At 47.1% G+C, this 68,930-nt stretch overlaps 6 protein-coding genes, 1 non-coding gene and 1 pseudogene across 14 annotated transcripts; 5 read left to right on the top strand and 3 right to left on the bottom strand.

Annotated features, from left to right (window-relative positions):
• The first annotated feature begins 22,212 nt into the window (after positions 1-22,212).
• On the top strand, positions 22,213-23,635 carry LOC136509065 (uncharacterized; annotated as a pseudogene).
• Positions 23,636-38,368: 14,733 nt separating this feature from the next.
• Positions 38,369-41,517, top strand: LOC136450139 (probable polygalacturonase). The gene is made up of 6 exons (XM_066450465.1): positions 38,369-38,524; positions 38,645-38,950; positions 40,079-40,199; positions 40,284-40,458; positions 40,570-40,640; positions 40,747-41,517. The coding sequence occupies exons 1-6, from the start codon at positions 38,498-38,500 to the stop codon at positions 41,427-41,429; spliced, it is 1,383 nt and encodes a 460-aa protein (XP_066306562.1). The 5' UTR covers positions 38,369-38,497; the 3' UTR covers positions 41,430-41,517.
• An 86-nt stretch (positions 41,518-41,603) lies between these two features.
• On the bottom strand, positions 41,604-43,065 carry LOC136450143 (large ribosomal subunit protein uL5c-like). Its single transcript, XM_066450481.1, has 3 exons — positions 42,654-43,065; positions 42,335-42,535; positions 41,604-42,127 (listed from the first exon to the last, which is right to left on the bottom strand). The coding sequence occupies exons 1-3, from the start codon at positions 42,957-42,959 to the stop codon at positions 41,783-41,785; spliced, it is 852 nt and encodes a 283-aa protein (XP_066306578.1). The 5' UTR covers positions 42,960-43,065; the 3' UTR covers positions 41,604-41,782.
• A 298-nt stretch (positions 43,066-43,363) lies between these two features.
• Positions 43,364-43,560, top strand: LOC136511479 (U2 spliceosomal RNA). The gene has a single exon (XR_010772730.1). It is a non-coding gene; the product is annotated as a U2 spliceosomal RNA (small nuclear RNA).
• A 595-nt stretch (positions 43,561-44,155) lies between these two features.
• On the bottom strand, positions 44,156-47,399 carry LOC136509058 (beta-carotene hydroxylase 2, chloroplastic-like). Its single transcript, XM_066503862.1, has 7 exons — positions 47,119-47,399; positions 46,334-47,046; positions 46,169-46,231; positions 45,790-45,996; positions 45,134-45,259; positions 44,982-45,038; positions 44,156-44,844 (listed from the first exon to the last, which is right to left on the bottom strand). Exons 2-7 carry the CDS (start codon positions 46,724-46,726, stop codon positions 44,755-44,757), a joined length of 936 nt encoding a protein of 311 aa, XP_066359959.1. The 5' UTR covers positions 46,727-47,046; positions 47,119-47,399; the 3' UTR covers positions 44,156-44,754.
• A 6,607-nt stretch (positions 47,400-54,006) lies between these two features.
• On the bottom strand, positions 54,007-59,105 carry LOC136509011 (bifunctional riboflavin kinase/FMN phosphatase-like). Of its 8 annotated transcripts, XM_066503814.1 has the most exons (11): positions 58,961-59,105; positions 58,577-58,705; positions 58,104-58,473; positions 57,922-58,027; positions 57,723-57,827; positions 57,566-57,635; positions 57,414-57,487; positions 56,038-56,192; positions 55,845-55,940; positions 54,854-55,005; positions 54,007-54,783 (listed from the first exon to the last, which is right to left on the bottom strand). In XM_066503814.1, the coding sequence occupies exons 6-11, from the start codon at positions 57,632-57,634 to the stop codon at positions 54,736-54,738; spliced, it is 594 nt and encodes a 197-aa protein (XP_066359911.1). In that variant the 5' UTR covers position 57,635; positions 57,723-57,827; positions 57,922-58,027; positions 58,104-58,473; positions 58,577-58,705; positions 58,961-59,105; the 3' UTR covers positions 54,007-54,735. The 8 variants fall into 8 exon arrangements, with proteins under 8 accessions (XP_066359911.1, XP_066359907.1, XP_066359918.1 ...); XM_066503810.1 differs by having other exon boundaries at positions 57,723-58,027; XM_066503821.1 differs by lacking the exons at positions 57,922-58,027; positions 58,104-58,473; positions 58,577-58,705 and having other exon boundaries at positions 58,961-59,099.
• A 194-nt stretch (positions 59,106-59,299) lies between these two features.
• Positions 59,300-63,356, top strand: LOC136450130 (G-patch domain-containing protein 1). Its single transcript, XM_066450440.1, has 11 exons — positions 59,300-59,500; positions 59,930-60,014; positions 60,120-60,199; positions 60,318-60,342; positions 60,422-60,518; positions 60,598-60,664; positions 61,166-61,256; positions 61,766-61,932; positions 62,224-62,505; positions 62,586-62,702; positions 62,983-63,356. The coding sequence occupies exons 1-11, from the start codon at positions 59,423-59,425 to the stop codon at positions 63,037-63,039; spliced, it is 1,146 nt and encodes a 381-aa protein (XP_066306537.1). The 5' UTR covers positions 59,300-59,422; the 3' UTR covers positions 63,040-63,356.
• Positions 63,357-63,816: 460 nt separating this feature from the next.
• Positions 63,817-67,686, top strand: LOC136450135 (sphingoid long-chain bases kinase 2, mitochondrial-like). The gene is made up of 12 exons (XM_066450455.1): positions 63,817-64,043; positions 64,148-64,224; positions 64,377-64,430; positions 64,515-64,574; positions 64,685-64,762; positions 64,886-64,932; positions 65,027-65,067; positions 65,942-66,026; positions 66,098-66,212; positions 66,304-66,426; positions 66,517-66,617; positions 67,238-67,686. The coding sequence occupies exons 1-12, from the start codon at positions 63,890-63,892 to the stop codon at positions 67,365-67,367; spliced, it is 1,065 nt and encodes a 354-aa protein (XP_066306552.1). The 5' UTR covers positions 63,817-63,889; the 3' UTR covers positions 67,368-67,686.
• Positions 67,687-68,930: the final 1,244 nt, after the last annotated feature.

Raw genomic sequence — 68,930 nt, 5'->3', positions numbered from 1 at the left:
TAGGGTCTTCAAACCCGAGAGGTTGGTCAACATAGACTAGTTTATTAATAAAACCATTTAAAAATACACTTTTCATATCCATTTGATATAGTTTTATTTCATGATATGATGCATATACAAGGAGGATACAGATGGCTTCTAGTCTTGCAACCGGTGCAAAGGTCTCTCCAAAATCGAAACCTTCAACTTGAGAGAACCCCTTTGCAACTAGTCTTGCCTTATTCTTCACAACAACGCCTTGATCATCTTGCTTGTTGTGGAACACCCACTTTGTTCTAATGACTCTTGCACCTTTTGGTCGCTCTTCAAAAGTCCAAACTTTATTGCTGGTAAAGTTGTTCAACTCTTCATGCATGGCATTGATTCAATCTAGATCTTGAAGAGCTTCTTCTACCTTGGTAGGCTCAAAATAAGAGACAAAAGAGTGATGTTTAATAAATAAAGCAAGTTTTTGTGAGCGAGTCATTACTCCCTTTGATAGACTCCCTATGATGAGATCTTGTGGATGAGCTTGAAGTAGAGATAAATTTCTTCTATCAACCACTTGAGGGGGAGGATGTGGAGCATCAACATCTTGTGCTTGTGTCACCATTTGCTCATGGGAGACATGAGTATCTTCATTGTCTACTCTTCCATCTTTTTCACAATCTTATGACACACTTGATGAAGATGGTGGATTGATCACTTGCACATCATCTTCATCATCATTAGGCTTGATGTCTCCAACCAGAATGTTCTTTATTGCCTCCCTCAATGGTTCATCACCTACATTATCAAGATTCTTATGTGCTCCTTGGGAGCCGTTAGATTTATTAAATTCTATATCATATGTTTCTTCAACCAAGCCGGTGGCATAATTAAATACTCTATATGCTTTGGACTTTGATGAGTAACCAACAAGAAAACCAATATCACGTCTTTGAAACTTTCCTAGGTGTTGCTGCTTCTTGTAGATGTAGCATTTGCAATCAAACACCCTAAAGAAGGAGACATCTAGCTTCTTTCCATTGAGCAACTCATAAGGTGTCTTGTCAAGAAACTTTTGAAGGAATAGGCGGTTGGATGCATAGCATGCGGTGTTGATAGCTTCCGCCCATAGAGCTTCAGGAGTGTTGTACTCATCAAGCATTGTTCTTGCAAGAGTGATTAATGTCTGGTTCTTCCTCTCAACTATACCATTTTGTTGAGGAGTATATGTTGCAGAGACCTCATGCTTGATCCCAACTTCATCATAATAGGCTTCTATATTTGTGTTGTCAAATTCTTTACTATTGTTACTTCTAATCTTCTTGAGCTTTACTTCAAACTCATTTTGTGCTCTCTTGGCAAACTTCTTGAAGCAAGATGCAACTTTGAATTTGTCATGAAGGAAGAATACCCATGTGTATCTTGAATAGTCATCAACAATCACAAGATAATAAAGATTTCTTTCCAAACTCTTGTATGTTGTTGGTCCAAATAAGTCCATATGAAAGAGTTCTAGCACTCTTGTGGTTGACATGAAAGCTTTTGTTAGATGAGTATTTACAACTTACTTATCGGCTTGACATGCACTACAAAGCTTGCCCTTCTCAAACTTCACATTCTTCAACCCTCTCACCAAATCATTCTTTATTAGCTTCTTGAGTGAGCTTATCCCAACATGAGCAAGTCTTCTATGCCATAGCCATCCAAGTGTTGTTTTGATGAATAGGCAAATCTTTAAATTAGCATCTTCAGAGGTGAAGTCCACTAGATATAGGTTATTGTATCTAAATCCTTTGAATATCACTTGATCATCATCCTTCTTAGATACAACAACTTCATTCTCAATAAACAAGCATTGGAAGCCAAGATCACATAATTGTCCAACGGATAGCAAGTTGAAGCTCAATAAAGCAACATATAGCACATTTGAGATAGAATAATCATTTTAAATTGCCACTTTGCCCAATCCTTTATCCTTGCCCTTTGAATTATCTCCAAATATGATTCTTTCTTGTCCATCTACTTCTTCATCTAGTGAGGTAAACATACGAGGATCACCGGTCATATATTGTGTGCAACCACTATCAATAACCCAATGACTTCCACCGGTCTTGTAGTTCACCTACACACAAGAGATCAAGTTTTAGGAACCCAAACTTGTTGAGGGCCCTTCACCTTCTCAATAAGTGACTTTAGTACCCAAATTTTTTTAGGTCTATTCTTGTTGGGTGGTCCTAAGAATATGACTTTTATCTTCCCACTAGAATTCTTTCTAAGCATGTAATGAGTATTAAAAGCAAAGGGTCTAGCATGCTTGGGCAAGAGTTGTGGTGGTGGAGTTTGGCACTCATGGGCAAAGTGGCCTTCTTGTCCACACTCAAAACATCTCTTTGGCTTTGGCTTTGACTTGTGTTGTTGTTGAGCTTGAGCTCTCTTCTCTTGGTTTGTCAAGTACCCAATGCCACTTCTATCCATCTTTATGACGGTGTTCATTACTAGCTCACTTTGAAGATGCTTGCCTCTTGTGAACTTGCTCAATCCAATCTTGAGATGCTCTTTCTCCTATTTGAGCTTCTTATTCTCTTCCTTGAGTGCATCATTATTTTTCTCTTTCTTGAGCTTCTTGTTCTCTTCTTTTAACTTCTCATTCTCAAGAATCAAATCACCATCATGATCAAGAGTTTCTAGCACTATGGTATTGGTGGTTTTGAGCTCTTCAAGATCTTTTTTTAGCTTTTCATTGTCATTCTTGAGCTTGACATACTCATCATAATTATCGGTCTCAACCACTTGCTTGCCCTTGCTACTAGAACTTTGCTTAATGCTCTCAATGATCAAATCATCACATGATGTAGCTATATCAATCTTAACAATATTGTTTGTAGCATCATGTGGCTCATTAGATAAATATTCTTGAGCAATGACAAGATTATCATGATTAATCTTAAGAGTAGTATATTCTTCTTTTAGCATGTTGTGGCTAGTGATGAGCTCATTGTGTATCCTCTCAAGTTTATCATGTTTTTCATTAAGCTCTTTCTTAGAAGATTTGAGCTCCTTAAGTTTAGATGATATAGCATCATTTGCTTCTCTAAGCTCAATACTAGCCTTTTCAGCTACATCACATTTAGCTAAAAGAGAATTATTCTTAGCTTCTAGTTTTTCATTCTTAGCTCTACTCTTACTAATGATCTTAGTGTATTGATTTAGTAATTTAACAAGATCATCATAAGAGGGTGATTCATATTCATCATCATCACTATCGCTATCATCATTGCTAGCATGTTCATCACCACTACTGTCATCATTTGATACCTTATGATCACCCTTGGCCATAAGGCATAGATGTGTAGAGGATGACGGCGGTGGTGGCGGTGAAGATGATGAAGAGTCAATAACAATGGCGACCACCTTCTCGTTATCACTATTATCGGATGAGCCACTAGATGAATCAATATCCGTGAGCCAATCACTGACGATGTAGGCCTTCCCATTCTTCTTCTTCTTGTGGAAGTCCTTCTTGCCATCTTTCTTCTTGTATGGCTTCTTCTTCTTCTTCTCATCTTCTTCTTCATTACTTGAGTCATCTTTCTTGCCCTTGTACTTGTTCTTGTACTTGTCTTTCTTGGGCTTTGTGCATTGGTGTGCTAGATGACCAAGTTCTCCACAATTATAGCAATCCATCTCCACAATTGGCTTCCTTCTAGAGCTAGTGAAGAACTTATTTTTCTTGCCATCAAACTTGATGCCACTCTTGTTAAGCTTCTTTAGCATCTTGGCGGTTCTTCTCACCATGAGAGCAAGACTTGCATCATTAATTTCATCATCACTTGAGCTCTCATACTCAAGCCTTGATTTGTCCTTCTCTTGGCTAGCTTTGAATGCTAAGTCTTTTTCTTTCTTCTTAGTAGATGATGAGCCATCTTGTGGTGTGATGTGCATGTACATCTCATGAGCATTAATCTTTCCCAAAATTTGTGTTGGTGTAGCGGTGGAAAGATCACCTTGACGAAGCATGGTCACAATATGCCCATATTTATCAATGGGGAGGACACTCAAGATTTTTCTTACAACATTAGATGATTGCATTTGAGTGAGTCCAAGTCCACTGACTTCCTCTACAAGAACATTCAAACATGAGTACATCTCATTAGCATATTCTTTAGGAAGCATCTCAAAAGAGTTAATCTTTTTCATGACAAGATGATAGTGTTCCTCACGCTCACTCTTTGTTCCCTCATGGAGCGCACAAATGTTTGACCATAGTGTATGGGCGTCCTTGTGGTTCATCACCCGGTTAAACACATCTTTGCAAAGGCCTCTAAAGATAGTGTTTCGAGCCTTTGCATTCCATTTCTCGTAATTCACCTCATCGCCTTGCAGGTGTGTAGCATCCTAAGGTTTGGGAAGCCTTATGAGGTGACTCTAAGTATTCCAACATCTAGAGCTTCTAAATACGCCTCCATGCGGATTTTCCAATATGGAAAATTATCCCCCTCAAATATAGGAGGAGGTCCATTCCTATGAGACATTTTTCTCTAGACGGCTAAGTAATTTGTGAGCACGAGGCTCCAATATCAATTGAAAGAATCAAGATACCCAAGAGGGGGGTGAATTGGGCTAATTCTAAATTTCTTTATAATAATTAAGTCCTACGGTTAGCCCAAATAACCCCTTGTGCCTAGAAAGTGTTTCTATTGATCTACCGCACAAAAGTTTAGCAACATATGTTTCAATCCTACTCTAGCATGGCAATTCTATGAATATAAATGACAAGAATTGAATTGCTCAAAGTAAATACTCAAAGTAAAGAGAGAAGGAGGAACGCGGCGATGTTTTTGCCAAGGTATCGGAGAGTCGCCACTCCCCACTAGTCCTTGTTGGAGCACCCGCGCAAGGGTGTAGCTCCCCCTTGATCTACACAAGGATTAAGTGCTCTCTACGGGTTGATTCTTTGACACTCCATCGCGGTGAATCACCCATAATTTCTCACAACTTGAGTTGGGTCATTCACAAGCTCCGCTGAATGATCACCAAGCTCCCAATACCATCAAGCCATCTAGGTGATGGCAATCACCAAGAGTAACAAGCACGAACTCTCACTTGACCACGACAAGCCTAATGAGAAGGGTGGATGCACACTTCGCTACTCTTGCTTTCACTAACGAGGGCTCTCTTTGGTATTCTCAAATCTCAATCACCACACTAGAACCTTGCTCTTCTTGGCACTCTCAAAGGTGTTTCTCAGCTATTGGAATGAGCAAAAGTGCCCCCTCACACGAATGGAGGAAGTATTTATAACCTTGGTTGAAAAATGAACCGTTATGTGCCTCTTTGGGGTAACCGGACGCTCCGGTCAGTTCTCCCCAAACTCCAGTGTTTAAGTTGTGACCAGGCACTGGACATCGTCTGGTCATGATTTTCCCTCTCTAGAACTTTACTGGAGTCAACCAGATGCTGGGACCCAGCGTATGATCACTCACCTCTTAGCATCCAGTCGCACCAGATAAAATCACCTTGATCAAATAAACTGACCAGACTCTGTGCCAGCGTCCGGTCACTCCGAAACTAGCGTCCAGTCAGCATTTGATCCTCCATTCACTTTCAACTCTTGATCATACATGAATAAAGTTTGCTCCAATGGATCTAAGGGCTTTTTAGGAGCCACCTAGTGTTAGATTGAGCAAGTGTGCACCACACCTAACCCACTAGACTTACCTAGGTTAAGCTACCTGTCCATACCCCCCTAAATAGTATAGCCAAAGGAAAAACAAAGTCCTAAACTACTCTAAGTATCTCTTCAACTCCAATCGACACTTAGAACTAGTCCATCCTTAACCTTGTCGTCCATCCTTTGAAAACCAAAATAATTTCCATCGTAGGGGCATGACCACCATGATTGCCCAATTGATCTCCATTACCATGACTAAACTTAATTGTCTCTACAAAACACACGTTAGTCATAGTAACCATGTATTGTCATTAATCACCAAAACCCAACTAGGAGCCTAGATGCTTTCACTAACATCTACCACAAATCCTCACTATCTCCTAGTCTTACCCTTACCCTTGTGACCAAGAGCGTTGGTACCTAGAGTGTAAGGGTCAGGTGGACGGCGTTGTCAAGTGCATGAATGCTATGTAGGCTGAGTCAAGGGAGCATCCTGGAGCTGAGAGGGGCCAAGCTCCTCATGCCTTTGGTCCACGTCATCCTTGTCCTTGTCCTCGTCCCCTATAGGTGCTTGGCTAGAGGAACCTAAGCCTCCTCTGCCTGCGGAAGGAACGTACACGTCTTGCGTCATGTCTATCCTGCAACCACAACGAGCAGTCGCACGGCGTAGCTGACGTGGCAGCCTCTGTTGTACAAAATTATGTTAACTAAAAGAATCTAACGTATTAATAATATGTTTGAAAGAATATTTTGAATCTTACATCTAGGAAGCTACGCATGTCGGAGTCCCTGACTCTCGGACGAAAGCGCTCAATGTCTTCAACAGAGCATTTGAGGGTATTGCCCTACAACAAAGTTCTCAGTAATAATACTTCTGAATAGATAGCAATAGGTTTTGTTTTTTTGTACAAGAATTTAATGTATTATAAGGATGCTACGGCTCGAAGGTGGCACTAACTAAAATAGATACCTCTAACGCATAATGTATTGGTATGCAACTTAATGTAGAAAAATAAGGCAATTGACTTACCACTCTGTCCAAGATTGGTCTTGCCTCCATCTGCCTTCCTGCACGAGTAGATTGGTTGTATGCCGTGTCTTCATCATCGGAGGACTTGATGTCGACGTAGTCATCTTCTATCCATTGTAGCCTCAGCCTGCAACGTGTCGCACGTTGGTACCAAGCTTGGTACCGCCTGAACTCACAGTTCATGTGCGGCTCATTGTTCTCGTCCATATTGTCGTGCATCTGCTCCCATTACTCAATGTAGTACTAGTGGCGCTTCTCCTAGTCAAAAATCTTCCTGTTCTTCTGATGATCCAACCTGCACGTATGTCATCATTACTTGAATCCATGTACATGTCACCATATTAATGGAAATGGACCATCACGAGACATATGAAATAGCAAAACACTTGTGTAAGTCAATGCCAGTCGAGAACGGAGCTGTTGGCCAAAGTTGTCTCACTCTAAATTAGCGTACAACTCTATCTGGTAGGTGGAACTCGACAGCATAGAAACATATTAGAGGGCACCTTATCCTATAGAAGTCATTGTCGCACCCACACATATTACTCAAATAAAAAGGAAGTGCCCCCTCTCCATCGTATGGCTCCCATGACACCTGCAACATGTCCAAACAAGATGTTAGATGGTATACTAAACCATTTCAAACCAGCATAAGAAATAAAATTTACATACACTAGACGCCATGAGCGTGTCTAGCTTGTTTGTGAACTCAATGTACGCCCACTGTAACCTCGCGTGCAGAACCTTAACCTAGTTCCAAAGGTATGCCCACGTCAGCTGCTGGCGTGGAGGCTGACCTAGGAACCACTCACGATGAGCCAGAACCCCAGGATGGCCAACTGGTAGATGAGCCCACATCCACAACTAAAGCAGGTACATGCATCCACCAAGTGACGCTGTGGATGAAGTCCGACGACACCCCTCGCAAAGCTGCCAGTAAAAAAACCCAAGACTACAGAGCCCCAGCTGTACTAACCTGCTTGGTCCTAGTCACTGAGGCAGTGGACCCACATCCACGACACAGTGTCACCCATGGCGTCGGGGAAGAGAACGTAGGCAAACAGGTGTAGGATCCATGCCCTATGGTACTACCCAACTGTCTCCTCATCTGCCTCCTCGGGGCACTGTGTGAACTCGTACCGGAGCCAGAAGATTAGAACTCTAGAAATGCGAGCCCCTTGCTCACCAACCTCATGCCCAAGGAAGGCCTCTACTCATGCTCTCCAGCCTTTTGACCTACACTGCCCAGTGACTGCGTTACCGTGAATCCTCAAGCCTAGCATCTTCTGACAGTCCTAGAGTATGACTATCATCTCTCTGAAAGGTAAGTGGAAGTCATGAGTCTCCATCTGCCACCTACATTTTAGACAAAGCAAGATTACATGTAAAAAAGGCAAGCACATGAACAAATGGCCATGAATGAAGGCAATGATTGAAGATAATACCTGTCAACCAATGCAGTTATGGCCACTGAGTTGAACATGGGCAACCCACGATAAACCTAAAAAGAGATGACATCTAGGCCAGCTCTTTGCATGAAAGGAGTGTACCTGTTGTCGTACTGCATGTCCAAGAACCCATTGTGGGTTCTAGGATGAAGGAGCGAAAGGTCCTGCATGGAATAAAACAGTCTCCCATTACTTCACAAACACATGTACGCTCACAAAAATTTGAACAAAACGTATAGATTATTACCTGCCCTTTCGCTATGAGACATCCTCGGTGGGTCGCCTCGTACGTCGGGTCGAGCAGGTGGAATTACGTCATCCTACAAAAAAGTCAATGAAATAGAAATTCAATATACAATGAAAAATGAACTTAGAAATTTACAAGTAATTGACACAATTACATGCATAAATTGAGACATGCATAATTAATTAAATGAATACGACATATATGAAATAATGAAAACAACCAATAGTCGCACCTTACTAATCTGTCAATGGTAAGTTCATGAATTGTGGCCTAGTCTACCACACTTGCCGCACTTGTACTGCTCGGGGTCAGTAAGAAATGGGGTTCCTCTCCTACGCCTCATTCTTCTAGGTATCTGATCCATAACCATCCTGTGCCTTGTCCTCTTCCTTGATCCACGCTTGTTCCAATGGTAAGCTAGATCCACAATGTACTTTGGCCCATCATATGGAGGCCACTCTCTAGGGTCCCAGAAAAGCACGAAGCGAGGGCCCCATGTGTGCACAAGCGTGTCGACACTGAACTCATGAGGTATCCTACTCTCGATATTATAGTTGCGATGCCTAGCTGCTGCCACCAAATAGGAACATAGAAAGTGGTACTACCTTGGTTTACCACAAGTGCATGTGAAATCTTGGAGGATAACCACATGCATCCTTGACTCTTGGACCTCATCGTTGGACGTTGTACCGCCCCTATGCTCGACCTAATAAGTCCCTGTGGCATGGTCAAAGCATGTAACCTCATGTGTGCTAGCTCTTTCATTTGTCTTCTCTAGGTGTGCCTTTGGTTTCGAATCCCATATCTCTCCATCACTCCGCAACTTCAATGTATGGGCGTGTCTATCGTTGAACCAGGCAACAAGCTTGTAGAAGGGGAATTGAACGATTGCATTCACGGGTATACCACTTATCGCCAATAGCAACTTATTGAATGACTCTGCCATGTTGCTGCATAGAAACTCGTACCTCCATCCACCGGTGTTGTGAGCTCTTGTCTATTTCTCCAAATTCCTCATCAACCATGTGAGTCATTGTCTACCTTCTGCATTTAATGCGGATCTGACCTGCTCTAACTTTTTCTGAAAGTACTTATCCTCAAGATGTCGAGCAGCCTCCTAGAATAGATCAAAGTTATCCTTCACACCATCCTTCTAGAGTAGATTCTCGGCAAGGTGCCAAGTACACCAACGATGGTGCAAAGGTGCATACCCCTCTATCTGCTCTCGCACGGCATTAAGTATGCCCTGGTGCCTATCAGATATGACGCCAACCTCCCTACCAGGCCCAACCACATGTATCCGGACTAGCCTCAAGAACCATCCCCAACTGTCATTGTTCTCCTTCTCAACCAAAGCAAATGCCAAAGGAACCAACTTGTTGTTCGCGTCATAGGATATGGCTATAAGAAGTGTGCCCTGGTATTTGCCAATCAAGAACGTACCATCAATGGAGAAGACGGGACGACAATACCTAAAGGCTTTGACACACTGAGGGAAGCACCAGAAAGTACAGAAGAATATCTGCCTCCCATCCTTCTATGCATTTGGTTTTGGGATGTACTCATAATGCATGTCTGGATTCACCGCTTTGATTGCATTGAAAAGTACTGGTAGTTGCTCGTACCCATCCTCCTAGTTCTCATATATCATCTTCCACGCTCGCTACTTAGCCCTCCAAGCTTTACCATAAGTTATTACATAACCTCAATACAACACCTCAACGGTCCTAATAATTGTCCTAACCTTCATATTGGGTTCTTCCTGCAATATTCCCATCAACCGCTTGGCAATGAGGGTAGATGTCAACTACCGATGCTTCAATGTCAGCTCATGGTCAGCACAATTGTGTGGCCCAACAACTTTTATGATCTTCCACTTTCCGGTGACCTTTTGCTTCCTTACATAAACCCTCCATGGGTAGCGTTCCTTGTCACACACAATTGTGTAACGGCACTCCGCATATGAATGCAAGACCTTGTAAGGTCTCTTTCGTATCACAGCAAACGCCTACAACCACTTCTTCAATGCAGGGAGGTCCTTGAATACCCTTCCATTCTCAATTACCATGTTAGGGCCAGCCTCAGGAGCTTCTAGGAGCTCATCATCATGTTCTTCTACACATGCCTGATCGGAATGAGCAATATTGCTGAACTCGTGAACTCTTGGATCACGGCGGCCGAGAAAGATACGCCTCAGCATCTCAATATCACTCTCTGTCAACTCTCCAACAGGACGATCATCATCAGAATCAAGAGCCCTTGCCATCTCATATGGCTCTGAATCATTCATAATTTCAACACTATTCGAGCCACGGAATCCATCTCCACAGAGCACTTGCGTAGCAACAGTGAGCACATCCACATTGTCAAAAATGTCTACTGCAACATAAGTGCAAAAATGAGGAAAGAATGAAAAATTGGATGTAAGGAATGGGGTAAGCTCACAATAACCATGTGGATAAGACACTTACTCGGATGATTCTGTGTCAAAGGGATCTCATGAGGAGGATATGCCACAACATCATGAGTCTGACAAGCATCTCCAACTAGCATATTGGGGGCAGATTGAGCATCGGGAACCGTAGGTACAACCTCCATATCCATATCAGGTTCCGGGATGTGAGGGTTAAAGTATGCCTGCTGACCTATTGGTGGGGAAAACCCATGAGGGATGGGATCAACTAACACCCGATGCACAACCACGTCTAAACTTTGGAACTAGCACTTCATAGCTGATCTCACATAGTTCTCCCACTGGTCTGCACACTCAATTGGGATCATCTTCCTAAGGATGTTGAGAAGGGAACCTAGGTGAAGTACACCCTCTACTGCGATGCCATCATCATCATTAGCTCCATGGCAATGTAGCTCCTCCCGGGCCCTTGCAACTAACTCACTAAACGATGGCTTCTCATTGAATAACATAGGCACGCTTTGCATCTCAATAAACTCAACATATCCATAGCGATCTCTTTCTACGGTGCCTCCATGATATATGCTCACTAAATTATCCATCTAGTTCAAACACGTAACGAAACACATGTCCTTTAGTCCAAATTAGACGATAGATAGTACCTAATAAGTACTTTCTAACCACAAACTAAGTAAATAAGATAATAACTATGTATATATACAGTGTACTCACTAAATAGCTAGATCCTATTTAGTTAACTAAATATATAACTACCTATCTAAGTAGCTATCTAATTATATCTATGTTTCTATCTATCTACATATCTATCTCACTAGACCACTAACTAAATCAACTACCTGAGTCATCACATTAACTAGTAAATAACAAATGTCAAAACTACTACACTACAATCAAAGCTAACTAAGTACGTATATTGCATATTCACAATTTTTACCTGTCCGACGACGGAGTCGCGGACGTCGATGGAGTCGCAGCGGACGCCGCGATCGATGGCCCTAGGATGGAGTCACAGCGGGCGTGGGTGAGGCCGACGAGCCGGGCCGACGGTGGTGTGGCCGGGCGCTGCAAGGGCCGGGGTCGGCGGTGGCGCGCGGCGGGCGTGGGATGGCTGGCGCTCAGCGCGACGAGGCTGGCACGGCACGACGGGCGCGGCGCGGGCACGGCACGACGTGGGTACGGCGGACACATGCGCGGGCGGCATGGCGGGCGAGGCCGGGCGTGGGCGGCCGCCGCGGGCGCGGGCGAGGCCAGGCGTGGTGGACGTCGTGGGCGCGGGCAAGAGCGCGGGGAAGGGCGCGATTGTAGGCGACCGGGAGCGGGCGCTGGCGGCGGCGGCGGTGCGCTGGTTCGGGGCGAGAGAGAGAGAGGAAGAGAGGAATGAAGGGAGGGCCCATACGTAAGATAGGCTTAGCGCCAATAACCACGGCGCCAAGCTCGGCGTCAAGATCTACGACGCTGAGCTGCCTGCCAAGGCACCGCCACGTCTGCGTCGAGCCCAAGACCTCGGCGCCAGCAACGATGGTGCCGAGACGTGTAAGCTCGGCGCTAGCAACGATGACGCCGAGCTAAGGGTCTAGATTTTGAAATCATACATCCAGGGGCATATTTGTGATTTTTTTTAAAAAAAAAAGGGCTAAAAAATAAAAAAAAAATCGGTGTACTTGTCGATATATTATGATTCCAAGTGCTTTAAGTAAAGAGACGGCATATCACAACTCCTAGAAAGATATGACCTGGTGGGGCAACATGTACCCCAGTGTTCCACAAAAGGATTACCAGGATGTGCCATATTCAAAGGTATGGTCGGCTCTTACTTATGTGCAGCTACTGTCAAGTGTTGGGAACAAGATCTGTGGTAAAATCCAGTGTAGGGCTGTGGGCACATTTGCTAGCCTCCTTGCTCCACTTCTTTTACCACCTGTGCCCCACAATACCGGCAAAGCTCTTCGAACTTTGTTTTTTCTTTTTTTCCCTCCAAAATATTGTGTGGTGCGAGCCTCTCAATTTTTTCGGGCATTCATGTTTTATACAAAAGGCTCTATCATGTTGGAGCACAAGGTGGCATCATTGTACACTTTGGCCTTCGTAGATGCTTTTTGCAACAGAATGTGCTACGAAATATTTGTGTGGAAATCTGTTTGTTCTGAATAATATAAAGGGAATAAACCTTTTATTTCTCCTTTTTTCTATTTGTGATCACTATGCCCGACCATTCGTATAAGAGAGTAAAGAGAAAATAAACACCCAAATTTTTTTGAGCGGTTCTTTTTCACTTGCGCGCCACAGCTGAGGTTCTTTTTTTCTCCCTGGCCCATAGAATTTTTCGCTTTCCCTTTTAACAGCTGTGCTGCCAATTCCGTGCGTCAGGCGGAATAAAATCAGCATGGCAATGGCAATTTGCTTTCCCAAGCATGAAAAGTCAGGCGTGTACGTCAACAGCTTCAAGAGGTAACGTACATGATCGAACTACATCACGTATACTTTTATGCCTTTTTTGACATTTGGAATACCTTTCGTCTGCTTTAATTTTCCCTTTCTCCTCCCATCTGCTGATGTCTTTCTTTTGTGAGCATTATAGTAGCCCTTACATCCTAATCCCATCCTGTATTCCTGTTAATTGGATGGCAGCAGCTCTCCTACCCTCACTCCCAGGTCCCAGCCGCATCTACACCCCTTCCCATAGGCCATATGCATCCAAATTACTGCTAAACCTCGTGCCCATGATCAGTGATAGTGCTGTCTAGAGTTTAATTTGTGCCGTTTTCATCGCCAAACATGAAGCATCCAGTGATGTTCCATCTATGGTTGCAGGTCGTAACGTGCATCTTCACACTACGAAAGGGACCGTTTTTATTGTAGTTTTCATTCATTTAACAGCGTGTTCGTTTCGTCGTAAACGATCGTGGATTATTTATCGCTGGCTGGTTTGGCTGGTTTGATATGAGAGAAAAATATTGTTTCAGCTTATAATCCACGATCGTATACGATCGTATAAGTCCAGCCGAACAGGCCGTAAGTAGCTCTCGACTCTTTTCTTCTCCTGTCCCTTCGATTTTTTTTCAATTTTAACCCTTTTTTTAATATAATTTTAAATCTAACAGTGTCGGATTTTTTTTTAAAACTAGCACTTTTGGCCGCGCCTATTGTCCTGGCGCAGCCAAATGTCTGTGCCGCGCCATGCATGATCGCGCGTCAGAGGGCTGACGTGGCGTGGGCCGGCCTAGGGGACAGATGACGTGGCAGGTCCTGCCGCGCCACCGACCTTGGCACGGCAGTGCCGCGCCCTGATTCGTGGCGCGGCTGGACCAGATATATACCGTGTGCGAGCCCGTCCGCACGCACCCCTGCCCTGCCCGTCCGCCCGAACGTCGCCGCCGCCAGTGCCCTGCCTGTGGCCGCCCGCGCCCGCACGCGCCTGCCCGGCCTCGCCTCGCCCCGCCCGTGCCTGCACGGCCCGGCCTCGGCCGCTCGCCCACGCCGCGCCCGGCCACTCCCGCCGCGCAGCGCCCTAGCCGGCCACGCCACGAATGCCGGCGCGTCAAGGCCGCCCGCTCCTAAGGTACCTCCCTCTTGATTTCATTTTTTTATTATTATCTAGTATAGTTAGTATTTCTTATATTCCTATGGTACCCCGCACGTGCCCTCGCAATCCTCGAGCGGCCGGCGCAGAAGCAAAAGAGTTGATGATGGTCTGCTAGTGCTAGCATTTCTAGGTGCATGTAGGGGCATCGAGGCTATTTTCATTGAGTATTAGTGTCTTTGCGATATCTTAGAACGACTATTGTTATGTGACGGAGGAAGTACCCCTTCTGTCCTAAATAAATGCACATCTCGCTTCCTGAAGTTAAATTTTTTAAAAAATTTGACCAAATTTATATAATAGCGTACTAATATTTATGATACATAATAGGTACTATTACATTAAGCATGGAGTATACTTTCGTAATAAACTTATTAGGAGATACAAATATTGATACCGTATTTTTTAGTTTTGATCAAAGTTAAACATATTTGACTACTCGAGAAGCAAGATGTGTATTTATTTTGAGACGGAGGGATTACTTGTAATTTTGGAACCAAAGTTTTATATAGATTGATTATGTATTTATTATCTAATATAGTTAGGATTTTAGGTTTAGGGATTTAGGCTAGTTAGGTTAGTGAATTTATTTGTGATTTGTTTGTTAACTTACTAATGTTAACTTGAATTTTATTAATTTGAATACTCTACCGCTTTGTTTATCAATTTATAACAGGATGACCCCCTCCCACGTAGCACTCGTTGTACCCCATTCTTGAGGTGAAGTACGACGACCAGCACCGAGCACACATCTTGAGTGACAACGACGCAGAGGTGTCATTGCCTCCTTTGAGGCCCCGCACTCACACTAGGGCGCATCAGTGGGACGAGCGTTATACGCCGTACATACGGCGTGCCGGCTTCCTCGAGCTTGTTCGTATTGTCAACCACGGTCTTTCGCCGCTTGACCCAGCACTACTTACTGCAGCTATAGACAGGTGCGAGTGCATTCTTTGTACATAAACTTTCTTGTAACAAATTAGAGGCAACTAACAGTCGTTCTATTCTTATAACAGGTGGAGGCCTGAGACCCACACGTTCCACCTACCTTGTGGCGAGATGACCTTGACGTTGCAGGACGTGAAGGCTATTTTAAGCCTTCGGTTGGGGGACTTTCAGTGACAGGGATAGTTGACAACGATCATTGGAGGGAGCCGGTGGCTCAGTTTACTGGCTTTCTTCCACCGGACGACGATGCTTCCAAGAAAAATAAGTGAGTAATTCAAGCCTATTTAATACTTGCATTGCTTTACAGCTGGCATAGGGTCTCATTTTCTTTGATCAATTACAGGAAAAAATCTGGTGTTTCGTCGTCCTGGATCACAGAGCGCTTTGAGTACTTGGACCCACAAGCTCAGGAGGCACAGATCGACAGGTTCGCTCGAGTGTGGCTCTAGCACTTTCTTGGTGCTTTCCTCTTCCCAGACGTCTCGGGCAACACCATCAGCTGGATTTTCCTTGACATACTTCACCAGCCATGGGAGAACATAGCGGGGTATAGTTGGAGCAACGCAGTCCTAGCATGGACGTATCAATAGCTATGTATTGCCTGCCGTCGCATCTCAGGACATGCGAACCTTGGGGGTTGCTCCTACCTACTCCAGGTTTGATGTTGGGAACGATTGCCCATTGGGAGGCCCCTTAATAATGGTTTACCGGTAAGTACTTCAATTCATTATATTCTTCTAGGCAGTTAGATATGATGAGATTATTTGTTGCTAATTCATTATCGTGTTCAATGCAGCGATGGAACGGGCATGATACACTCCCTACAGCTCTGTATATCTGGACGGAAGCACAGTTAGTTAGAGGGAATGCGTGGCGCAAGTACAGAGAGTAAACGGACGGTCTCGATGTCCTAACATAGCACTAGGTTACGCTCTCTATACTATCGTAGCAGTGTCTTCTTCGATGTACACTATATCACAACCTAACACAATTACGAAATTTCAGGTGTTTTGGTGTCCTTGGGATTCTCCGGAGCTCCAGGGCTATCTGAGTCCTGTCACTAGGGACGAGTCACACGAGTATCGCTGCGACGTCCCTCTTATTTTCTTCCATGTGGTCGAGATTCACTTGCCCATCCGGGTCTGTAGACAGTTTGGAAGAATGACAGGCTGCCCCACCACCGCTTTACTCCATTAATCAAGAATTGCACGGGTGCGTTATCGATTAATAACAATGCTATAATTTAGAGGTCTGTTTGGTACAACTAACATCGTTTTGTTGCAGGTTTGACCGCAGGAAGAGATACAAGACCAAGGATTGGCGCGTGATACACAGCTCATACATCCATTTGTGGCAGACCAGGGTACCACATGCGGTCCTTGCGGGTCCTCCACACGATCAGCACACCTTCGACGAGTACCTGCGGTGGCTTCACAGGTCTATGAGGACACATATCAAGCCCCCGTACACTGACGTGGCGATTGACGAGGACTCGAAGGAAGATGTCATCGAAGATGTGTACGACGTTACCACTAGGGAGGACACACAGTTACAGAGAGCCCCGCTTCAAAGATACGTGGTAAGATACTTGAATGGTACAATTTGTTATCCTTTTGGTATTAAGTATGTGTACTAAAACTGTCCAACCGCGTTTCTGTACCCAGGCGACACAATTGTCAATGCTATCCAACGAAGCAGCGTTCCGGCTTAACGAGTCTAGAGGGCAGGGGCCAGATGTTCTCACAGCTTTTGTGGAGGTAAACATGAACTTGTCCGTTTCGAAAATGTTTCTTTAGTGTATATGCGTTTGGGTAATGCATTAACTTTAACGTCTATTTATGCAGAAGGTAAAGAAGAGCTGCAGGAAGCTAGCTTAGAAGCTGAGCTGTATGGACACTCCTTATGAGGAACCGCCACTCCCGGCGCGGTCGGGTGGCACGTCTTCAGCCTCTTTGAGGACATCAGCCGGCTCTTCTCAGCCAATGACTTCGGTGCGGTCGGGTGCCACTTCCGCGGTGCGTACACCATCACATCATAGCGCTGGGAATGACCCTGCAACCGAGGACGACGAGGACGACGATGACGACGACCCCCCAGGCTTCCACAGACAGCACGACCAATGAGACGATTGGCCCAGCACGAGATCGGCATGTCTCAGCTAGGTGGTGCCCCGTTTGGTACCCAAGGAGCCTTACAGGTACTATCAAAGATAGTTTATTTAAATACGTAGGCTCCATGAACTAACGATCATAAAGAATTATAAGTAATCGTGCGTATCATATACCTACAGGGTACGAGCCGTACGCACCGTCGACGCGACCATACCGACGTTGGCTACACTCCCAATGTGTTGCCAACAAATCCGAAGAGACAGAGGCGTCCAAGGGATCCTTACACTCCTAGGTCTTAGTTTGTTAGGTCAAACGAATATTGGCATCCGAAACTTGCTGGGTTATTTGGTTATGTTATCTCAAACTTATGTCAAAACAATGAATATGTTATGTGGCAGCTTGTCAACTTGCTTCTTATTCGTTTCTTTGAGTCGCGGCAGCACTGCCGGCGAGATTAAGTACCCTGCGTTCGGGAACCGACAGTCTCGGTGTATCTGGACGCCGGTGGCAGTTTTTCGTAACTGATTAGTTAAAATGGTGCATAACCGTATTATGAAAGACGAAAAGCTAATCATTGGTTTATCAAATTCTCTATTCGGCTATGAAAAAAAACTCAACAAAATACAGGCGCGACGCGTTTCGATTCAACCATCCAGGTAGCCCGGGCGGGCGGCAGGCGCAGTGCCCAGGTGGTGTGGCTGCTCGTGCGGTATATTTGGTCCAGCCGTGAAAAAAACTCAACAAAATACGGGCGCGACGTGTTTCGATTCAACCATCCAGGTAGCCCGGGCGGGCGGCAGGCGCAGCGGCCAGGTGGTGTGGCTGCTCGTGTGGTATATCTGGTCCAGCCGGGTCACGGATCAGGGCGCGGCACTGCCGCGCCAAGGTCGGTGGCGCGGCAGGACCTGCCGCGTCATCGGTCCCCCAGGCCGGCCCACGCCACGTCAGCCCTCTGCCGCGCCACCATGCATGACGCGGCACAGGCATTTGGCCGCGCCAGGGCAATAGGCGCGGCCAAAAGTGTTAGTTTAAAAAAAACGACAGTGTTAGATTTAAAATTATATTAAAAAAAAGAGTTAAAATTAAAAAAAAATCGTCCCTTCCGGTCTGGTTGTGACTACTCCAACACTGTCCTGCCTAGCAGGTTAACTTAACCCTGCAGTTGTTTTCAGTGTCTCTGTCCTTTTCCCCTAATGTACTTTTCAGTATTTATCTTCTCTCCTACCCTTACAATTTTACATTTCTACTCCCACGTGCATCTGAACTACTCCATGGTCAATACTAATGCTATCTAGTAGGATTATATGTATACTAATGCTATGTAGGATCATATGTACCAATATAATGTACCATGAATACCAGCAGCAGCCAGCATCGATGCTGACTAAACCTGTCGCTGGCTGCAAACCCCAAGGCCCAAGCCGAGAGACAGAACAACCGCACGGGTGGAACCTGAGCCTAGGACGGCGAACTGGTATGTCCGGGTGTCTTCGTTGCTGCAAGATGGCTACACAGACAGACAGACAGTCTCCTTTGTTCGAGGGTCTCTCTAGCTTTTGTGCCTGGAGTCCTGGACCATGCGTGCTCTTGATCCTTGAACCGTATTCTATCACCTTTGCGCTAATCATGCATAACCCAAGCCTGCCACACACGTCCCATGCTCCATGATCTGAATGATCCATCCTGATGCACCGAATGCTCTGGCCCCAATCCGAGAGTGGACAACGTGACATGATAAGAAAAGCATATATAGTTCTCCATAGATTCCTATCAAAAATTTCCAGCAACTTGTTAGGAGATGACCACACCTGCTGTGCTGCTCATGCGTAGCAGCTGTTCTCTCTCCAACTTTTTCTTTTTGACAAGTTTTACGATGATCGGAAAAAAAATGTATGAACCATCCATTAATAGAGATTGGACAGTAAGAAAATACTCTCTGTGCCTAAATGTTGGTCGCCACGATTTGCGTGTTGATAACTTTAACTCGATTTATAGAAAATGCGTGCAACATTACTATCTCCAAATAAATTTATGAAAAAACTAAATTTAAATATCTATCAATAATTCTAATTATATATTATAAATATTAATATTTTTTAATATATATTTAGTCAAAGTTGTTTTTCGAGAAATGAAAACGACTTATACATTTAAATTTAGGGACGGAGGGAGTAAGAAGGAGCGAATGCTCATGCGTTGCTAACTTGCTATTCCTGGCGTCCGCAGCTGTGAATTTGGATGCAAATCGGTCCCGTCTCGGCATCAGGTCCGGGGGGACATGACGTCGCCGTGCCGAGGCAACGGTGTCGCCCATTTTTGTCAGGATTAGCTCAACCACCCGACTGACCCCTGGCCTCACGAGTTTTTCTTTTTCATTTTTTGCATTTTGTTTATAGTCTTCTTCTCGTGGCAACATAAGTTTGCCTTTGAGCATTAATCTTAGGGTGCCGGATTGGATGGGATGGGATTAGATGCCAGGATGCTTGTCATTTTGCCTAATACGCTGTGAAATGACTTGCCAACGTTGCCTTGTACTTTTGGCTTGTACACTGTGCCGTCACAGCTGCACCTGCACATAGCTGAGCCTTCTACAATTTACTGCATTCACCTTTCGTTTGAACTATGTATATCTATCTGTTGAGTGCTGACAGTTTATTCATAAAATCTTGTTGGCTTGTAGCTATTGGATCGAAACCCGATAATTTGGTTTTCATTGGTCCCTGATTGTTTTCATCATGGCATAAAAATCGCTATAAAATGTATGCGATTCTCCGCAACATTTTATATTGGTAAAATTTGCTACAGGGCATTGAAAGTGACCTCTCTTTGTTAGCGGACATGCAAAATAGAGTTTTGAGGAGAGAGAAAAATAGTGAAATATCATTTATGCCCCTGTCTCTTTCTTCTTCTCACTCCCTTTCTTTTCTTTTCGGGCACGGGTGGCCAATGCAATGATGCAAATGACAGGATTGCTTAACCTCTTCTCCTTTTTCGGGCGCTTGTTGTTGGCTGGCGCAACTGGGATGGGCGCCGCCGGTGGTTGTGGTGGCGGAGCGGTCGCTTGTGGTGTCGGAGGCGGAACGGATAATTATATACTATTAATACAAGGAATATATGACATGTTCGCTTGGCTGATAAGCCATGGCTGAAAATACTGTTGGCTGATTTGTTGTGACAGAAAAATACCGTTCGTTGGTTGAAAAAGTACGGCTTATAAGCCAAGCGAATAGGGCAATAATCATTTCACTAAATTTCATAAATTGACTCGTGATGCCAAGGACAGAGCCGGGGTGACAGGAGGGGGCCATTGCCCCCCACCTCACACATACAACATAACATTTTTTTACTTAACATAGTCTAATATTCTATATTTATATTGAGAAAGTTACGGTTATCATATATGTTGATTGATGTGGGCGACGCGAGCCTGTCCCCTCAACTTAGGCGGCTTGACAATGTTGCAGTGTAGATGACAAATTTTCGTTTCGCCAAAATCTCTGGGATGGGGTGCAGAGAGGCGGCGTTGTCGAGCGTCAGTCGATGCGGTGGGCTAGTATTGGTGTCAGTTGAGGCTGGCCGAACAGGCAGAAAGAAGTACAACTACTCAGATCGTCGTATGCCTTCAATTCTCGGTAGGTGGTCACACTAGCCACAACCGAGGGCGGAGCCAGGGGGCAGGGGCCATGCCCCCCCTCCGCGACTACAACACAACAATATCTTTTTACTTAACATGTAGTTTAATAGTCTATATTACTATATTTATATTAAAAAGGATATAGTAAATCTTGTCATATATATTGATTGATGTCTATACATAATAAAATCACACAAAACACAAAATCAAATTAAAATATTTTGATTCATCTAAACTTGTTTGCCTACTTAGAGTTTATTAAATTTTACCTTTTACTATATGCATACTTAGAGTTTATTATATTTACATTTTACTAAACGTTAATTAATATAGTAATAAATTTTCAGTAGTCATCAATATTTTATCATCATCAATCTTATTGAGCGACGCTCTTATTAATTATTATATATTGACTCTCTTTTTACTGTAAATCATAGTACACACGTATACGTTCACATACATGATACATGCATGTGTACTCATCCCTTTGAAAAAACGTTTATCCTAAACCACTATAAGCACCTTTGAAATACTAAGCCGCTAAATTTTAAGAATTAATGAGTTAACACATGTGCCTTGTTATTGACAAATGGTCGTCTGTCACGGAAAGAATAGTATTATAAATCGTTTAATACTGTCTTATATCCAGAAAAATAGGAACAACTATAACGATTTCGGTTGGTTAGGTTCTACCACAACATATGTAGGATCTGTTTGACCAGCTACTCTTATGTATAATTTCGGTTATGCTCCTGCGTGATGCACCACCTCATCTAAAATGAGGCGGTCCTTCAAGCCAAAATACCTACGATACAATCTATCCTTTTATATCCTCCAAAGAGGTGAAGTTGAACGGCTAACACCACAGCCTGAATAGTGAATAAATACAAATCATCGTGCACTTTGTATGTTTGTATTTGTCGAAAATCCGTCCGCGTGCAGCGACCTGAAACATCGAAACCCGATACGTTTTCTCACGGGACAAGACTTTAATCCGTGTTGCCATGCCCATGACAGCGATAAGCCTAATAAACGGGAGGGAGGAAAAATAAAAAAATAAAATAAAATCGCAGGGAAAGGAAATAGAAGGGCGGCACGGGACAGGGGCAACATGGACATTGCGGCAGACGCCACAAGGGACGAGACGACGGGCGCACGGGACGACGACCCGCGCGGCGCCTATATCTGCGCGTGCCCATGCCGTGGCCGCCCTCCTCAGCACTGGCGCTGGCACCGCGACCCGCCGCGTCGTCTCCCGTCTCGCGCGCGCACGCACGCACGCCGGCCAGGCTGAGGCCCTCATGGAGGTCGCCCCGCCCCCGCAGCAGCAGCTCCTCGGCGACAGCTTCTCCCGCGGGTGGCTGACGAAGCGAGGCGCGCGGGAGCCGTCGCTCGAGCGCCTCATCGTCGACGCCGACCTCGACCATTCCTTCGGCAGCTCCAGGTCGTTCTCGTTCATCGATATGGACCCCGCCGAGCTCTTCTCCATGCGGTGGACGACCACGGCCACGGCGCCGCCGGAGAGCGACTTCGACTTCGGCCTTATTCCCGGCGGCGGGGGCGGTGGCAGTGACCCCCCGACCCCGGTGCTGGTCAGCGCGAGCCGGGTCATCCGCGACGGCCGCCTCCTCCCCGGCCACCCCGCCGTCCTCCAGGAACGCGCTGCCGACCCGCCCAGCGCGCCGCGGTCGCCGCTGTTCCGTTCGGCCCACAGCACGCCGGCCTCCCCGTCCCCGTCCCCGAGCTCGTGCTCCAGCGGGAGGCGCGCGTCGTCGTGGAAGATACTGCTGCAGTACGCCCGGTTCCTGGTGCCGCTGTACCGGAAGGTGAGGGCCATGCGGCGGTTCCCGGCGCCTCGGCGGCGGCCCCGCGTGGCGCCGGCCAGCCCGGCGCGCGCGTCCACGTCCAGCCTCGAGTGGTGCGATGGCAATGCCGACACCGCCGTCCGCGACGCCATCCTCTACTGCAAGAAGTCCAGCGTACGTCCTACGTCCTTGGCTTCTCTTCCACCGACCACCGAATCAAACCAAATCCGGCACGGACACTGGCGACCTTCGTCCTCTCCGACTGACACCACCATCTCTGCACAAATTTTTCAGGGACAAGACGCATAGCGTGAACTCCTCCGAGACGACCCATCGCCCCGTGTCGTCTCGTCTCAGCTGCTCATCATCGAGTTCTTTGTCTGTGTCCCTACGGAACGGCCGACGTGATGCTTTGGCGCCATCTCTATACCAAAGATTACACTGTGTATTTAACTGTTGTGTGAATGACTCGTGTACAGTTTAAATCTAAACTTTATTAAATATTAGTAATCAATGCCATCGAGGCCTTGCCGCCTTGCTCGTCGTTCTCGTTCGTCCATGGAGATGGAATTGGCCTTTTCCGCCTCCGTACGGGTGGTGGGGCCATCTCGTCCATCGAATTGGGGGAAAGGAATAGCAACAGATTACGGCAGCGACTGAAAGCATCTCGTTTGCTGCCTCAAACTATGCATTTGTTTGTTTTCGCATCCTGTGCCTTTGTGTAACCTAATCCGCGGAAAGAAACATTATTATTCCAGCAGCTCCCTCCCAGCAGAATAAATCCTCGGTTTTTATACTGCTGATGATGACCTAGCACCCGTTTAGCACGTTCTGCTTGGCGCTTTCTGATCTGTATATAGGCCAGAAAATTAGTAATAATACGGACTGACTGATATATATAATCTGTATGGAGCGTTAATGGGATTCGTTTGGCCGGTCCAACAAAATTCGCGCCACACGGGATCTGTCTGGACGAGGTTCAGAAGCAGGTACAGATTTATTTGGACAGTAAACTAGTGCTGGAATGTGTCTCCATCTCAGTGATATATATTACATATATAATCAGAAGAAGGACGAGTAGTCTTACTCGTTTACACAAGCTCAAATCTGACCAGGAATAGCAAATAATCTCGCGTCATATCTGCATTTAGAAAATCGTTCACGGAGAGACTTGGTCTGAAACGAGGAAATTTCCAGATTTCAAATAAATATTCAGCTTACCCCGTGCACAGGCTATTAGGATTAACCAGCAGGCAGAACCGCAGAGGCCGTGTGAGGGCGCCATTTGGATGGGCGCAGAAATGCTCGGAGCCGGTGTTGGGGGTCGCTCGATCGTTTTCCCTCCAACCAGAGAGAAACGGCAGAGATCAAATATGATTGTTATGTTACTTCATCTGATCTATCTATTACATATGTATTACGTGCTGTCCCTGTCGAATTACACGAGAATGTCTCAAAGACAGAGAGAGATATAGACAGAGGGAGACTACGTTCAACGCTGGCCGTCGTCAGCAGCATGAGCTGTGCACGAAAGCAACTCCACGGATGCCATTGCCATCTCCATGTCACCTCTATTATCTTCAGTGGATCCATCTACATACCCTGTCGTCAGATGACAGGCAACATAATCAACGCACGCGCGCGCGTTTCGCAACCTCCATGATCAGCAGAGAGGCCGTGTCGTGAAGAATCCGAGGTCGATGATGATGATGATGATATGAGCATGCGTGCAAACGAACTAAAGGGACAGCAATCAGCCGGAATCACGAACACCACAAACCTGGCGCATGGTACTATTATGTACTACTAGCGAGATCTAGGCAAACAAAGCATGCATGGGCATGGACACTCGATTGCAATGCAATTGCATGCATTGCAACAAAGATGTGGCCGTAGCTAGGGTCTCCTCACTCCTCGTCGTTTCGAAATTCGAACTAACTGGTCCATGTCGTCCATGCATTGGATTCGTTCGATCCATGGATCGACCGGACCGGGACCAACAAACAATATTCATTGATGATGAATTCGTTCGTCCAGAGTTAATGATCTCCAGAATCTGGCCGCCGTCCTGGAGTCCTGCCTGCGTCCGGCCGGCTAGCTGAATGAACGGCAGCGGCCACGGCTGATGGGCGCGAGGAAATCCGATGGTTTGGCACGTCCCGTCCGGGGGATCGGAGGGAGGACGACGGAGATCGATCAGATCGGGGGCGGGGCGCCGGGCCTACGTGTGCTGGCGTTGGGGCGGCGCGGGGACCAGGCGCAGGCGGTGTCGTCGCTGGCGGGGACATGTACGGTGACGCGCCCGCCGGGGGACGGGGAAGAACCACCTGCGCGGCCCCGCCCGTCGCGTCACGTCGTGTCTTGCTCGTGCCGCAAGCCAACGGGGGTGCGCCTGCCTGAACCGCCGGCCCTGATGGACGCCCGGAAAGCTGCGCCTCGTCTCATCGGCCATTCAGTCATGCACCCTGCTCTGCCGGTGAACTGGGCGGTTTCGCCAGAGCCTCGCATCACATACGTAGGAGCCCACGCACCAACCTCTCTCACCGGTAGATGCCCAGTTTAGCTAGCATGGCTACAAAACGGCTTCACGTCATTTTTGGAGTGCGCACGGTGCGCGGAGGAGGCAGAGTGCCTTTACTCTACTCTACTGCACACAGGAGTCAGAGCTAGAGCTCCATGCCCAAAGTGTCGAGCTGTTACGTGCTACTACGGTGACAGCGAGCTGGTTCGCGAGTCCATCATGGCCTCGGTTCGCTCTCGCCCCTCGCCACGTCGCCGTCAGTCCCACGTGAAGGCCACGTTGGCTGCGCGGGCGAGAGCGTGCCAGGCGGCTGCTGCTCGCGGACAAGCCGCGGCGGAAGGGGACACCGGGCACAGCAGGCCGGTCGATTCGTGCGGCGGAGCGGCCTCCGATCCGTCGCTGCCGCTGCACGCCAACGGGGCTGCCGATCTGATCCGCGTGCCAGGCGGCTGCTGCTCGCGGACAAGCCGGGACTTAAGTGCCGCCTTGGCACCGAGCGCCCACGTCCATCTCGCGCTCGCGCTCTTGCCCCGCGGATCCGGTCCGGCCATCCAAGTGTCCAACGAGGGAAACAGCGATGGGCCGCCGGCGCCACGGGTAGCAGTTCGTTCGTCAGGTCTGGCACGTACTACTAGCATTCCAGCACATGCAGACGTTTAATTTCCTTCCATTCCAAGTATGGCGTAAAGACAAGCGTAGAGTCTTCTTTTTTTTTTACTGTTTGGTAATGTCTGTACGTGGTAACGAGAGGAAAAAAAAAACTATCAAAACTTTAATAGGGAACACTCATATCCATCTATATCGAATTAAAGTACACTTTTATATTTTTTTATTTGTAACCTGAATATATCATAATATAATTCTTTATATAATTATATTATACACGTGTTGGCAATGTCAAATGTTGAGGTCCGTGACTTTGTTTGAGGACCAGCAAATATGTGTCTCTCCAATGCTCAATCTCTTCGAGAAAGGTAGTCTTGGCATGCAACGCGGCACACAATACAAGCATGAAGCCCACCCTAGGGCCTAGGCATCGAACCTGCTGGTTGCTCTGCAGAAAAGGCTGAAGTAGAATTTCGCGAAAAGGCCCTGGTGGGCCAGAATTGAATGCCGTTGGAGTTGGGCTGGGATAAAATGACGCCGTTTCGCGCCTCTCGTCTCTCATGCGCCCTGATCTCGAATTCTCATCATCCCAGCAGTACGACCGGCCGAGGCTGCCGAAACAACATGGGCCGCAAGCCAGGTTAGCCCAACAATCACAGCGGGCTCCACGCCGTCACGCCACGCGCACACACACGTTAACCACCGAGCACAAGTCAAAGCGCAGGCAGGCATCTGCCGGCAGCTCCCCCAGAAGAGACCGAGGCTGCGAGACGCAAACCGGGCAGGCAAGGCGACGTCTGGTCTGGGCCGTCTGGCCAGGGCATTGTCTAGAATCTGAGACGACGACCAAAGCCAAGTCTTGCAGCTCCCCAACACAGGCTGCAGCACAGCTCAAGAACAGCCTATTCCGAGCTGGGAGCAAAAGGCTGCACGTAAAGTAAACCACACCATGCATCCAAACCAAGAGCGCCGTCCGTCTAAAGCCTAATGATGATTGGTGAACGAACCATAGAGGCCGGCCGGAGAATGTGATGGCCACTGCAATTTTAAAAAACGGCGTGCGCTGCTGCTCGCAAGTTGCAGCAGAAACCACGGCACGGCACCACGAAGCGTTCCCCGGGAACGAAGCTGCCGGGAATGGATGAAAACAGATGGAGTGGATCCTCACAGCTCAGCCTTGTCCTTGTGTGAACATAATCTGACACTAATTCTAGCTGCGTAAAAGCAGTGTGACCACTGACCATACCCCTACCCCTACCACAGCCACACACACACACAGACGCACGAGCTCAAAAGATGTTTTTTATTTTCTTCCGAATGCAGTGCAACTAATAATTGGTCAGAGTTTAGGAACGAATTAAGGAAGCCCAATCAAACACTCCAACTAAACTATGTATGAGCAACTAACAGCACTTTGAAACGGAGACACCGCTATATAAGCAGGCCACTAGTCAGCGTGCTTCCACACGCCACAGGCACACACCAAGGCTAGGCTTCCAAGATCATCACAGAGCTTCAGCTTCAGCTTCAGTAGAGCTGGGCTGCCTTCTCTTCTCCTCCTCCACTGACTGAAGATGACCAACCATGCTGCTGCAGCTGCTGCTGGCGCGGCCACTTCTGCTGTTCCGTGGAGAAGCGGCGGCGCTGGCCGGTCAGGGGGAGCAGGAAGCGCAAGGCACATGCCGAGGCGTGGGCAGATCAAAGCCAGGATAGCGTCGGCTGCTCTGCATTCCGTCGCATCGGCGCTACTGAAAGCCATCCACAGCAGCCACATCCTGGTCAGGAACCCTCTCTGATGGCGGCTATGGCCTTTGGCCTACAGGCGGCTGCAGGGAAGCAATGCACCAGTTTCCGGCATGAGCTAGTGTGAGCGTCATAGTTGTACTGAATAGTGACTCGAGATGGAATAAATGTACATTTCTCGTTTTCTTTGTACGAAGAAAACTCAGGCATATCATTTCTGTGTGCAAACACATTAATGTGATAATATCGTCTACAGTTCTCCCCATTTTGGGCGACCACAGCAGAAAGTGGCAGCAGCACCGCCCCTGCGGCTGCTGCCCAACTGCAGACTTCGCGAGAGCCAGAGAAGACAGAGGACCGTGGTAGAAGCAGAAGCAGGGGCTCAGAACTCCGGCCCAGCAAATCAGATCGGCGAGATCACATGCTGGAGAGCCACGTGCTCGGCCATCATGATCTTAACAAAATAAGAAGTGTGCACATATAATATTAACAGTCATGATCGGTCAGATACATAAAGTTCATCACAGGCCAAGCATAATGGCTTACACTACCATCAATTAAAGGAAAACTAGCAAAATAAATGCTTAGCATTTCAATACGTGAGAACTCAGAAAAGGCAGCTTGATGGATTTGTAAATTAGCTTAGTACTACCAGCCTTTGGGTTATTGGGTACGGTAGTGATTAATTCATCTCCAATGGCAACGCCGATCCGCTCGTAGCACAATCTGAAAAGTACCAAGCATAAAAGTTAGAATTGTTTACGTACTGTTTTACATTTACAAAAGAGCTAAAATATTAAACCACCAACTTGCAGTAAAAAAAATCAACTACGTCCTAGATGCATCTTGCCGATATAGAGAACTTTTCAAACATGACCAAAGAAACGAGATTAAATGTGATAATGCATAGTCAGATATTCAATTTTCAAAGCAAAAGTTCCCATATCAAAACAACAAAATTTTCACTAAGAAATAGTGTGTCGCCGCTGGCAATGGCAATTTGTCGCTGGTACAATATGAAATCTACCATGCATAAGAGTCTAAAAGGATACATACAAACTTTTTAGGATGAAATAGTATGGAGTGTTCAAAACTGTTTCTAAAAGGATACTCCCTCCATTCCAAATTATTATAAGTCGCTTTGACTTTTTTGGTACATCCATTTTGCTATGCATCTAAATATAATAATATGTCTAGATGCATAGCAAAATGGATGAACTAAAAAAGTCAAAGCGACTTATAATTTAGAACGGAGGGAGTAGTAAAATAACGCACAAACAAAACGTCCGTTAAAAAATGCGCTAATGGCTTATTAATGCAATTCAAAAGGTTCACAAGACTGGGTTTTACAAGGTGAGAAAATATAGCCAATATAAATATGTTCCCTATGAACAGGCTAATACTAACAAGTAATTCATGTGACATTGCATTGTCATGTATTCAGTTTTCTCAAGCACGTGTACCATTTTTTTATTAAATTAATTGAAGTATACAAATCAGCAATTCAGCATCAGAAGTTGACAACAATACATAGAGGCCATAGAGTGCAGGGTCATAAACAAGCACTGGGATATAACCATACCTGGAGTGTAGTAGCTCATCAAGGGTATGACGGGACGGTTGATGCAATGCTCGCTTACTGTCGGGTACCATAAAACGGGGTACCCCAAGCACATACCAAAAAAATCACTTAAACCTCATCAATAACAGAGCCAAAGGGTAAGCCATTTGTTAAACCCCGGCCTCGTCCGAGCCCGCCAGCCCTCCACCCCGCTCCTGGCCTCGCACGGGAGGTCTCGGCGGCCTGCCAAACCTCCGCCTCGCGCGAGGCCTTGCACAGAGGGCCTCGACGGGGAACCGATTTTTCGTCTCGCCCGAGGCCCCGCGCGTAAAGCCTCGGACGAGACGTCGATTCTCCGTCTCGCTCGAAGCCGGCTCGGCAATAATCCGTCGCTTCCGCCTCGACCAGTCTCTCCGACAGCGCGTCGCGTCCCATTAATGCGTCAACCACTCCCGCAATCTCAGCCGGACGACGGCTCGACACCGCAGAATGGCCGACGGGACGGGAAGTCACATCAACGCCATACTGACCAGGACCGGGCGCGGCCGGGGTTACCGGCCGCTGTTCTGGTGCTGTGCCCACGATCAGCGCCTGCACTACACTGTGCCATGTAACTCCCGCCCCGGAGACAACGCGGCATGGGGAGTCTAGTCCGGGTCACCATAGCATCTGAATCAGCGCGCGAGATCAACTGTTCCCTCCAAGCCTCGGCAATCTACGTCAGGGTCTCGTCAATTTCGGGATTCACGTCACAATCTCGGGATTCACGTCTGCCGAGACCCCCACGATGGTTCGGCCTCGGCCCCGACTGAGCCTTGACTTCTCGCGCAGTCAATACACAGTGACCCGCACGCCGACCGTCACGTCCGCTTCGAGGTAACACTGGAGCTCCCACGACGCACAGGATCGGATGTGACCGGCGCATCGCCCTAGTACTTCGAGGATGAGACCACTCCGTCGCCCATGCCGCCACAGTAATAGGCTACAGGGCTCGGACATGCCGCCTCTATTCGCACGACGCCGTGTAGTTAGCGCATGTATCACCCTTGTCCCCCCCTTTCAAACTATAAAAGGGATGGACTAGGGCCGTTTTTGGGGGAGGAGACGGACGATTAGGCCTATGCCCACGCAGCGAACTCACGCATGAACACACAGACGAACACTCGAGCTCCCCCGCTGCCTGAGATCAACATCTCAAGCAATCCACGCCACCCCACGTAGAGACCTGGGGCTAGTCCCCTCTTTCGCCCTGCTTGTAACCCCCTACTACGAGCACTTCGGTGCAAGGAATACAAGATCGACCTCTCAAACTGGACGTAGGGTGTTCATTACCCGAACCAGTATAAACCTTGTGTCTCTTTGCATCACCATCCGGGACTAGAAACACGCAGTACAAATTTACTAGTTGGTTGAGGGCCGGCCGGTCTAAAACACCGACACTTACCTTCCTTGAGCGCTCTGATTCGAGATCGATGATGAAGGTGCCAACATTTGTGGCAAGAAAGATAACATTGACACCCTCAGCAAAACAAAACGTCCGTTAAAAAATGTTATTAATGCGCTAATGCGCTAACCGGCCATGAACTTTACACTATAATAAATATCCTTAGACAAAGCATGGAATATACATAAGAAATATATTTGAAAACATAAATGTTGATATTTCATAACATAGATTTACATTCTTTTTTTATGGAGGGAGTATTTATGTTTTATCAATTTTTTTGTTTGACCGATTTTTTATACCATCACAAGTATTTGTAACCTCTCAATGCTTGGCAATTGGATAAAAGAAATGTACAATGATATATGCAAATTAAAATGCATGAAAACTATAACGAGCTATGAAACCACGTGGTATTTAGGATTTTCTTATAAACATTATATACAGCCGGCTCTGCATATGTTATATGGAAAGTATCAGATTAATTGATACTATCTCGCAAAAGGAGAAATAGAGTAGAAGTTAAATAAGAAGGAAGAGAGGGCACATGCTTAGTTATGAGACACGACCTTGCTTTCACCTTCTCTGCGTGGCGGACACATAGGAGGGAGTACAGACACCAAACAATAAATAAATGATGCGAAATGGGGCCTATTTGCTCTTCACGAGGCGACTGAACATTTCGGCAGCTGAGTTGCCGATAGGTCTTCTACTTGGTCTGCTGGGGCTGTTTAACTTTTTCACTTGCCGTATGGCTTGTCGGCCTCTCAGTAGCCGAGAGGTGAACAGGATGCTAGTTTTCATTTGGGCTGCTTTGACTTTTTCACTTGCCGCATGGATTGTCGGCCGCTCAGTAGCCGATAGGTGTATAGATGCTTTTTCACTATCTACATGGCTTGTCGGCCGCTCAGTAGCTGATAGGTGTACAGATACTAGTTTTCAGTTGGATTGCTTTGAATTTTTCACTTGCGCATGGCTTGTTGGCCTCTCAGTAGCCGATAGGCGTACAGATGCTACTTATCAGCTTGGCTGCATTGATTTTTTTCACTGTCCACATGGCTTGTTGCCCTCTCAGTAGCCGCTGGATGCTAGTTTCCAATAGGGCTGCTTTGACTTTTTCACTATCTGCATGGCTTGTCGGCGCTCAGTAGCCGATAGGTGTCTGCTCGGTCACTGGATAGCCTACGTGATGCTAGTTTTGTAATTTTATAAAAACAACATCTAGATATACAATTATTTATTAAAATAATATTATTTCAAAAAAAAAACGTGTGTGCAGTGCCTTGCGTTGCAATACTTGTAGGATTAAGTTTGTATTTGGTTTAGTCTCTAGAAAGTGTTTCTGCTACTAAAAAGTAGAATGCCAATCAAATAGGTAGTCAGAAACTGCTTTTCTAGAAATTGCTGCTTTCGCATAGTATAATTTTCGCATCATCTTAAATCCTATTTTTTCCTTCATCTTTCAACTTGTCCAAATGGATAGAAATAGAGAGGGGTGAAATCAGCCTACAAAATGATGGGAAATACTCTGTGAAATCAGCCTACAAAATGATGTACACCGGCTCCATTGCGATGACCGGCCACAGGCTAATCTGGAAAACCTGGGCACCCCTTCGTGTGAAGATCTTCCTTTGGCTTGCAGTGAAACGGAGGCACTGGACAGGTGACCGGAGGGCCAGACACAGCCTCGAAGAAAGGAAGTTTGTGCTATCTTTGCGACCAGGGACAGAAAACGATTGATCACATCATCGCCACATGTCCATTCTCCAGGAGGTATGGTTCTATGTTCTGCAAGCGCTTCGGCGGCCACGGCCACTACCGGCGGCCTCATGGTGGCACAGCCTAAGGTCCCTGTTCAATGGTGACCGACAAACCGGCATGGACACTCTCTTCGCCCTCGTCTCTTGGCAGCTGTGGAAGGAGAGGAACGCGAGATGCTTCCGGGCATCAACGTCCACGGTCATTGTGCTGCTGCAAGTCAACTCTGTAGGTCGATCACCCTGTATGTCACCCGCTGCGGAACTGCATCTCCATTCACAAATACGCGACCGCAAGCAAAGTCTGGAACCCTTTATGCTGGCGAGCCCCAGCAAACTATCCTCGGTTGGCATGATGAGGAGATTGCCTATGAGGCTCGAGGGCAGCAGCGCAAATGATGCCTGCCCAAGTCATACTTCAGGATTGCAATACGAGCATTCAACTCGAGTACAAGGTACCAGTAAGGGCTTTTTGGTACGGCTTATGCCGACTTCGGTTTCATCTATTTTGCGTAAATTGAGGCACCGTAGCGTGAAGCTGTTTTGTAAGTCGGGGTTAAAATAAACTAAAAGCTAAAAAAGACCAGTTTTTCTGGCTTCGCCTTTAGCAATGTGTCACCTTTCAAGCAGTCATTTTTTTCGCACAACGCACTCTTCAACATTTGCTTTAGCAATGTGTCAGGTGAGGATAACGGTGCCTCTGCAGGCCGCTCTGGACCTTTGCGAGACCACTACTTTTGTTCACCTGGACGCCAGCACGTTGCGTTGGGGAAGCCCTAACACCCTGCCGTGTCACGTGCACCGGTGCGGTAGGGCTATCAGCATCCCCGTGCTCCCACGGCTAGTGCGGCGCATGTGGGCCCTAGCCTGTGGGCCAACCCACCTAGCGCGGGAAGGGCTCGATTGTGTCCGACGCCGCAAAGCCTGCCCAGTACCTTCTTCGGCCAATTTTCTTAAGGGCACGTTCGTTTTTTTAGGGAATGGAGTGCCGGAACTGATCTGGGTAAGAACGTAGCTATATTTTATACGCCCAATCATCACCAGAAAGCTTTCCAGCCGGAAATCAGACTAAACCAAAGGGCCCTAAATGTAATCTTGAAAAACAAACAACAAGCAAACTCATGTCTCTTTCGAAAACGTCTCCTTCATAAAAGGTTCAATATTGGGTTAGAACACAGGAAAAAAAAAACATCAACGTCGTAGATAGTTTCATACTTGGTGTAGTAATTTTGAAAATGAGTTAAATGCATCATAGACCCTCGTACTCGTAAACGTGTGCCATATAGGTCCATGAACTTTAAAAATGCATTTATGAACCCTTCAACTTATTAAGTGACGCACCGCGGACCCATACCAGCCATATGGCATCTTTTTGCTAATGTGGCATGCTAGCATGTCATATATTTTTTATTTAACCCCTCATATATATATTTTTCTCATAAAAAATCTACCATTCATTCTCTCTCTCCCGTCGCCTCCATCTGGATGTTGAATGTTGGTGAGCCGCATGGAGCTCGAGGGGAAGGGACAGGAACGTTGGTGTTGGGCGCTACGGCAACAGTCGCCCGCTCGCGCGGGAACGCAACGAGGAGAGGCGCCCTGGCATCGAAGCCGTCGATCTGTCCGCGCCGACACGAGCCCCGCACGGTCCAACGCGAAGCGCACGGGAAGCTGCTATAGGTCCACGTCGTGCACCGCCTGGTCACTAGTAGAGAAACGAGCTGTACTCCCGGTTCTCAACCCCCTTCAGTCCCGGTTTTGAAACCGGGAGCACGAATCCGGGGCTAAAGGGCTCCTCCTTTAGTCCCGGTTTCTCACCCGGGACTAAAGATCCACCTTTAGTCCCGGTTGGTAATACCAACCGGGGTTAAAGAGGCCTCCCAGATTGGACACGTGGGCCGGTCCTTTAGTCCCGGTTGGTACCAACCGGGACTAAAGATTTTCTTTTTTTTCTTTTCTTTTGTTTCTATTTTCTTTTTCTTTTTTTCTATTTTCAATTGATGATTCGTTCGCATTCTACATTCCTAGCGGGACTTTCAATTTTCGTTCACATTCTACGCTGCTAGCGGGACTTTCAATTTTTTTTTCTTTTTTTTATTTTTATTTTCAATTGATGATTCGTTTTGGCTTTCGAATACGCATTCTACGCTGCTAGAATATACGTATTCTACACGTTTATAATATACGAAAGACTTTTAGTCAATGATGCAGCGGTACGATCTTATAGAACAGATCCTGTTCAAGTAAGATCGTGGTGCATGGCTCCAGAGCTGAGCTTTTAAGTTAGCTTTCATCCTTCTGAGCGAGCGAGGTGGTGCTAATACGTGTGATTGGCCAGCATATTGCATACTGGGCCGCTCCATTCTGGTATATGCTCTCTCCTATGTGTGGGCTTCAGGTCGAGCCAGCCCATCGAGGCTCCTATAAACGTCCGGGACTAAAAGACCTTTAGTCCCAGCTCATAATACCAGCCGGGACTAATTGCTACTTCCTAGTACAAACTGTAACCGGGACTAAAGCACGGTAACAAACTGTAACCGGCTTATAATACCAAGCACACAAGTACGTCTCGATCTAGTAGCACTTCCTAGTACAAGTGTCACCACTCATAACCGGGACTAAAGCATGCGTCGTCACTCTTCGTTTCTTATTGCTACTTCCTAGTACAAACTGTCAGTGTCAGTGTCAGCACGGCAACAAATGCACGGCAACAAATGCAAGCAAATGCAAATATAAATGCAAGCAAATGCAAGTATAAACCGGGACTAAAGCACGACAACAAATGCAAGCAGGGGACAGCACCCTGTCAGTGTCAGCTCAAAAGACTGCCTGTTACAGTTTCAAGCTTTAGTCCCGGTTGGAGAAAGCAACCGGGGCTAAAGGTCCCTTTCTAGTCCTGGACGGAGCCTCCAGCCGGGAGTAGACTTTTATTCCCGGTTGAAGGGACCAACCGGGAGTAAAAGTTAACCTTTAGTCCCGGTTGGTAGCTTCAACCAGGACTAAAAGTCCCCTACAGCAAAAGTCTGCCGCAGTAGTCATTGGGCAGGGACCTTTAGTCCCGGTTGGATCTACAAACTGGGACTAAAGGTCTCTCTAGTCCCGGGCACGAAAAATACCGGGACTAAAGCCAAATTTCAAGGCGGGATCAAATGTCGTTTCTCTACTAGTGGGTCGTACCCGCGCTGCAGGAACGACGAGTAGATAGTGCAGAATGGCTTCAGCCCCGCGGCGAACGCTATGGCCCGTCCAGCACATCGATGATGGCCACCGTGCATGGCCTGTCCCGCGGCTGTTGCGTCGAGTAATGGCCCGGCATCGATCGCCTCCACAACCGCAACAGTAGCCTGCGAGCGCACCTAGGAGGTGGACTTCGAAATCCATCGCGGCCGACACGTCGCCCAGTCCGTGGCATTCCTCCGGTCGCAGGGCTTCGACTTCGACGCAGCGCGTGAGCGGCGTCGACTCGGCGGTGTTCGGGGCGAAGCTCGCCGATGCCGGGGACGTCGAGCTGACGTGATTGGCGAGCGGCGCTGCGCGGGACCAAGGACGTCGAGCTGATGCGCCTACGATAGGGACGCTAGGCGACGGAGACGAGGCAGGGGTTCATCGCGCGCGGACCTGTGTTGCATCGGCCTGAGAAGCATCGCCGTCAACTTCGGCGTGGCAAGCCCCGCCGTGGATCCGCTGTGGCTTGCCGGCCCCAAGAGCCGCCAACCTCAGCGTGGTGAGCCCCGCCCTGGACCTACCATGGCTTGCCGTGCGCCACTGCTGCTACTCGTGTCCCCTGCTTGACGACGTGCGTGCCATCGGGTAGCATGTCATCCGAGGCGTGCATGCCGGCCAGCGCGTCGAAGCCGAGCAGCTCGCCGGGGCGCGTGCTCGTGGACTCCCTTGACGTGCACCTCGGCGGCGATGCTCCATGAGCCGAAGCAGGGGAAGCCGCTGATTGTGTGCCGCAAGCGGAGCAGCAGGAGCTCCATCGCGAAGGCCACGGCGTCCGCGAGAAAGGAGGAAGAGAGCTAGGACGAGATGAAATTTGTGGCTGCGACAATCAAGGATGAGGTGTGGGGAGTGAGGACGAAGAAGAACCGTGGTGGCAAGAAGTCGACGGGTCCTGCCGGAATCTGGCGAAGCCGGCGAATGATGCGGACGCGGACGGGCCAAGAAAGGACGGGTCTATTTTTAATAAGAAAAATAAATATGAGGCGTTAAATGAAAAATACATGCCACATCAGCGTGTCATCTCAGAAAAAAAAAGATGCCACATGGCTGGTATGGACCTGCAGTGCACCACTTAACAAATTTAGAGGTTCAAAGTGCATTTTTAAAGTTCATGAAACTATGTGACACGCGCTTACAAGTTCACGGCCCGCAAGTGCATTTAACTCTTTGAAAATTTCTCCTTCACACAAGCATATCACAAAGTTATTAGCTGCTAATGTCAACAAAAGTAAAAGGAAATAGAAAAAACAAAAGAAGCATACCGAAATATATGGCCTTTACAGTGTACACTTAGTTAAGTCATGTGTCTCTTTATCCACTGCCATTTGGTATTTGAGACGTTGAATTACACAATAAACAACGAAAATCTTTATATAACTAAAAAACGTCAAAAGTTTTCGCTTACGCGGTCTTTCAATGCTTGGCACCACGCGATGGTGCGCCCGGCACTCCCACATTTTACGCTGAAAGCGCCCTCTACAACGCCTCACACATCTATTGCATCTCTTGTCCGCCGCCCTACTTCACATGAGAGAAATCAATACTTGGCATCGAATCCCTCACAAATTTTAACACTTAAATCGCACGCCTTTGAATATTTAACCCTGTGGCTATGAATTGTTTTGATTCAAGGAATTTTCTCAACTTCTATATTTTCACTAATCACTTTTCTTTTTGAAAAAGAGTCTAAATTACTACCTCCAAGTCTCGCTTACATCCAAATAACCCCTAAACCAACATTTATTTTAGTCGTACCAACCTTACAAAAGATTCGCCTTTTTTCGGTTGTGTTTTGATTCCGAAAACTGTGAAGTGATAGTGAACAGCATAACTTTTTTTAAAAAAATACATTGTTAATTTTATATCATTATTCTTAACATAGTTTTGTATTTTTAGTGTTAATTTATATTATATGTCCTAACAGGTCAAGATATAATTAATGATATAAATTTATGACATATTTCTGATCATAAATTATGGTGCTAGCTATCCCCTCATAAAACTTGAAATTAAAAATTAACTTGAATGTGTAGGGAAAAAAGACAAATTCTGTTCGAGGGATAAATTGGACCAACTAAAATAATTGTAAAGGAAGTAAACTAAATCAAATGATAATTTAGTGAGGCATAGACTATATTTGAGAGAAGTATTTTGGACTTTTAAATTTAACAAAATACTCTTGCTCGCTCACAGAGATCACGGCGCATGCAACGAATGTCGATCGATTCGCTGCACCCTCCACCTCCATACACAACAACTGCTCCAATTCTTTTCACTCAATTGCGCAAGCAAAAAGAGGCAAGATATCGTCAGTTCATCACATTGAAAGGCAACCAAATACCCCAAAACATCTCACAAGATGGCTTGCACTCCTCAGCTTCCTCACGCGCGCACTCTCCTGTTCCCTCCCTCCCTCTGTCACTTCCCCTTGCAAGGCAACTCATAACGAGGCCGCGATCCGCCGTGACATCAATCCGTGCCGTACGAGCCTCCGTGCAACAGGTCCATAGGCCTGTGAGCCAGCTGCCGGTCAGCGTCCACGGTGAGCTCGCGCCGTGGACCGGGCCCATGCGCGCTGCCGTTTCATCAGCAGTTCAGCACTTGCCACGTTTGTGGCCGTGGGATTTATGGCAGCAGGGGCAAATCCGTAATTCTCTCCCGCCAGTCTCGGCCTCCTCTCGGCCTGGGGCTCGCTATAAGCAGGCTCCACCGCTTCCGCAATGGCCACCTAATTCGCTCGGCGTCGGGGGAGAAGAGAAGCTCGCGCGATGACACCGGGAAGATCTCTCCGCCCTGTAATAATTCCCTCCCCGCGCTGTTTCTTCGATGACGATGGATCAACAGCCGTGATGTTTTGGGGTTAGTTTGGTCAGTCACTGATCAAGCGGCATTATTCGTGCTGTTTCTCTTTGCAGGTGGCGGTGGCGCTGTGGGCGGCTTCGCTGCTGCTGGCGGCGTCGTGCGCGCGCGCAGGCGCGTCGTCCGGGGGGCCTGGATGCCGGAAGCACGTGGCGAAGGTCACGGAGTACGGCGCGGTGGGGGACGGGAGGACGCTCAACACGGCGGCGTTCGCCAGGGCGGTGGCGGACCTGTCGCGGTGCGCGCGCGACGGTGGCGCGGCGCTGGTGGTGCCGCCGGGGAAGTGGCTCACGGGGCCCTTCAACCTCACCAGCTGCTTCACCCTGTACCTCGACGAGGGCGCCGAGATCCTCGCGTCCCAGGTGAGTGATGAGAAGGCCCCCAACCCCATCCTCCTCCGGTCGTCCCGCCATTTCGCTCGCCGCGCCGGCCTGCCGTCCCCCGCCGTGGTTACGCCGCCGCGTTTAGCCGAGGAACCGCCCTCGTAATGGCGCATTAGGGGGGCCGTGACCATGCGGTAGTTTAGTATGACATGTGGGACCCTCGAACACCGCTCACAAACATGGCTTCAGTTCATCACGGGACACGTCCCGTTTGCGTAGGCCGGTCTCTTTTTCGCTAGGGACAATGACTTTTGCCCTGGGGGACCCTGAACCCGTCTTTTCCAAGCAAGCCACTGGCAATCTGCCATACCCCTATGCGGCTATGCACATGACATGCACCCCAGAGTATCCTTGTGCTCTTGAATTTCCGTGATGAATGCCATGGTTCCATTCCATGATTCCTCTCTGGGTCTTTTGCATGGTTTTGGTGACTGGTGAACATCACTGTCACTGCATCTACGTTGGTTTGGCAGAGTGCATAGCCTGCAGATCTGCATAGAAGGCATGAAAATGGAAATGTTTGTTTGTGGTGTATCATTTATTGAGAATCCAAAACGTTTCATCAAGTTAATGTAGTCTGAGTAACGTAAGAAAGGGCAATAGAAACTTTAATGGTGCTTGTGCAGCATTGATCAATAATCCAAAACAGTCGCAAGTTTGGAGTTTAGTACACAAAAACTAATTATAACTCTTTCAGAAAAAAAATTGTAGTAATTACTTTTTTGTCTACCAAAGGTGGCTCTTAAATATGTATCCCGACTCTGTACTTGGCAGTGGTTGCAACACAGAAAGGAGAAGCTGGTGGCTAACTGGCTATTGAATACTTGTAGTACAGCTTTTGATCAACCAGATTCTTAATATGGACGACCGTTTCTCAAAAGATCGAGTAGTTTTGATATGATCTGTTTTGAGGTCTTGCCAAGTATGACTTGTGATGCTGAAAGAAAGAGACAAAACTGTTTCTTTTCCTTTATTTTTTGAAAAAAAATGTTAGTTTAGTATAGTGCACACATACTGGTTAATTTTGTTCTGCTATTGTCGCATACATCTTATTTGCACCATTTGCATTCATCCAGTGATCCTATGCTGTTCATCTATCTTGTTCAGGACATGAACCATTGGCCCCTCATAGCTCCCCTGCCGTCTTACGGGAGAGGAAGGGACGAGCCTGGCCCAAGGTACATCAATTTCATTGGAGGATCCAATCTCACTGACGTCATCATCACAGGTACAGTACATATGCCTACCTTCTATACCCAAGACAAAATCAGCTGGTAGCTGCAGAAGTTTTATGAACTGCACAAATTTTCAGGTAAAAATGGAACAATCAACGGGCAGGGGCAAGTCTGGTGGGACAAGTTCCATGCCAAGGAGCTCAAGTCCACCCGCGGCCACCTCCTAGAGCTCCTCTACTCTGATAACATCATCATCTCCAATGTCACCTTCATCAACGCGCCATACTGGAACCTCCACCCTACCTATTGCACGTATGGCTCTCAACTCTGAAAGTCTCAAGTCATTGTTCATTTGTTCCAGTGGTGGTTTCTGAAAATTGTTTCAGCGGTGAATCTCACCTGCCATGCCACTGTTTTGCGCAGCAATGTGACCATCAGTGGCGTCACCATTCTCGCGCCGCTGAATTCGCCTAACACCGATGGAATTGACCCAGGTAGATGATCAGTTAGCTTTCAGCTATGTTCCTTTGATGACACTGAGAAGTGAGAAGCATCTGTTTCTGATTCTGAGTGCCGTGTGATGTTTCATCGCCTGTGCAGATTCTTCCTCACATGTCAAGATCGAGGACTGCTACATCGTCTCCGGCGACGACTGCGTCGCCGTGAAGAGCGGGTGGGACGAGTACGGCATCAGGTTCAACATGCCGAGCCAGCACATCGTCATCAGGAGGCTGACCTGCATCTCCCCCACGAGCGCCATGATCGCGCTGGGCAGCGAGATGTCCGGCGGCATCCGCGACGTGCGCGCCGAGGACAACGTCGCCATCAACACGGAGTCGGCTGTCAGGGTCAAGTCCGGCGCGGGGAGGGGCGGCTTTGTCAGGGACATCTTCGTTCGCGGCCTCAGCCTCCACACCATGAAGTGGGTGTTCTGGATGACCGGCAACTACGGGCAGCACCCCGACAACACGTCCAACCCCAACGCCATGCCCGAGGTCACCGGCATCAACTACAGCGACGTGTTCGCTGAGAACGTGACCATGGCCGGCAGGATGGAGGGCATCCCCAACGACCCCTACACCGGGATCTGCATATCCAACGTCACTGCCCGCCTCGCGCCGAACGCCCAGGAGCTGCAGTGGAACTGCACCAACGTCAAGGGGGTCACCTCCGACGTCTCGCCCAAGCCGTGCCCAGAGCTCGGCGCGGAGGGCAAACCGTGCGCCTTCCCGGTGGAGGAGCTCGTCATCGGCCCACCGGAGCTGCCAAAGTGTAGCTACTGAGGCCGGGATGCCGAAAGAGATCATATAATTCAGTGATAGTCTAGACAAGCAGTTTGAGAAAGACGTCTGCCAAATCCATTTCACATTACTGCTGCCTCCAATTACAATGTTTGGCAGTGGCATAGCCGTGACTACTACATATTATGCATCAAGAAGAAATCAGCAAAACGCACATGACCAAAGCAGAGCCTTTTTCCATTCCATCTTCTGACCTTTTAAGTACACAAGTTACATAATTGACAGACAACAACAACAACATCGAATTTGTAAGCCAAATTCTGCAAAAAAAGATGACAATCAACAAGCTGAGCAGAGTGTGTGCAACACATCGGCAGGCTGGTTGGTTCCTCTCCTCACCGTCTTCCTCCCTTGCCCTTGCCCTTGCTCAAGAAGTGGTGGCGCTTCAACCTCTTCTTCCGGATCACCACGTCCAGCTTGATGTTCTCCGAGAACGGCATTCCGAGGAGGGTGAGCAGCCTGAAGGCCTCATTGTCCGTCTTGGCGCTTGTGACGATGGACACGTCCATGCCGTTCTTCTTCCCTCCCACCTCGTACGGGATCTCCGGGAACACGCCCTGATCACGGAGGCCCATGCTGTAGTTGGCGTGCCCGTCGAAGCTGTTGGGGCTGACACCCAGGAAGTCCATGGTCCTAGGGAGCCCAAGGTTGATGAGCCTATCCAGGAAGTTGTACATTATCTACAGCCAAGGACAAAAAATTAAGCCTACACCAATCAAACAAGCTCACAATTTCCACTTGTATAGAAGATCATGTACTAGAATGCATCATTCCAAACTGCCACTAAATTCTAGTTTCACACACCAAGGCACCAAGCTGTCTGTCAACTGTGAATGTATAAAGTATGAGCTTTGAGGAGGCCAAATGAACAATGGAATGGGGCTCACCCTGCCGCGGAGGGTGACTGCGATACCGATGGTGTTTCCCTCACGGATCTTGAAGCTGGCCACGGACTTCCTGGCCTTGGTCTTGACGGGCCACTGCCCGGTGATCATGGCGAGGTCCTTCATGGCGGCCTCCAGCCCCTTGGAGTTCCCTGCATCCGCACCCAGCCCGCAGTTCACCACAATCTTCTCGATCTTGGGAACCTAGTCGTTCGAACCAACCGCACACCTCAAAAGTCAAAATACAACCACGCCAACGAATTAGCCTAGCTACGAGGAGAAATGACAAGCCTTTTCTGCGGCGAGGAGCAGGGTCGAGCACCTGGTGGACATTGGTGTAGCCGAACTCCTGGGTAATGAGCGGGACGACCTTCTGGTCGTAGACGGCCTTGAGCCTGTGCACCCTCTGGGCCTCGGATGGGTCGACGAGCACGATGCCGGAGGGCGAGGTCGGCGGCGGCGTGGCCTTGGGCGGCGCCTCGGTCGCGGCGGAGGCGACGACGCGGAGAGCTCGGCGGGGAGGAGCGGAGGGCAGGAGCAGGCAGCGGCGTGCGGAGGAGGAAGAAGCGGTCGTCGCGATGGGGAAGGGCGTGCCCGAGCAGGGCAGGGTCACAGCCGTGGCTGCCATTGGAGCGGGGTGCGCGGAGGCGGACGGAGCCGATCGACGCGGGCGCGGCTTATGCCATGGACGAGGAAGAGGGATCCCCGAGGAAGACGGTTGCTGGATAAGGCGTCGGCTGTGCCGCTAGCCAATCCGGTGGTTCTAGGCTGGGCCTTCGTTAGCTGTGTGCTCTGGATTTGGGCCCATTGAACAGACAGAGAAGGCCAAGGCCCATCAAGACCAGGCCAATATTGCTTAATGGAACATTAAGCCTAACATCATACATAATACGGCCTTGTTTTGTTAATAACGAACCTCGGATTGCGATTAACATCCGCTATTGAGCTGAGGAGTTGCACCACACCGTGCGGTGACAGAAATAGAGCTGGTGAGGCGTGTACAAAAGAAAGGACATAGCTACAAGGCAACTCATACCTTTCTCGGCCTTTTGGCTAAGATCAAGTGTAGTATCTGTTCTTATCAGTTTAATATCTGATACGTGGACCATGAGTCCACTTTGATATTAAATTTATTTTTTGTGGGGGAGGATCCACAACAATGGCTTGCCATTGGGGTCCTCGAGTGTCGCCCAGCCGTTGCACTGCTGGCAGGGCTTGGCACACCCCAACCAAACCAAAATTGAAATTTTATTGGAGACTTGAAATTGAAAAATATTGATATCATTTTTGGATTTATAATTGGAGACCTTTTTTGGATTTATATATTGTAGACTTGGATTGAGATTTTAGATTGGATCTTTAGTTTTCCTATCATACACGAGCTGTACTTTGTATTACTAATTACTAATCAACTCTGAACTCATTAAGAGGACCTCAACGCAACTCAGAACTCTCTGCGCCGAGCACGCCAGGTGGACCGACAATCCGCCGCCGCAGACTCTGACATTGCCTGCGATTAGATGGACGAGAGATCTCGTCCCATGTTCATCGGCATCGAAAAGGAGAAACGGTATCACGAGGAGGATCCGTCGTCACATACTCACATGCACATGCATGTCGCGTCCGGCGTCCACAGTTTGTTAAACGAGCCAATCGCCGGAACCTGATTCGGAAGGTCCCCAGCCGGCCAGCCGGCCAACCGTGTCTGTCTTCACGCTTCGGTTGTCAGTTGCAGGCAGAGCCCCCCACATGTCCTGTTGCACCGGCGACTGCGCGGCAAACTCAGCTCACCGTACAACTGTACAAGGTCCGGCACAACCTGGGTGTTTACAATGTTAATGCTAGCAAGCACTGTGAATCCATCGGCATGAATCCTAATGGAACCCTGTTTTGCTAGATGAAAACACGAGATGTTCACGGTGCAGGGGCCGCAGCCGTCGATTCGTGTAAACCGTACTGGCATAGTTTCAGAAACGTTGCAGTCACGAGGAATAGTTTTTCAGTGCCACTGTTCTTCAAACGACAGAAGAAGAAAAAAAGGAAGGGTCACTGTCAGCAGGAAGCACGAATGCACAATGTTACTGTACAATCGATACAGAGGCCAGAGACTGCTACACACTGAGCATCAGCGGCGCTGGTGCCTGCTAGTAAGCATCACCCACGGCACCGGCAGTGTGCTCCACCTCCCGTCCCAAATCATGCTTCATGCAAGAGCTAGCTGCCGCTACCTGTTTATACCTAACTCGAAATTATTCCTCGATCTGCACTTCTATTGACAGGAAAGAAGACACATACACACGCTAGCACTCGTATATACATCAAGGCTACATCAAAATGCTACAAGATCTAATATGAGAGCCTGAGAGGGAGAAGGTGCAAAAAACAGTGGGGTTCAGTAGCCAAAGCATTGCATAGCAAGCAGGTCATTGGATGGCGTCTAGGGCCTCCCTCCTCCTGATCCTCTTCTTGATCTCCTTCTCCAGCTCCTCAGTCCCTCCCACCTCCTTCAGCTCCTGCAAATTAAACGAGTATCAAATGGTTTGTTTATTATAAGTTTGTGCACAGGTTCAGGTTCATACGGAATGAATCAGCGTAATCGAGCTGATGCTGTGGTTCGCTCAGCTCAGTTCAGTTCAGACTTCAAACTAACCTTGGGCCCCAGGAAGAGGCCGTAGGGCACGCCCTGGAACTTGTCCATGTGATGAATCTGCAGGCAGGAGCAGCAACACGGCAGTTACAAACACCGGCAGGCAGATGGGGCAGGATGATCGGGGTGGGGCAGAAGCAGAAGCAGACACGGACCTGATGGGCGGCGGCGACACGGCGGAAGTAGGGCACGTTCTCGATGGGCCCGACGGGGAAGCGGCGGTGGACGAGGCCGTCGTGCACGAACATGTAGGCCATTCCGAACAGCGTGATCCCCAGCCCCTGCGAGCGACGCAACGCCGAGGCACGTCAGACAGGTTAGGCCAGAGAGCAGAGCAGAGCCGGCCGACGGGCCGAGCGTGCACGTGCCTTGGTTTGGTTGCCATCGCACGCGACAGCAGAAACAAACGCCACGAGGGGTCGCGTACTCGCGTACGTGAAGAGACTCCTCTAATCCTCTTTCATTTTTTGTATTGTTTATCTCGTGCCCGCGTGTACTAGCTAGTGTTCTTTTTGACCGGTGCGCCAATGTCGCTAGAGGCCACCACTAGGCGGCCGCCGGCCGTGGACGTGGACGCCGATGTGTGGATGCGCCGGCGACGCGGGTGCGAGAATGATTTGCCTTTCTGATGTACTACTACGCCGCGTTCCACACGCCTGCAGCCTGCTGGGTCAAATTTTAATGTTTCTTTTTTGGGACCGGCTCCGAGTGGAGGTGGAGGCGGCTGGCGTTGGAGAGGCGAGAAAGCAACGGCAGGAAAGGAATCGTCGGCACTCGGCAGAGAGACCACCGGGAAGGGACTCAGACTCACCGCGCCGAAGCAGAGGCCCGGGACGAGGCCCCGGTTGAAGAAGCCGTAGGCGAGGAGGGACATGGCCGGGACGGCGTTGATGATGGCGAAGACGTCGTTGAGCTCGAAGGGCCCGTCGCGGGGCCGGTGGTGGGACTCGTGCATGTGCCACAGCGACGCGTGCCACAGCGCCCGGTGCGCCCACCGCGCCCAGAACTCCATCCCCACCTGCAAACCACCAAAGACGCGAAATGTTTTTAGCTGCTGCTTTTCTTTTTCAGTTTGGCTCTTATGTCCGCCCGCACCGGACGCCGCGCCATCGATCGATCGATTCAACAGCCCACACGGCGCGGCCCGCGGTGGGCGTGCCGCGTGGCCGAGGACGAATCGGGGAACTCACCGCGGCGCCCACCGAGAGCGCGAAGGTGCCGACCATCTCCGTCACCGGGATCTCGCCGCCCCCCTGACCAAGCACAGGATAGCATCCATGAGTGGGAATCGACACGGCAGATGGACACGGATCGGTGCGCACGCGGCGCGGCGCGGCTCGTCACGTGCGACGTACCGCCATTTGCCAGGCGAAGCGGTAGTAGACGGCGGCGGCGGCCATGGACGTGATCCCGAGGCTGGACATGACCGCTGCCACCAGGTACGTCCGCCGCTCCGACTGCTTCCGCGCCGCGCGCGCCGCCACCGCCACCCGCGCGGCCTCCGCCTCCGCGCCCCCTCTGTCGTCGCCATCGTCCGCGGCCTCGCCGGCGACCACGGCCTCGTCCTCCGGCGCCGCGCGCGCGGGCACGACGGCGCCCCGGGCAGCCGCCGCAGCGGGAGGCGCGAGCACCAGGACCAGCGGCCGCGGCCGGGGGCCCGCATGCGCGGGAGGCAAGGCCGGGCGGAGCCTCCGGACGCGGCACGGAGCGAGAGGGAATGGGGCGGCCACCAGCCTCGCGACGGACATGGCTGCGCGGTCACCAGTGAGAGGGAGGGAGGCGAGGGATCGGAGGGACAGCGGATCAGTGGCTGCGCAGAGGCCGCTGGTGCCTCGGCCTCGGCGCACGGGAGGCGCGGGGTGGGGGACTGGACGAGGACGAACAAGTGGGCCGGAGTCGTCGTCGATGGACGGTGGCAGTGGTGGGAGTCAACTTATTGCGGGCATGGAGATCGATCCGAGGGACGTGCGCCGGCCGGAGCGGGAGCGCGGCGCTGCCTTTTATACCGGGGAATCGAGAGCAAGGAGACGGAGACGGGGAGACGTTTGATCGTGTCTGCGCTGCATGGCTGGCTGATACGATCAAGAGAAAAACACTGTATTACGCTGCCATTGCTGTGCATGCGTGCGAGCTGACTCACCTCGCTCTTGCCTTTTACGGTCACCACCTGAGTACCTGACCAGACCTCGCCTGCATATTTTAGCAAGGGAATGGAAGCAAGGCGTCGCTCCCTCCTTCCGTTCTCACTGCTCCTGCCCTGTAGTACGCCTGTACTGCCTGATTCGTCAGGCTAGTGTTAATCGTGTCGCTGTCCCGATGTCCTTCGCGGCTGCATGCGCTTTGATCGGCCTGCCGGCGAGGGCCATTGGAGAGCGCCGTGTCCCGGAGACGAGGGCCATCCCATCCCGGATAAGGAGTAGGTGCGGCGGGCAGCCTACTAGCAGCCTGTTCGACACGCTGGGCTTGCTCGTATACGATCGTAAATTTTTAATCAGAATAGAATTTTTTTCTCACACTCGTTTACGGCCTGTCGAACATGCTGGAGGCTAGTAGCCATCATCCCCTCTTCCTCATTCCTCTCCAATCCCTCGTGTCGTGTCTCTCTCGTTCGTTGATAACCCCGGGTTCATGGCATCAGAGTGCAGTTGTGGTTCTGTAATGGTTACTCATTTTAGGTCTTATCACAGGAGAACAAAACTGGAACACGTACTCTGGCCCAGTTTCCACTAGCACGATATGACAATGCGACATGCCACCAAGGCACTGGACGTAGCCAGCGTCTCTTTTTCTTTTTCTCTGCGTTGCATTGCAGAGTGCGAGACGGCTCAGGCGACGTACGTGTCAACAAAGCAGGGCTCCTGTGGTGCTGCTCCTGGTGCTCTGCATGCCGCCCCACTACCAATCCCACTTGCCGACGCCCATAGTACTCCTCGTGGCGATTGGCGAATATAGCAGGGAGTATTCCCTCAGTGGCATGTATTCCCGCCGTCCTAAAATTCCAAAGAGTTAAATCATTTCAAGTTTGATTAAACTTATACGATAAAATAGTAACATTTATGATATTAACTAAGTATCATTGTATTCTTTGTTAATTATATTTTTATAGTATATCTATTTAATATTATAATTTTTTATATTTTTTCTATAATTTTGATCAAACTTAAAATGTTTTGACTCTGCGAGATTTTTGGAATAATTTATAATTTGGAACTGAGGGTTAGGAGCTACGATCTACCAGTACGACGACGACGCGGCTGATCACGCACCGCACCGTCGGCCTCGGGCTCGGGCTCCCTTGTCCGGACACCTGGTGAGATGGATGGAATACTGGTGGTGGCGACTGAAAGCGAGTGCCATGAGTGCTTCATGCATGGTGGCGACGGCGACGGCGACGCGAGGTTTGGCGAGCCCGACTCGACCGACCGCGTTTGCTCGGGCTCGCCGACACGTAGCTCGCCTGTCGTGCAGGATAACTAACTCCATAGGCCCACGTGTGGCGCCTGATCCTATATATAGATAGATCCATCATCCATTGTCAAAACGACTAAACGAGGACGAAATATCGGGGACGGGCGGGGAACTTTTCATTGATTTGGATGGGATGCACGGTACATTCCTTCAAACCTTCCCTTTCATGCTACATGACACACCACTACTTTTTTTCCCCCGACACGAGGCAATCCTATCTTCATTACGGTAGTGTTGTACCGGACGTTCTTTATGGCCTTGCGTCTTACACATCTATGCCTTTCGTTGACCACACTGTTTGCCATTGCTCCGCCGCCCACCCCGCTCCTGTCACTGCTCCTGTTCCGCGCGCCGCTCCTACCGCTACTCTGGCTCCGTCGCCCAACCTACTCCTCTTGCTGTTGCTTCTGTTCCTGTTCCGCGTGCCCGCCCTGCTGCTCCTAACACTACTCTCAGCACAAGAGAAGCGTCGGGTCCTGACGCGGAAGTCCTCTGGCCTCGCCTCCTGCTACGGCTGTGGCGCGCCGACACTCCGATGAAGACGGCGGAGGAGGCCGCACTAGGATACGATGCATGTGCAAATGTACAATTCAAAATGTTTCAGAAGTTTGAGAGGTAAGTTGCAAGCGTTGTATATCGATGTTGCAAAAGTAGATCAGGATGTTGCACATGTTGTAATGGCTATACACGTATGTTTTAAGTGTATATCCGAATGCAAAAGTGGATCCGGATGTTGCATATACATGTATGTTGTAAGCATATATTTCAAGTGTTTTCTGGTGTTTTATACGTATGTTTGTAAGTGTTTCATCTAGGTGTTGCATATGTTTGCTATGGTTTTCAAATATTTTTAAGACGTTTTCATAAGTGTTTCAGACGCTTGTTTCAATTGTTTCATCTGTCTTTTCTTTATGTAGCAACTGTTGCATTTGGATATTTCAAAGTAGATCGGATCTTGCACATGCAATGTGTGTGGGAAGCGGCTGATAGCGCGAACGATGTTCGGAGCGGCGTGGGCGACGTCCGGAGCGGTGCGGGCCCACAGTTGGTTCGCTCGCTTGCAAGCCCGACACGCTAGTGTGGCAGAACCACCCGAAATAACACGTTTTCGGAGGCGCTCGTCTTTTACTAGACACTAAACACCCTGAAAGTTAGCTACATCAGACAGCTTTGTCGAGCCCACCCCAAGGGAGAACTCAAAACAATCCACGTTTTACCGCCAGGATCCATAATGAGTACGAGATTACAATATTTAGTCCATTTCATACAACAAGAGTTCTTATAAATTATTTATTACAATACCAGAGTTCAAAGTGCGATAATTAAACAGCGGAATGAAAATAAACATCCTAAGTACACAATATACTCTCAAGAATATGATATGCAATATGGTTTCGTTGTTTTCTTTTTATTTATGGAAAGCTTTACTAATAGTTTATCCTTACGGTCAAGTTTTATTAGCAATCATGATTACTTCATTAGCTAACCATTCTAGGTAAACACATGTTCTACTTTCAAGAAAAGGGTTAAGCAATCAAAACTATTTCACCACTTTTCATTTTTTTAGTTCTTACTATGATGCTAGACCATAGCCAAGTCGTACCGTCTCACGGAAACAATGATTCGTGAACCAATGTATCCTAGCTGGGTACCCCGAAACACATACCCCGTTTGTACCACAGGCACAAACAAGACCAACTCATTCCACTCCTGTCATGGGGTCCAGGCCCCCGTCCAAACTTGGACTCCAAGCCCCCACACTTGAGATCCGGTCTTAATATGGTGCTTCGACCTCCACCTTTCCCCAACTCCAATCAGTCGGTCCGGAAAGAGCCAAAACCTACGACAAAGAGCATAACGAGCCTTTCCGCTCCCATAAACAAGTATGTGCTTAGGATAATAAGTCTGTGACCCGACTACCATCCACAGCAACTGACGGTCCTTAGTCGACACAAACAGAGAACACAATGTAACCAAGCTAAGCCCAGTTGGTCACAGGACACGACATGTTACACCCACCAATACCCATACCATATCCCTGCCCTGTCTCCATTTTTTATTTCATTATTTTATTATGAGAGTAATAATAATCCCCTATTGTGAGCACCAACAGGTTACTCACGCTATCGATGACCTAAGCATGGCATCTACTCGAACCTGCACTAGTAAGACTCTTACGACAGGTGTATCTATGCATGTGGTTTTTATAAAATTCCTATAACGTAAATGCACAATATATTTATATACGGTGAATTATAAAATAGAGGTTATGCACCAGGGCTTGCCTTGGGCAGACGCGGTGTCAGCTGAGTCAGTCAGTGACGGCTCTAGGACCTCCTCCTGCACGAGAATCTCCTCCTCATACTCCTCGACGATCTCCTCAAACTCGTGATCGCCGGTGGTCACGATCTCCGCCAACTCGTTCTCTACATGCATGCGATGATGATACAACACTTAGCATTTAGGCAACAACAACTCTTAAACTAAGAATACGTATACTAAGGTACTAAGCTAGCTCTAATGACTAAGGTACTAAGCTAACTATCATCTTTACCAAGAAAAGTATTGGGTTCAACTAACAAACACCTAGCTTTACAAATGAACAATATATCTTTATTTCTACTAATGATTTAATATATATTGAAACAAAGAGCATTTAACTACCCTAATGCTTAGTCTATTCTAAAGCTACAAAAATTACAGTGAGCACATAATAATACAATGAAGCTACCATAAAAATTTCAGGACTAAAGCTATAACCAATTTACCACAAAAATTCCTACAATAATTAGCTTAATATTATTAAGCATCATCAAATGATTTAATAGCTCCTAATGTCAACACATATTAGTATGAAATAAATACACCATCAGATAGACCATAATTTTAGGAACCTAACAAAATTTGTTTCGCATTTTTTGGACACCTACACGAAATTATATTAATTATCAAAGTTTAGCTCAGAAATTAAATTAGAAAACCATTCACATGTTCCTAGAAAAAATAAAAACCAATCTCCCGCGCGGCCCATGCGCATGGGCCATGCAACGCGATGCGTGCGCACGCAGCGGCCCGCTTTCACGGCCCACGCGAGGCCAGCCCACAGCAGAGAAGCCCGCGCGCACTGGCGCTTTGCGGAAACGCCCCCGCGCTATCCTTTATTAACACGACGACTATGCGCACTATTTCTATAGACAACGTTTATGCAAGAAGGCCCTCGTATTAACCCATCTTCGCATCGGGGAGGTCCCCGACGCCTCCGCGCTCGCCGGCGCAGCATTGACCGGCACTGGGCCGCTACGTCGGCCAACTGGGGACCCCCTCGACCCATCTAAAGGACAGATGCTCACCTATGGGCCAACGCGCAACAATGGGAAGCGATTCGGAGATCGGAGACGAAGTAGGGTGACTTCTCCATGTCGATAGGCAGCCTGTGGTGGCGACAACAACGTTCCGGTGAGCTACGACGCTAAGGGAGCAGTAGAGGTAGTGGGTGAGCATCAGTGACTCACCAAGGACCCGCCCGAGGCGATGGTTCGGCCGGAGACGCCTCGAGCAAGGCTGACCGCGTACGCGTGGCGAGCTCAACGACGAGCCACGGCGGACACGACCGCGTCAGCAGCGTTGGAACAACAGTAGGGGTATGGCTCATGTGCGCATGGCGAGGAGGGGTTCGAGACGATTCTAGCGGTGCAGCCAATTTGACCCGAGGTGGTCAGATGAATGCTACCCTCGGTGATAGGTGGACTCAACCTTATTGGCACGGTGGTGGGAAAAAGCTCTAAAATTAAAGCTCGACCAGACGCCATTCAAGGCAGGGTGGGGACAGGTAGCTAGACAGCTGGGTGACGGAGCCAGTGATGCGATGAATCGGGCGATGGTGACTTCTCCTTGACGAATTTAATGGCGCGGCTCAGTCCACCATGGCAGCAACGAAGAGAGAGGGAAGGGGTAGGTCAGAGCTCAGCTTGTCCTCGCCTTGGCGGGACATGAGCGGCGTGATCAGGATGCACACGCGCAAGCGTGCACGCATCCGTGACCGACACGCACGAGCGACTATCGCGCCTTTATGGGCGAGGCGACAACAGGTACAACCATGTGCCGATGCGGCAAATACGCCAAGCGCGCGCAGCAGCGGTAGGGCCACCGGCAGGGCGGACAGCGGTGCAGAGCCGCAAGGGAGGTGCGGATGCGACGGCGAGGCGACAGCAGCGTAGCGCGGCCATGGCGGCACCAATGGCGGCAGGGCAGTAGGGCGCGGGGCCAGCGGCTCTCTGCGGCCGGCCTCGGCCAAGCCCAGGCGGGCTCGACCGACCCATCGTGGCGGCACGGGGTGACCGCGCGGGACGCGGCCATGTGTGCGGTGCGGGGTGGCCGCGCGGTGACCACGCGCACGGCGCTAACCATCCCGAGGATGTGTCGTGCATGAATTTTAAAGCACCCGTAAAAACTAAACGAATGATCTTGGAACCAAGCCATCTTCACCATGCTCAAGAGAGCATATTAGACTACCCCTAAGAACTAAAACATAATACTAATCTTTAACTAGATTTCTCGGAATAAATTCGCAAACCCGGTGCTATCAAACTGTTTTTAAACTTAAGAATTTTATATCTTTAAGCTAGTTTTGGTTTTAAGTTCCATTTCTAAGCTACTAGAAACACTAGCTAGCAATGTTATTTTTCTACAGCAAGTATTTTATTGTTATCTATAAAGTTCATACTCCAAACTTTAGCTAAGTGCCACATATATGTTCTATAGTATTTTTGTTCAATAAAAATGATTTTAAACCCTACTTGATATACATGAATTATGTAAATAGCTTCTCATTTAATATTTTTATTGATCATTTTAGGTTGCAATACTTCATCTATTTATTCCATCACATGCATTATCACGTAAATATGATACTCATGACATGATTTAGTAATTGTTTAGAGCGTAACACCTAGGGTGTTACAGCTAGCTCTCTGTGCAAACAACATCCGGATGCTAGCGCCTGGATCATACATCCGGACACTAGCAAGTCCATTTTCATTAAGACCAATGGAAATAAAGAGTTCAACTCAGTACAAAGACAGACAGCCACCAGCACCAGTTCCCTAGTTCGGACGAAGGATTGAAACTCTGTCTAAGTCCAGACTGCAAATCCCACAAGTAACACGAACTCCACGTTTGTTTGCGCTCTTAGGTGCTCGGCTACGATCTGCTCGTCGGTTAGCTGGCTAATCCTACGAACTCCGCTCTCCCGTTCTCCATGGGCGATGGGTGCTTGGGCTTTGAACGGATGGGACACGGACACACACACATACACAGGAGTGGGGTGTGGTGGACGCTGCGGAATGCCTTTGCACGGCTATGGACTGTGCTGCAATAATCGGTGCCAACAGCTAAGGCTAGTGCTAGTAATGGACTCACGAAGTCACGATGCCGCCCGCAACCGTGAGCCCGTCCACACCATAGACCATACACTGGTACTAGTGATTGCTTGTAAGTATCAATCATTTTTATACATAAAAAACAATCCATTTTTAATCATATGGGAAGATACATAAGAAAGCAGAGTACAAACGTCATCGTTTTGTGTGCGAGACTAAAATGACAAATGCATGAGACTAGTGACGCTACTTCCAAAATTCTTCTTGTATGTAAGTATAAACTATAACTGATATCTTTCCACACTCAAATGTCAAATGCATCAATTCGGTAATCAACACGAGTGCAGAACCGCAGACCATCTCAGTATTCAACTTTCAACACCCACCTTTTCCTTCAGAAGGGTTATCAAAACACCTCTTTGAGGAACAGCCATATAGTGCCAACTTCAGTTAACACCGCTTCCGAGAAGTGGAAACAACTGGCTAAGCTCAACAAGATTCCAATCGTTTCTGCATCAACACCAATGTATTTCCCTCTATATGAGGCGCTTGCGGGTAATTGTATCTACTTTTGTGAAAGAAAACGTTTCGATTTCTTTTATGATCAAGTTAGTGTGTTCTTGCCCTCCTGCAGAGGCTCCTCACTTGGAATTCTGCTCAGCCTGGCTGCCATCACTAGTACTTTCCTGCTGCAAAGGATTTCTCAGATATGGCGAGTCTTTGTACCTGGCATATATCGGCAAGTCCAGTGCCTTCTCTGCTATTTTTTCATCCTCGTGAATCCTCTATCAAACACTCAAGCGAAGGAAAGTTGGCCTATGAAGGGCATGTTCGCTTGAACTTATCAGCCGACTTATCAGCTAGAATCTACATTATTTTTCTCTCACAACAAAACAGCTTCAGCTGGCTTATCAGCCGGCTTTAACACTAGCCGAACAGGCCCGAAGCAACCAAGGTTCCTGCAAGGGGACCCTTTTATTTATAACAAAGTATAGAATGAACATATGAATGACTGTATAGAACACTCACCACTGTCTTCTCAGTGTTGTCGAAATATGGGTTCCAACCAATGCTCATAACCATCTTATATATACCACGTGTTGAAAGTCCAGCCCAGCCACAGTATACCCTAGATGTATGCTCTGACACTACGTCGGCAAAGTTCTCTGCGGGTAAATTGGCTACATTATAAAAACAAAAACATCAGTGCTCCAGATGAAAACTTGAGTATAGTAGTATCAAATAAACAAATATGAACTCCTACAGAATAGTAGAATACTACGCAAAATGACCCAGATTAGGAACAGACAGCATAACATATAAGAGTACAATTCTTGAAGAATAAAGTTCAAAGCGAACCATTAGGAAACAGAATATATATCGTTTTGGTGAATCCTCCCACCGTTCCAACATGTAAGTCTTTTTTGTTTTGTCCTAAGTCAATCTTCTCTAGTTTTAACCAAGTTTGTTAAAAACATATTTAAATGCACTATGCATATATTTCATGATGGATTTGATTAAACTAATTTGATGTTGTAGATATTTTGACCAAGTTTGTTAAAAACGTATTTTAACATCTAAAATACCTAATAAATGCACTATGTACATATTTCATGGTGGATTTGATTAAACTAATTTGATGTTGGTGATTTTTCTACAACATAGTGAAAGTCAGAAGTTTGACTCAGCACAAAACTAAAACGACCTACATTATGGATCGTAGGGAGCATAACATAAAAAGGGGCAGCTATCTATAAATTCAAGAAGTATGACCAAATAATATCCGTTACAGATTGGGGCCTGCAAACCAGCATGAAACCGTTGGTCTATCATATAGTGTCAGCACATTTCCTACTGGTGTCTTTTGTCTAGCAACTTTCTTAGTGAGGCAAAATGCTGAACTGATTCAAAAGTAAAAAAGCTAGTTATTGAAGCAACTGAAATGGCCCATTCAATGAAACGAAAAATGAGATTCTAACCAGCTGCTATATGTAACCTTTATGTTTCTAGTCCACCATACCTGTTGGTATTCCTAGTACTTTAGAACCACGGCCAAATCCTTTGATCACAGGTCCACTGATAAACCATGGTTCTATTGGTAACGTACCTTCAATCCCTGCACAGAAAATTTATTCACATATAAACTAATAAAAGAATACATATGTTCTCTGAATGAACAAAAGTAATAGACAAGCTCAAGAGTTCGAACATACAATCATTAAACGGTGGCAAACCCCACTTCTCAGGCCTTACGTCAAGGAGGGAATCGATCACCTCATCAGCTGAACTGAACTCAGCAGTCTTTTTGGGTACTGAAGGTACAGCTATGACATGCATTCCCGCAGCTTTTCCAGCTGCAACACCTGGTCTAGCACAACCATTATTTACAGTGTTAGAGGTAATTTCTTCACGAAAGTACTTCATCCTACCTACATCATATTTTGAACCAGTAAAAGGAACGGTCATCAGGAAAAAAATACAGATGCTACATGTGATGTCAGCTCAGAACTATACATGTATAGGGAAGAGAAAATAAACAGTTACTTCTTCTGGTGGCATGCATGACTGTATTTTTCTTCTTGAACACACAAAATATTTGTGTATCATTTCATTAATAACTATAAGAGAGGAGAAAATACAATGGTGAAAGGAGAAAATCCAAAGACACCCAAAACACGAAACTCTAAAAATCTAGAAGAGAGGCAGCCACAGGAAAAAAGGTGACCAGCTACCCCAGAACTAAAATCACACGCCTCATGTAAATGCCCTGACCAGGTGGTCTCGGAGATCTTTAGCTCCAGCTGAGCACCAGAGGACACACTCATCTGCCACTACCTGTAGGATTGTCATAAAAATTGACCTCACACTATAAAAAACAGTCATTCCGGTGCTTCCATATTTCCCATGCCACTAGGATGTTTTTTTTCCTTGAAGTTTCATTGATAGATAGAAAAAATGATCACGAGTGAATTGAGACCTTTCCTGATTTCCTTTGGCAATGTTTTATAGTGCTTGACACCAGCAACTTGAAAATCTACTGGTGTTGGCCTGAAGCGTCCAGAAGATAAATTGCAACTTCTGAAAAACCTCAGTCCAGACCTGGCAGGCACAAACACAGGAGACAAGTGTTGGATGGATTCTTCAGCTTGACCGCAAAGAGGGCAGACAGCCGGATGAGGAAGACAATGCTTGGCAAGGTGATCAGCAGTCCAGCATCAAGTTTTCACCGCAAGCCAAAATTATGCAGATTTGCTGTTGCATTCCCCAGATGTTATGAGCTTCCAGCGGTACTGATCCACCACTCCCCGCTGCAAGATCAAACCATAGGCCAGCTCCCAGATGTAAAGATACAGATACTCCCGTAGGACTGAAACTGCCAACACGGTGCATTCTGTAACCCTAAAATGCACCATGGTAAACATTTTTTTGTCACTAGTTAAAATCTCGCGTATTTGCACAAGTACGTCCAAAACATGGTTTTAGTAGCCTTCCTATGTTTCAGGTGGGAAGAGGGCACATAATGTTTTTTTTTCTGAAGAGTGTATCATATATAGCATAAAGTTAGTAAGTTACAGAAGGAAAAACTTACAAGGAACCCTCGATTACTAGGCAATTTGAAGGAGTGACGTTCATTCTTTTTGCAGCTTCCAAAAATCTGGAAGACTAACAACAGCAGATTGGAAATAAGAAAATGAGATGATTAAGCAAATCTGGAGTATCAGAGATGATGACATATCTTACATATCTGGGGACGGCTTCCCCTTCTCTACTTCGTCTCCACCAACAATTGCAGAGAAAGACTCCTTCCATCCTATACAAGGTAGGAACAAATTCACTAATAAATAACTTCACCGCACAGATAGAAAAAGGAAGTGCCTAATCATATTTCCAGATATACCTTGATGGCAGGAAATTTTGGCCACGATATTAGATCTTGGTGAGTTTGAAGCTAAAGCAGTAGGCACCCCATTACTCCTTAAATGTTTTATCAGCCGAGTAGCTCCTGGAAGAGGTTTTATGTTGCACCACCAGCATTATGAGGTGTAGTAAATCAAGGATATTCAGCAACTCAAAAAAGAAAAAGGGAGAGAACTAACTGTCAAGGAAACAGGCATCCACATCTAGAAATGATGAAAGAATCATAAATGGATCTTATCAAGAAGATGCAGCAATACAGTCAAATACATCTCAAATCCCCCTCCCCTAAAATAGCATTTCAGTACAACTTTTGCAAACAACAAGAAAATATACAAGCACATAGAAGATCCAATGGCATTACTGTTCACTGAGCATTGGAGTAATCATTGAGAGGAACTCTTCTGTAGAGTAAGGGAGTCCATAGTCTTCTAAAACAACAGCTGCAGCTTCATAAGGTGTCTTCCCAACTAGCTTGTGAGCTTTCTTGCTATCCCACGTTTTCCCATTTTTGGCAAGAAATGTTTTTAGAAGGGCAGGCCTGGTGCAGTGGTGAGAGCTGTCTCACTGAGTCACCAGGTCGTGGGTTCGAAGCAGCCCCTCCGTAGATTTTGCGGGGGAAAGGTTTATCTCGGTTTATCCCTTCCCCAGACCCCACTCATGTGGGAGCCTCCGGCACTGGGTCTGCCCTTTTTTGGCAAGAAATGTTTTTACCACCTTACTTACAATGGAACCTGCCAATTAGTACAGCCAAGAAAATCAAAGTTGGCTCAGGCAAGTGAATTTGGTACACACTCTAAGCTTCAAAAAACATCAACTATAAGTGTTTTCAGCCACCTGTGTTTAAAAGGGTGCCATCCAAATCAAGAATGGCATGGGAAATAAGCTGAGAAATGGGCTTGGGTGCTGACATTCCAAGCACAAAACAGTTCAATGCAGCAAGAGAAGTTATCTGGGAGGCACAACCTGAGAAATGACCAAACACTTTAGGCATATATCACAATTGATGGCAGAACTAGAAGACACATGAGCTTAATAACTTTATGCTATACATATGGTATGCTTTAGAATGCCTCAAAACGTAACCTATTCCTAAGGTTATGCCCACAAAAGACACAGCTATAAAGTTCTGTCATCCGTCCAAAATTAAATCGAAAGACTGCACATGACATATGCATTTGGCAAGAGAAAACATGGTTGCAGGTGCTAGGGTTTCCTTACCTTGGCAAGGGAGGCCGAGCCCCTCCGTTGTAGGAGTATGCCGACGGGGAGGGAAAGCGGCGCGGGGGAGGGAGGTCACCGGGGGAGGACGTCGACGGTCAGCAAATCAGCACCGGCAACCAGCAGTCGCAGATGCACAGGAGGAAGGAGGCGCCGGGGTCAAAATAAATGGGGCCGAGACGACCCATGAGAGCCGAGCGTTAGAAAAAGCCCACCAATAGGCATCTCCAGGCCCAGAAGGCCTATCCCGTTTACGGGGGCCATCACCGGTCAAGCCTCACCAACCCACCAAGCCCGAATCTCGACGCAAAAACCACGGCCTCAAAACGCCCTTCCCCGCATAGCTAGGGTTTCCCTCTCCACCCCTCCTCCTCCGGCAACTCAGGAGAGAGCGCGCGGCTGCTGCTACCCGGCGGCCCGGCGGCGGTGAAAGCCGCGACGATCCAACGCAGAACAGGCGCCATGGCTGCCCCCGAGGCGCCCTCATGCTACGTCGGGATCGCGCGGCAGTCCGCCGCCTTCCGCCTTATGAAGCAAATGGTACGTGATCCGACCAGTAGTGTCCTCGCGCATTTATTTTTGTTGGTTCAAAAAACTGAGTGTTCTGTGGAAAATTTGACACGCGGGTTAAGGCAATCATATTTACCAGCTTTAGCTGTCAAGTTAATGCGACTTAAATAGAAACAATCACATTTTAGTCACATGATGAGAATTAATGTGAATCAAAATAATGGAGAGGCGTGAATTATGCTGTAGTTGGTGTCTCTTGCGAATAAACTTTGTTCTGATTTTTGGAACTGCTGAGACAACAACATACATGAACGAATGACCTGCTGTTTCTGTAAATTGCTTGCTTCTCCAAGTTTTGCTGACTTTATGTGCAATTATATTTGCCTATTTGGTATACTTACTCATTCTACAGTGATCAATACACTCACTCATCCTATACTATGATAAATACTGTTTTAGGGATGGGAAGAAGGTGAAGGCCTTGGCAAAGACAAGCAAGGCATAAAGGGTCATGTTAGAGTGAAAAACAAGCAGGACACACTAGGTCCACTCTCTCTTCTAGAATTCCTGGGTTTCAAAGCTTTCTGATTAGAGAACTTAAATGGCCACAGCTGAGTTTGCTGATGCATGACTCTGATTTTGTATGCAGGTGTTGGTGTAGATAGCCCTCGTAACAAATGGGTATATGATACCACCCAATTTGACGACATACTGAAGAAACTGAAAGTGGTACGGCAAGTAAAAGATTACCTTTCAGTTCCACCAATGAGTTCCGATTGACAATGTCTAATAATTGTTCTCATCTTTTTCTTGTGATTTTGGTTGTTGTTTTTCTCTGCAAGAGCAGCAATCAGCTAATCCTATTCAAGAAGGTATACCTTGCACATTGGTTTTGTATTCTTGTTTTGTAATTATTCTTAATAATTATACCCATCTTTTTCCTTTTTTCAGAGGTTGCAGCTGTAAAAAGTGATTCGCCTGACATCACACCAAAAAAAGACAAATCAGCAAAAGATGAAGTTACTAAAGTTACTCGACCTCAAGGAAGGTTGGTTTGGACCTAATTTTATTTCAATTCGTCAACTTACTTTATTAATTTCCTGTAAATGATTACTTCCTTTTCTCAGATACAAGAAGAGAGAGAGAGGGAAAAGTGTGAGCTCTTATTCAGCAACAGATCTTCAAGGCATACTCGTAAGGGATTTTCTTTTATGTATTTGTTTCTTTTAAATAAACTGGCTATCATCAATGAGCAATTGTTTCTTGCACAGTATATTCAATGTGTGTTTGTTTGTGTTACTAACTCTAATTTGTTAAGAGCATCTCCAAGTGCTCATTTAAACACCTCCCTAACTGTTTTGTTTTTGGCAAAAAAGAAAGAAAAAAAGCGGCTCTTCAACAGTTATGTATCTGAAATCTGTAAAGATAAGCACTTGTCTCCAACTCCCAGATATGTGTGGCCTGGGAGGCTGGGACCGGGGGGTGGGGGGGGGGGGGGGGGGGGGTGGCAGGCAGCAGCGGTAGTCTGTGGACGGCTGAGTGGGTATTTTTTCTTGTGTAAAGAACTTTTTGGAGATGCTCTACTAGTGTTAAGTACTAGTCTACTGGAAAGCACTGCATGCATTTGAATTTTTTAGCTACAGTTGTGCTAATTGGCCTTGTTCAGACATCTAAAGCAACCTGTCCCTGGCGCAGGTACGCAAAAGTGAAGATAATTTCCAAGTGGATCCGAAACTTGAACCATCATGCTTGGATGAACCTGATCCCATCATCTGCCAGGATGCAGGTCAGTAGTTGTGTGTGTGTGTGTTTTGTACTGCCTTCAGTATTGCCTGAGCTTTTGGCCCTTTAATTCCTTATATTGATCTGAGTTACCTTATGTTACCAGAATAGGATGTTTTTGGACTACTTTGTAAGATTTAAAAAATAATAATGCTCTAAACTTGCCAGGACCCTCTCATTAGCTATTCAAATCAGAGTGCTTGAAATGAAATCAGGTTGGTTATTTGATCATTCTTTTAACCAGAAATACAAGTACGACTATCAGGCTAAAACAAATCCTTTCCTGCTACAAAAAATGGATCATCTGCTCAGCATAATAATGATATCAGTTATTTAAGTTTCATTACTATATACTGTAGTCTCATCCTTGTTAGAAAGAGTCTGTCTGCATCTGGGTTATGTTATTGCGCTACTGAACAATAAACCAAATGCATTCATTTGTTCTTTAATGTGTCTACAATTCTGCATCTGAGGTTTTTTTAGTAACTTGCTTTGTTAACTCTCTGCTTTCAGTATCCCAAGCTGATGATGTGAACTGGTGGGGGCACAGATTTGGATTTGTATCAGGAGGGTTTCTAGGAGCGAAATCCCGTAAAAATAAATCTTTACGAAAAGATCCTGCTAATGTCCGCCAGACATTTGCGGAGGAAGATCAAGAAAATTTGTACAATCTTGTTCAGGTTTGTATGATGCACTGTACACTGATCCCAAGATTAACAGTGCATGCTATTTCTACTTTTCGTTTTCTGAGGATATGATGTTGACAATGCTCAATGTACTCTAGATATAGTTTTAGAATTTCAACTGCAATTCTTTTCAGTGATAATTGTGTGCATTATTGTAGAACATACCTGTTCATACAAACAAATAAATAAATATATACAGATTACAAAGCATACATCTACATGTTCTTATGAACAAATAAATCTACTGAAATTCTTAATATATCCACGGTCTGTAATTTGCTGCAGGGTAAAGCTACTTCTGGAAAGCAGGGTCTTGGCATCAAAGGCCTGCCAATGAAAGTTGCTGGCCAACGTTGGAAGGGAAACAAAACTTCGTTTGTTGATAGTGATGATGATAATTCTGCCCAATCTGATGAATATTCAGAAACCGAAGAGAATGACGATGAGGAAGAACCTGTCAGTGCTTCTGAATCAGTAGACACAGACAAGAACGCAGAAAAAGAATTACTTGTGGATGATAGGCCGAAAACCAAGGTCAAGAAACTTTGCAAAAGAATACTTCGTCAGGTATAGTCTCTATATACTATGTGCTGAGTACTTCATTTGCTGTTCTCTGGTATATGATGGTTACGACTCGTTCTTTCCAGGCCCCATCTCAGTCAATGAAATTGAAGGATCTTAAGGTAGCCGTTGAGGAACATTCAAATGCTGTATTCTCCAGCTTCTCATGTAGACGCGAAGCTCTGTTGTTTCTGAAGAAAAAGGTATGCATCATCACATCAGTAACTTTATCAGCAGATGGGAAGGAGTCTGTTGTCTTTCTGCCTGTTTTCTTTAAAATGTACTTAAGGATGTACCTACTGTGGTCTATGGGATCCCTCTTGAGCTATATGCATCATCACCTCAGTAACTTTGAATGCATATGTTTTCTTATTTGTTCGAGGAATAGTCATTTGCCGATAGTTTGTATTTTACGGATGAGGCATTGCGACCAGCTAGCATATCTTTGTGTTGATTTCGGTTTCATCTCGTTGTGTTCTGCAGCTTCAAGGAAGCAGGAAATTCAATGTGGACGGCAAGAAAGTTCATCTCGTGTCATGAATGCAAAGCAAATATGAATTCTTTCGGTAGTGGTGCACATTACGTTGTTGGTGTCCAGCCCTCATATTTGTTGTTGCTCGAGGTTCCTAACAGATGTAGGAGCACATTGAGCTCTGTAGTATTAGTATAGATAAGGAGGCAAACCCTTCCGCAGATGCGGAGGTAAAATTTTGCAAAATTTCGTGAGGGGCAGAGTTGCTAATCTCTGTGCAGTACATTCGATGTATCTGTGGCTTATCTGTTTTGCATGAGATGTACAAACTGCAAAACTATAAATTGGACGTGATTGTGCTACAAATCGCTCGCAAATTATATTACACACGTCTCGACATCGACTGATCGTCTACCATATCCCGTATGTGTCTTTTCCAATTAATATTAAACACTTCTATATTTTACATGCCTGAATTTTTTGGGCAACATAATTTTGTCATTGTTTGATTTGACTATAATACTATATAGAAAAAAAATTATGAGTTGTCTTTTGAATTGTACTAGTTGGTTGTCTAAAATTGTTGTTTGGAAATTCAGTTGCCTAAAGTATAGCAACTCTTAATATTAAACGCATTTAAAGAAGATAAATCTTCATCTCAGTTCTAAAATTTAGCATCAACATGGCAAATGCATGGTTATAGGCGTGCCGGATAAATTCATGTGTAAACAACTAAACATACTGCTTGCTGCACATGAATCAGCAGTTCAGCACAGCCCGCGACACGTGATTTTTCAAAGTCTGCTTCGTCGTGTACATGGCGTAATTAGAGACAGTGGGCGGCGCGTTTTACGCCTTCTCGGCTTCTCCATCCAGAGTCAAAGTCTGGAATCGGGATAATAAGCGGCAAGAGACGCCATGGCTGCGTCGGCGACGCCGAGGCCGTCGCTGATCCTCCCGCGTGCCTCCTCGCACTCGCACTCCCAGCCCAGCGCCGTCGGCCTCACCTCCGACCGCGTCGCCGCGTCCCGCCGCCGGCGCGGCGACTTCGTTTTCGTCGTCAATCCCTCCGGTACGCTCCCGCATCCCTACCCCCTCTTCCCCTCCGTTCCCGCTAGTACCCTTGCGAATCTGCGCGCTAAACGCCGTTCTCTTCGCGGCTACTCCGCGGCGCAGGCGCCAATGGCCGCACGGGAAAGCAGTGGAAGCAGCTGCTGCCGCTCCTCCGCACCCGCCTCGCCGATCAGTACAACGTAAGCCGTCGTCGTTCTCAACTTCCAGATCGCTGACTGATAACTTCTTCCACTCTGGGATTTGTAATTGCCATCTGAAACCCGTGCTTGGTCTCGGACGGTCTCACTCTCATCTCACAGAATGTTTCCATTTGGTGGTGTTTGCTCATCAGATTTGCGAGTGCATCACTTCGGGCCCGTCCCATGCCATAGATGTCACGAGGGAGGTGTGTGCTTGTTCCCTTGTCAAATACTGGGTTCCAATTGGTGGCTGTGTACTCTAAGCACTAGTGGTGGTGTACTTACTGTAGGCTATAAAGGATGGGGCTGATGCCGTGATCGCTGTTGGAGGTGATGGTACGCTTCATGAGGTACTTTGTTTGCACATTATTTGCACAACCATGCTACAAACAGTTTAAATTTTCAGTGATCGATATTTGGATACAGTTATAGAGTTGAGGATGTTATTTTGAATATGTAGGTGGTCAATGGTTTCTTTTGGAAAGGAAGTCCAGTGCGTGCTCTCGATCGAGGGCCTGACCATTCAACGGCGCTTGGTGTGAGTACCCATACACCCTTTTAGCTTTTAGATTAGATACTTAAACTATAAGAATGTTCTGAATTGTTTCTTCTATACACTGGGGTTTGTTTAGTAGTGAAGTACCTTGTTGTCCTCTGACAGCTCATTCCACTTGGAACTGGCTCAGATTTTGCTCGGACATTTGGCTGGTATATTTGTTTCCTTTCCCGCATGATCTACATAACTTGGTTATTTGTTAACCTTTATTTTCTGTAAATTTCTGTTGTTATTTCTTTTTACTAGGACAAATGATCCTCGTGACGCGATTGATCGAATTGTGAGAGGTTTCTTTCTTGATACTTTCTTCTTTTATTGTGTTCGAAGTGCTATGTGTATCTTTAAATGTTTTTTTTTTTCTTGAACATGCATGCCTTTTTTCCTATCAGAGTACTCACTCTGTCCCAAAATAAACTCACATCTTGCTTCTCGAGGAATCAAACTTTTTTAAGTTTGACTAAAAATATAATAGTATCAACATTTGTATCTCCAAATAAGTTTATTATGAAGTATATTCCATGCGCAATCTAATCATACTTATTATACATCATAAATATTAGTATATTTTTGTATATAGTTGGTCAAACTTTAGAAGTTTGACTCCTCGGGAAGCAAGATGTGAGTTTATTTTGGGACGGAGGGAGTAGTACATACTATGCTTTAAACAGAACCAAGCAATTCAATATTGCGTATCTTGTGTTACTGATGTATTCTTAGTTTAAGAGAAGTGATAAACTTCCTTCAGATCAAAGGCATTCATCCAGCTTTATTAGAAAGCTTAACAAAGAGTAAAGGCCAATGATCCAGTGCTGGGGAGTCCAACTTACAAATTTCAAGCACGATCTGAGCAAGCAGCAAGTCTAGTACATCTACTTCTCCTTCAACTACCTAGTAAACAAAACGAACAGAGTTCGGCAAAGCCACTCAAAACATCTGAGCACTATCTTAAGCTAGCTATTGGAGATTTTATTGAGCATATGTTCTGCCACGTCGATCGGTTTAGGCTTGAGAAGAGGGCGCCAGGTCTTTTGCAGCGTCATTGTCTTGAGGAAATTATATGACTTCTCTGATCCACTGTATATCTTTTATGTCATTTGTTGTATGACACTTGTTTACTTGATGAATTCTACATCTGAGATCACAAATGAATCTTTTTTGCAGGAGTAAAATCAAAACTAGACATAGGCGTGATGGAGGGTCCAAACAGAGAACCACACTTCTTTGTTAATGTTGCTGATATCCATTTGTAAGTTAAACATAGCAATATGAAATATTTACTTAAGTGCGATCTGAAGAGAAGAAAAATGATACCTGCAGGAGTGCTAAGGCAGGCTATTTTGCTTCTATGTACAAGAGATTTGGCAACTTATGCTATGTATTTGGAGCTTTAAGAGGCTTTTGGGGACATAATAATCTAGATATGAGAATAAAGGTGAGGTTTGACCTAGATTTGTTTTGGAAGAGGAGTTGCATGCTTTCATGTGTTCTTTTGCTCATTCTAATTCTGCAACTGCACATGATAGGTAAATGGGGGAGAATGGAGAACCATCCATAAAGTCACTGCCCTGTGCATAGGGAATGGCAAGTACTTTGGTGGTGGTATGAAGATAACTCCAACAGCTGATCCGTTTAGTGGCAACCTTGAGGTAACTACATGATCAGCATTTATTTTAAAAATGCTATTTAGTGTATATTAGGACATTGTCGTCTTTTTTAATCCATGTGGTTCTTTATAGGTTGTTATTCTTCAAGATTTCAAATGGTACGACTTTCTTCTGAAGCTACACAGGCTCTATGGAGGCACACATCTATCAGTGAATGGAGTTTCGTCAATGAGGTAAACAACTGCATAAACCTTGAATATCATCATGAAGGTTCTTTCCTATGAGAAAGGAGGCATAGCGAACTAAATGATCCAGTGTCTTCTTTAAGAAGCAATATGCTATCTGCAGTGCCACTTTATATGTCTTAAATTAGGTAAAGAGATTAGAGACACACAAAATAGTACTGCAGGTAGCATATTGCTTTTTATGCTGCGAAGGAAGGTAGTGTGATAGTTTCTTAAAGAGGTCCCAGCTACATAGACCTAAAGTTGAAAGTTCTGATTGTTGTGTTCTTGAAATGCTAAGAGTCAAGAGTACAATGCCTTCTGGCTTCATGCACTAAATAGTGGTCTGAAACTTTATACCTAAGTTTCTGCAACATATGCTGTGACCAATAGGTCAGATCATCTGACAAAGTTCATGGCACAATGAAAATACAATCTGTTAGTAGTAAAACTAGCTAGAATAATATGCTGGAGGTCCAAATTGTTGAGGGAATTGCAAGCTCAATTGCTTTCCTTTGGAATTGGGTTTTTAGTGGCTTGAACTTTGAAGCTTTTTAAACAAAGACCAGCTCCAGCACAAGTGTTGCAACCAATCCATCTTCATCTAAGCGATACCGTTGCTTTTGCAGGGTTCAATCAATTGAAGTAGCAGAGGTGACGGCTAGCGGTGGCATCTTTGTGCAATCTGATGGAGAGCATTTCGGCTTTCTGCCAACCAAATTTTCAGTTCTTCCTGGTGCAGTTGATTTTTTCTGCTAGATCACCATGCTCTCCCTTCCTATTGGACCGGCAGAAAGATGCACGATTCTGTGTCAGGTCAGTGCTTTGAAATGATATGGCTATCGGGTAGCTGCAGTTCATCTCGTGCTGTACATGAGACAAGTTCTGCCGTGCTGTAGCATTCCACCATGTAAGTACTGTACTAATGCAGCACGCAATGCATCTTAAGAGCGTCCACAGTGTATAGAGTCGACCCCGTTTCCATCAACTGTTAAATTGATCCCAATGTATAGAACCACGGTATCTTTAAGAGGGCACACGATATTAAAAAAATAACAGCCCACGGATGCGAGCTCTATGTAGCCTGTTCGCTTGGTCGTATTCGGCTTATAAGTCATGGCTTATCAGACAATGAATATTATTTTTCTTTCACACCAAATCAACCAGCAGTCATGGCTTAAAGCCAAAAGGTTCAGACAGGGCGATGGTCTCATGCTGTTGCCGTATGGGAAGGAAATGAAATATCGTTTTTTATTCTACATGACTCGCTCCTATGGATAGGACCATGCTCACAATGTATCGACCCGGATCCAAAAGAGATAGGATCGGCTTCGGACTGTCCATTGCGGACGCCCTAAAGAGAATTGCAGCACAGGTGCTGGAATCACTGCTGTTCGTAGGCTAGCCGTAAAATATGGTGAGGACAGGTGTACGAATGTATTTATTCAACCGTTCGATTATTCTGGCTGACTGCAGGCATGTACCATGTCCATGTGGCAGTAATACTTGTTTGCATGTGGCTCAACAACAACAAAAGTACAGGACCATAATTAGCTGTATGTAGTTTAAGCATAAGTTAATGCATTCCCAACTTGCAGTACGGATCAAGGTGGCACAGATCGATACATCGGTCAATTCATGTTCTGTACTCTATACTCCCTCCGTATACAAATTTAAAGTCGTTCTGGGCGACGCTACATCCATGCAAAAGGAAGTCGTTCTGGCTTGAGGGGCTGGTTTTGGACGCGTTTGCCCCTGGCGACGCTTTGTTCCGCGCGCCCGCTGGTTCTCCGTTCGATGCCCAGCACGCTCGCCGCCCGCTTCGTTAATACGGAGTACTCCCAGCACGCTCGCCGCCCGCTTCGTCGCTCGCGTCAAGGCAGTAAACACGCGCCGCCCTCGCGCAGGTGCTGCTCGCCTTCGCCCTCGCTTTCTCACGCTCGTCCGCGGCTTAGTGTTTAGGTTTGCCATGGAGTTCGGCGGCGCAGGTGGTGCTCGTCGTGGAGTCTGGCGGCACGGGTGCGGAGGAGTCGCAGGAGATCGCGCTGGAGTCGCTGCGGAGGTCATCACGCCGGAGTCGCTGGAGGTCATCCCGCCGGAGTCGCAGGAACCGGAGGAGGTCGTCACGCCGGACTTGGAGATGGAGGTGGTGCCGGACTCGCAGATGGAGGCGGTGCCGGACTCCATCACGCCGGAGTTGCAGATGGCGCCCGACTCCATCACGCTGAACTCCATCGCGACGGTGGCGGAGGCCAAGGAGGCCGAGTCCATCACGACGGACTCCATGCCGGACTTGCAGATGGCGCCCGACTCCATCGCGAC

Source organism: Miscanthus floridulus, chromosome 1, assembly GCF_019320115.1.
Source record: "Miscanthus floridulus cultivar M001 chromosome 1, ASM1932011v1, whole genome shotgun sequence".
NCBI lineage: Eukaryota > Viridiplantae > Streptophyta > Magnoliopsida > Poales > Poaceae > Miscanthus > Miscanthus floridulus.
Note: the sequence above shows the minus strand (reverse complement) of the source record. Positions and strands in the feature narration are given on the sequence as shown.

What these genes read in the sequence shown, in the direction of transcription:
- LOC136450135 (XM_066450455.1), top strand. Translation starts at nt 63,890, where the DNA reads ATGGCTGCGTCGGCGACGCCGAGGCCGTCGCTGATCCTCCCGCGTGCC. An exon ending in GCCTCGCCGATCAGTACAAC is followed by an intron (nt 64,225 to 64,376) that starts GTAAGCCGTCGT and finishes TTTGCTCATCAG; the next exon opens with ATTTGCGAGTGCATCACTTC. An exon ending in AATGTTGCTGATATCCATTT is followed by an intron (nt 66,027 to 66,097) that starts GTAAGTTAAACA and finishes TGATACCTGCAG; the next exon opens with GAGTGCTAAGGCAGGCTATT.
- LOC136450130 (XM_066450440.1), top strand. Translation starts at nt 59,423, where the DNA reads ATGGCTGCCCCCGAGGCGCCCTCATGCTACGTCGGGATCGCGCGGCAG. An exon ending in AGCTAATCCTATTCAAGAAG is followed by an intron (nt 60,343 to 60,421) that starts GTATACCTTGCA and finishes TCCTTTTTTCAG; the next exon opens with AGGTTGCAGCTGTAAAAAGT. An exon ending in ATTTGTACAATCTTGTTCAG is followed by an intron (nt 61,933 to 62,223) that starts GTTTGTATGATG and finishes AATTTGCTGCAG; the next exon opens with GGTAAAGCTACTTCTGGAAA.
- LOC136509058 (XM_066503862.1), bottom strand. Translation starts at nt 46,726, where the DNA reads ATGTCCGTCGCGAGGCTGGTGGCCGCCCCATTCCCTCTCGCTCCGTGC. An exon ending in GCTTCGCCTGGCAAATGGCG is followed by an intron (nt 46,232 to 46,333) that starts GTACGTCGCACG and finishes GTGCTTGGTCAG; the next exon opens with GGGGGCGGCGAGATCCCGGT. An exon ending in CGCTCTCGGTGGGCGCCGCG is followed by an intron (nt 45,997 to 46,168) that starts GTGAGTTCCCCG and finishes GGTGGTTTGCAG; the next exon opens with GTGGGGATGGAGTTCTGGGC.
- LOC136450139 (XM_066450465.1), top strand. Translation starts at nt 38,498, where the DNA reads ATGACACCGGGAAGATCTCTCCGCCCT. An exon ending in CGGGAAGATCTCTCCGCCCT is followed by an intron (nt 38,525 to 38,644) that starts GTAATAATTCCC and finishes TTCTCTTTGCAG; the next exon opens with GTGGCGGTGGCGCTGTGGGC. An exon ending in CACTGACGTCATCATCACAG is followed by an intron (nt 40,200 to 40,283) that starts GTACAGTACATA and finishes ACAAATTTTCAG; the next exon opens with GTAAAAATGGAACAATCAAC.
- LOC136509011 (XM_066503810.1), bottom strand. Translation starts at nt 57,634, where the DNA reads ATGGAAGGAGTCTTTCTCTGCAATTGTTGGTGGAGACGAAGTAGAGAA. An exon ending in TTTGCCACCGTTTAATGATT is followed by an intron (nt 55,941 to 56,037) that starts GTATGTTCGAAC and finishes TTTTCTGTGCAG; the next exon opens with GGATTGAAGGTACGTTACCA. An exon ending in AGTACTAGGAATACCAACAG is followed by an intron (nt 55,006 to 55,844) that starts GTATGGTGGACT and finishes TTTATAATGTAG; the next exon opens with CCAATTTACCCGCAGAGAAC.
- LOC136450143 (XM_066450481.1), bottom strand. Translation starts at nt 42,959, where the DNA reads ATGGCAGCCACGGCTGTGACCCTGCCCTGCTCGGGCACGCCCTTCCCC. An exon ending in GCTACACCAATGTCCACCAG is followed by an intron (nt 42,536 to 42,653) that starts GTGCTCGACCCT and finishes TCGAACGACTAG; the next exon opens with GTTCCCAAGATCGAGAAGAT. An exon ending in CAGTCACCCTCCGCGGCAGG is followed by an intron (nt 42,128 to 42,334) that starts GTGAGCCCCATT and finishes CCTTGGCTGTAG; the next exon opens with ATAATGTACAACTTCCTGGA.